General features: G+C 41.5%; 2 protein-coding genes across 2 annotated transcripts in view; both read left to right on the top strand.

Annotated features, from left to right (window-relative positions):
• The window catches only part of LOC311047055 (uncharacterized protein), a gene marked incomplete at its 3' end in the record, with an annotated part of 136,933 nt that extends 135,298 nt beyond the window's left edge, over nucleotides 1-1,635 (top strand). Inside the window, exons 6-8 of the mRNA XM_084059638.1 lie at nucleotides 855-983; nucleotides 1,420-1,511; nucleotides 1,612-1,635. Coding sequence (XP_083915764.1) covers nucleotides 855-983; nucleotides 1,420-1,511; nucleotides 1,612-1,635 — 245 coding nt within the window. The remainder of the gene's footprint in view (nucleotides 1-854; nucleotides 984-1,419; nucleotides 1,512-1,611) is intronic.
• Nucleotides 1,636-24,986: 23,351 nt separating this feature from the next.
• LOC311046517 (actin nucleation-promoting factor WASL-like) lies at nucleotides 24,987-70,871 on the top strand. The gene is made up of 12 exons (XM_084058866.1): nucleotides 24,987-25,178; nucleotides 33,289-33,423; nucleotides 35,342-35,428; nucleotides 36,651-36,747; nucleotides 40,351-40,374; nucleotides 53,388-53,655; nucleotides 54,324-54,366; nucleotides 57,291-57,444; nucleotides 59,675-60,036; nucleotides 61,156-61,491; nucleotides 67,609-67,708; nucleotides 68,964-70,871. Exons 1-12 carry the CDS (start codon nucleotides 25,065-25,067, stop codon nucleotides 69,023-69,025), a joined length of 1,782 nt encoding a protein of 593 aa, XP_083914992.1. The 5' UTR covers nucleotides 24,987-25,064; the 3' UTR covers nucleotides 69,026-70,871.
• The last annotated feature ends 1,218 nt before the right edge of the window (nucleotides 70,872-72,089 follow it).

The following is a 72,089-nucleotide window of genomic DNA, read 5'->3' as shown; positions in this document are numbered from 1 at the left end:
CGAAAGTGTTTTAAACATAAATCTTCTCTTCTGGGGATCCCTGGCACAAAACCTTTTCAGATGGGGGTCCGCGGCCTAATACATATCAATTTGGGGGTCCTTGACACAATGAAGTTTGAGAACCACTGCTATATATGGTCATATGGACGGTTCTTGCATTTATATATCGTCACTGTCAGGTGGAAACCTCGTACTGTATGTCCAGAACCATTCCTTTTGTATTATTATTTTTAAAATAATCTAAAATAGTTAAAATAGCAGATCTACAAAGAGCTTGTAGATCTGATATTTTCAAAATGTTTGTGCGACGCTCTTATATGATGAAGAACAGTATTCATTTACAAAAAAGACATACAAAGTCTAAATATAGAGATGTGAGGTTTTCTGCCCGACAACAACGATATATTGTAATAATAATGTAAATAATGTAATAATTCATATAGTATAATTTATTTTATAATGATATAAATAAAGTGATAATAAATAGTAAAATATATTCTATCTTTGCTGCCGGGACAAAACCTTCTATGTCCAAAATCATTCCTTTTTATTATGATTTTAAAAACGTTCTAAAATAGTGAAAGTTGCAGATCTACAAGCTCACACTGCATCGCAATGTGACGCGTTGTGAGCTTGTAGATCTGCTATTTTCACTACTTTTGTTCAACACTCTTGTATGATGAAGTAGGGCACTACTTATGAAAACATAAAAAGTTGAACCATGGAGATGTGACGTTTCTGCCGACAACAACTTTATAATTATATGATATAATTATTCGTAATTAGATAATTAATAGTATAATATTTGCTTTTATAACAATATAAATAATGTGATAATGCTCCTGTGTTGACAGACCAACCAAAGGTGGCCTTCTCTGCTGCGTTGGGTATTAATGGATATGTTGGACCATTTAGTTCTACAACCACTGTGGTTTATAAGAAGGTCTTCACTAACATCGGCAACGCCTACAATACATCTACAGGTAGGTGGTGATTATGTTAATGATGTTAATGAGCTTTACATTAAGTGAGTATGTTAATGATGTTAATGAGCTTAACACAGTCAAGTATCTCTCACCAACTGAAGACACAACTTACATCTCTGTGAAAAGTTCTGAAAACATCATTAACAGCATGTGAAGGGTTAACTCTGCTGTGTCATTACAGGCTAAAACACTTTTCTAAAATATATGTGAGCTTGTAAATCAGCTTTTCAGTTTTTGATTTTTTTTCCTTTAAAAAAAAATGATTTTACATTTTTAACAGTGTTTAAAAGTGTCAACATGATCTGTGTGTGTGTGTGTGTGTGTGTGTGTGTGTGTGTGTGTGTGTGTGTGTGTGTGTGTGTGTGTGTGTGTGTGTGTGTGCGTGTGCGTGTGCGTGTGCGTTTGCTATGTGTGTCGTGTGCGTGTTTTCTAGGTTATTTTCAAGCTCCAAAGAAAGGAGTTTATTACTTCAGATTCACTGCAGCTACCGGATCACCCTCTGGAGGATCATCATCATCAGAGCATGTGTCTATTTTAATGCATAAAAATTATCCGCTACTCCTTGCTTACTATGGATACAATATTCATGTATATTATGAATACATATCTAATGGAGTGATATTAGAGATGGAGCAGGGAGACACAGTAGACATGAGGATACCTTCCTGCAGTTCCTGCAGGCTCTATGGATACTATCACAACACATTCAGTGGTTTTCTACTCTATTCTATGTAACACTGCTACTGACATGGCTGGAAACTCACTGAGTACATTTACTCAAACACTCTACTTAAAGGTAGGGTAAGTGATATTTTTGGGTTAAAACAAAAAGTATTTTGTTAAAAGGTTATTCTGATAGTAATCATTGCTATAGAGTGTTTGTTTAGTAACAGGAGTATCCCCGTCTCTCCAGCTCTTTAATAAACAGAAAATACATTTTCCGGTAGGTGTCAAAATCTCAGCCAATCAGGAGAAAGTACCCATTTTAAGCTTCATTTTTATGGTGTTCCAGTTCCAATTTTGGCTGCTCATTTCTTAGTGTCATCACTTCCAATTTCACTTATTTAATCTATATCCTGATTGAGTTCTCTATCCTGATTGGATAAAATTGGAAATTAAACTGAAACTGAAACGAAAATGCATTTTCTGTTTTATAAAGAGCTGGAGAGACAAGGAGACTCCTAATACTGAACAAACACTCTATAGCAATGAGTACTATCAGAATATAGAGCTATTTAACACTTATTTTAACCAAAGAAAATCACTTACCCTACCTTTAAGTACAATTAGAGATACTTTTTACTTTACTTTACTATTCACATGTTTAATACTTCATACCAGTGTTTCTCAAAGTCCAGAGCCAGGGGTCATTCAGGGGATTCCCAGCACAATGAGTCAATATAGCAAAACATAATAACTAATCATTATTATAATTATAATCATAATCATCATCATCAAGCTCACAGTGTTGTGAGCTTGTAGATCTGCTATTTAAAAATAAACAATGAATTATGTGGAATCATTTTGAAAATATTTAATCTCAAATCTTCTCTTATGGGGGTCTCTGGCTCTAAATGGGGGTCTGCAGCCAAATACATATTAATTTGACAATCCATTACATTTCAGGGGCAAATATTGTACTTTTAACTCCATTAAAATTATCCAACTGCCAAGTGATGTCACTTAGTTATTAGTTACTTTGTAGATTTACAGTATTATTACAAAACATACATGAACCTTTTAAACACAATTTTATACTTTGTTTCGTCCAAAATAGCACAAGCTCACAATGAGTTGCAATGCATCAGGTTATGATCTTGTAGATCTGCTATTTTCAAAAGATTTGAACAAAAACAAAAAAGTGAAATAGTCCATTCTGTATAATGAGTACTGTAAGTATGTTTTTATGACAATACTTTTGTACTTTTGCAGGTATTTATTGTAACAGAGTATTTCTACATTGTGGTTACAATTGTCGTCATTGTGGATAAAAGTGTAAATGTCTAAATTGTAACTTGTACTTCTTCCACCACTGGTCCTGGTAGCATTACATTAAAGAGCTTGCATAATGCTCATATTCATGTTGTCAATAAAGACACATTCAAAAGCACTGTTGTGTCTATTGTATGTTTTAATGATCATTATAACCAGTATATCATATTTTTATTGAATTATATTTATATTGTATTTCTAATCTGTATCCTGCAGATATGCTATATTCACAAACTTGAACCTTTGTTTATGTGTGTGTGTGTGTGTGTGTGTGTGTGTGTGTGTGTGTGTGTGTGTGTGTGTGTGTGTGTGTGTGTGTGTGTGTGTGTGTGTGTGTGTGTGTGTGTGTGTGTGTGTGTGTGTGTGTGTGTGTGTGTGTGTGTGTGTGTGTGTGTGTGTGACTAAATAATAACTGACATTAAAGAATCATTTAGGTAACATTGTCTCATATGACATAATATTTACCCCAGCAACTAAATAAACGAAATAAAACCTAAGCTATGATGACTAAAACTATGACTAAATATACTGATAGTTTCGTCAAAAAATAATAAAATAAAGACTAGACTAAAATGTTAGAGAGGACAAGAGATCCAGTAGAATTAAGAGAAGTCATTTAATGCTTCCGAAAATAGCCGATCTAAAAGCTCACAAGTCACAACGCGTCTGCTTGTAGATCGACTATTTTCGGCACACGGCTAAGTATCAATCAGCCATTACGACATTAATCAAGGCCTGCCAAACTTTAGTCGACTAAATCAATGTAGATTTAGTGGAATCTAGAGAGCACTATCCTGTAAAGCCTTGTACACCATGGAGAATGTGTAAATCTGAGATGGGAGATGATGACCTCAGGAGGCGGCTGTTTGTGGCTCAAGTAGAAACAGTACGGAAAATAGCTTTATTAAAACAATTAACTACTGTTATTTATATCAATTACTACAATATTTGTGCGAGTTTTCATTTGCACTAATTGTAGACTTTTGGGAAGAAGTATGTGCTCATTCACATTAACTGCGATTATTGAAGTTATAATGAATATAAGTCTAATGAATATAAGTCTCTACTCTAAGATTATAGGTAAATATGTGATAGTTCTAAAAAGGTTAAATACATGGATGTTGGCTTACTGACCATTCTTGTTTTTGATGTTGTTTATTTTTTAATTACATTTCTTATTTTGTCCTCAAGAGGGCTCCGTTGTTCACTTTAGTTCAGTTGTTCAACTATATCTCTGCTCCAAGTCCACTTAATTGAGAAAAAGTAAAATGTGTGTGTGTGTGTGTGTGTGTGTGTGTGTGTGTGTGTGTGTGTGTGTGTGTGTGTGTGTGTGTGTGTGTGTGTGTGTGTGTGTGTGTGTGTGTGTGTGTGTGTGTGTGCGTGTGCGTGTGTGTGCGTGCGTGTCTTTAAGCAGGTACAGGGGGGGGGCTACCCAACACCCGTGGCCCTTATCAAGGAGAACATTTGACAAATAGTGTCACTACATAATTATTATTTATAATTATAAATATTATTATAATTCAAACTTAGTAATTATTGTAACTTTTCACATATGCAGTGATGATGATTATAGTGCCCCTCCCATCTCGTTAATCTTGCATTGCAAGCATCTAGAGACAAACATGCACTCAGCAAACATGGTAAGTTCCCTCCCCCATCAATAGTTTGTTGCTTTTACACTTCAGGTTTTGTGCATTTTATGTATTACATTCCTGGTTTGAAATGGCACGAGGGACCCCCACATAGTTCCCCCAAAAAATCTGCGCGCCCAGACTCTCCAGTGGTCTCTGCACGACCCTGCGTGTGTGTGTGTGTGTGTGTGTGTGTGTGTGTGTGTGTGTGTGTGTGTGTGTGTGTGTGTGTGTGTGTGTGTGTGTGTGTGTGTGTGTGTGTGTGTGTGTGTGTGTGGTCTTTTCGCACCATAAAAGGCAACAGGAAATGAAATATCCAACTTTAAGTTCACCGTGCTGAACAGTGTTGCCATCTGCTTATTATAAGCGACTTTGGGATTATTCTTCTGTGAAGTTATTTTCAATTCTGTTCATGTCATACAATTAATATGTAGGCTATTTTGTCCCTATAAACCCCATCTGCTATCTCCCAGCAGATAATCGAAAGCACACAACACCGGTACAAATGAGCACACCATGTGTCTCACCTGGATATGTCTCACAGCACACCATGTCTCAGCAGACTGTTTAGGAACCATGACCTAGAGGGCTGGGCCGAACATATATCCAAAGCCAAATTTACAACAATTTATAACTCACTCAATATTGCCCATGTAGATTTATCAAGAAGCAGGTTTTTTTGTGATATACATATTTTTTAATTTATTATATATCAATGAATCCACAAGAAAATAATCTAATAGACTTTTATAATCGACGTCTGAACCGCTTAATCCCTGTATTATACAGTACGTCGTTGTACAATGGTGCCGTGCAAAAAAATAGAGCTTGTAGATCGGCTATTTTCAATATGTTGAAAAAATAATAATCGTTCATTAAGTGTAGGCAAAAGGCAAAAGCAAAGGAGGCAAAAGTTTGAAATAATCGTGATATTGATTTCAAGTCATATATGTCGCCCAGCCCTACACTGACCTGAAGAAAAATAAAATAGTAGCACACCAGCCAACGTTTTGACTTGTATTCATGAGGGCTTTATTGTCTCCGCCAGGCCGAAAGGCACGGCGAGAGAGTATGTTTTTCCCCCTGTCCGTCCGTCCGTCCGTCCGTCCGTCCGTCCGTCCGTCCGTCCGTCCATCCGTCCGTGTGTCCGTCCGTGTGTCCGTCCGTCCGTCCATCCGTCCGTGTGTCCGTCCGTGTGTCCGTCCGTCCGTCTGAGACCAGCTAATCTCCGACACCGTTGTCTTGATCGCAGCGAAACTGTGCACACACACTCCCTGGATGCCAATTCAGAACCTCTGCCCAAAATTATTTTCATGGGCCTTTTATAGCGCCACCAGGAGGCCGATTTGTGCAAAACATATTTTTTGACAGTACTCCTACAGTAAATCGGTACACAGTATCTCTATAGTCATTAAACGAAACGGGTCTTTCAGATTTCTCATATTCCATCCTGATTGGCTACAAATGTCTGTCCAAAGTTTGCAGGAGTACTCCGTTTTGAACAAAATGCCTCAAATCATGAACACAGCATGCAATTTCCGTGAAATTTTGCACGCACATTCCCATTAGGCCGAGGAAGAACTAGCATTTGATTTTTTTCAAATCAGCCTCATGGTGGCGCTATAACAGGCCGATTTGTGTTTTTACCTGTAACTGCACCGATCTGTGTAAAACTTTGTATGCACACTCCCTAGAGGTCAAGGAAAAACCTTTGCCCTGCATTTTTCACATCTGCCTTTTATAGCGCCACCAGGAGGCCGACTTATGTAAGACACATTATTTTATACTTCTTCCAATTGTATCCAAATTTCACGCAAATCGGTACATATGATCTCTATAGGCATGTGATCACGACGGATGTGTTTGATTTTTCATATTCCATACTGATTGGCTAAGATTGACATCCAAAGGTTGCATTATTGGCTTGTTTTTAACAAAATTCTGCAAATCATGAACGCACCGTCCGATTGCGGTCAACTTTTGCACGCACAGTAGCCTTTAGAAATAAATCATTTTTGCATCGAGGCTGGAGTGTTTAACTATTTTCTCATATTCTCATAACCACATGCAGCACCAACTGGACTCAATGAAGAGTTTGACATTAGAGCCTATTTATGAATGCTTTTCATTATAGTGGGGGTTTCTGTTTGCTGTGCATAGTTCAAATATGATTTTGGGGGGGTCGCGGCTTGAAAAGGTTGAGAACCACTGATATAGAAGATGTGCACATGTTAAAAGGATAGTGTTGTTGGACTGTTGGTATGGTCCAGATCAGATTGTGACAACAAGTTATAAGCGGTGTAAACTACTATGAATGATGTGAGTAGGCTTATATGAAAGAGTGATTGGAACCAGTGTTGATTTTGTTGACTAAAGCTATGACGAAAAATGTTGGTCGACTACCTTTTTTCACTGACGAAAACGACATAAAAACTAAGCTACGATGACTAAAACTAAGACTAAATATATTGACAATTTTGTCAACAAATAAAGACTAGACTAAAATGTCAGGGAGGGACTAGTGGAGAAGAGAACCAGTAGAACTAAAAGACCAGACGTTTTATGTTTGGTTGGGCGTGGGTTTTTTGCGCGACTAAAACTAGACAAAAACTAAAACATTTCAGGAGCCAGTTGCACCACGGCTAAGTTTGAACTTGTGTGTGGTGTGTGAGGTGGTGAAACTGGCTCCTGATGACTAAAATATGACTAAATGGAATTTTATTCAAAAGGCTATTGACTAAAACTAAGACTATTGACAAAAAAAAAACAAGCTATTCCAGCCGGCAGATGCGTCGCACTGGGAGGCAAACTGCAGCCTGGAGTTGGGTGGAATACATTGGAGTCAATCAGAGGACCAGCTTATGAACACATTATTTCTGAACGACTGAGACCTTTGTTAAATACTCGGTCCAGGAAAATAAAAGAAGACAAATCACTCATTGTTTTCTGCTGTGTTGCTTGTCGATGAGTACACTGTATCATTTTTATCATTCTGAACGTGACAAAGTATCGTAAGACTGTCGATCATTGACAGCCTGACAACCAAATCTCGCCATAAGGCCGAGCCAGAAACTATTATTAATGCATCTTGCGCTGTTCAAGATGCCTTAATAAAGTTATACAGTGGGCACATCTAAAAACAAGTGATTAGAAAACAACCTGTGGTATGTCTTCTTTTATATTCCTGACACAATCGTTCAGAAATAGTGTTTGTGCGAAGGGCGCGTGGTGCAGTCGGTAGCGCTGTCTACTCACAGCTAGAAGGTCCTGGGTTCGATTCCCGCCAGGGACGCTGGGGGCGTGTCTTCTCCTCCGCTTACCTTACCCTAGGTGGGGTTGGCGAAAGGGCCTACTCTGCATGGAGTTTGCATGTTCTCCCCGTGTCTCTCAAGGTAGTTAAAGGGATATTTCACTTTCAAAACAAATGTGGGTCATTTTATCGTCTACTCAGGCTTTTGGGAGCACCCCAGACAGATTTTAAGTTGCTTGATTCGGTACACGCCCCCTTCCTATACAAACCCATTGTAACTTCAAACTCCATTTTAACCATGTTAGATTAATCGGAAACACCCGTCCTTGGTTCTGGTGACTGATATTGTCCTTCTAATACGTGGGGAGACAATGTTTTTTCAATTACTTTTTTCTTTTTTTTTTGGAAAATGAGAAGAAAAACAATACGATAAAAAAAATCTATAAAAGAAATTTAAAAAGTCGCCTCTCATGTATTAGGAGGGCAGGATGAGTCACCAGAACCAAGGACGGGTGTTTATGATTAATCTAACATGTTAAAAATGGAGTTTGAAATTATAATGGGTTTGTATCTAATAAAATGAATATAAAATATTTAAATACTGACATTTTTTGACCCTCACAAAAACATGTAGTAATCCTGGTCGCTTTACCGCCTCCCCCATGACAGCCGGGGCGCCTGATGGAGGAGAAGGGAACTGGTTGGAATTACATGTTCCTTCCACGCGCTACGTCCAACCAGGGAAACTCCCCCCTGTCAGGTGACAAGAAGGTCAGTTGGCTCTCATGCATTGAAGGAGGCATGAGCTCGGCCCTGGCCTCCCTAGGCTGGTGAAGGGAGTGTAGCGCCCAGGATCACTTAGAAAATTGGCACCGGGTGAAAAAAATAAGGGTTACAAAATGTGATGGGAAAAAATAAAATAAATAATGTTTGTTCACAAGCTGGTCCAGCTGGCCCTCATTGACTCTTTACAATGTATTTCACTGTTATGTGCTTGCACAGTTAAAACACCTCAGTTTAGCTGCTGTGGTCTGTGGCTGTCACTCATCTGTGATTGAGCTGGCTGCTCTGCCCCTGTCCCAGCTGTCCTTCATGAGGAATTAGGGTCCAGGATATAAAAGGAGCTGTGGCCAGCTCTCATGATCTTCCCCCAGCACCCCAGCAGAGCACAACAGTTATTTTGTTCCCCTGATTTTGTATGTTCTTTCTTTCAGTTTCGATGGGCTGGCCGTGAGTATTGTTTGGTATGAGTTTTCGTTATTGATTAGTTTAGTTTTTTATTTTGTTTTGGTAGTTTACGGGAGTCTGGTGAGACGACGAGCACATAGTGTTTGGCTCACCAGACTCCCCACTTTTTGAGTTTGGCCAGCCCATCACTTTACTTTGTTAGGAATTTAGTTAGGTTTTGTTTCCAGTCATGAGGTTTATCCAACACTGTGTTTCTTGGTGCATAAATTACTACACATTTGCTGTTGGTACAATAAACTTCCACCAAAGTGTGATAAAAACCTGTTTCCTTGTATTATGTTGTGGTCCCTTGTGCAAACGAGCCAAGGTTAAAGGGGCCGTAACATTCACCGAACTTCCTGATCCATTTTTGCCTCCCATGCATGTGCGTCAATGGGGCCTGACTGGCCCATGGGCTGACCCTACCTTCTTCTATCATAGCCTTGATTGGCTTCATAGTTCATATCCAACGGAGCTTTCTTGCTGCCTGGTGAAGAGAGTGGGAGGGTCCTGGTTATGTAAGCACTGTCCTGTGTGGATCTGGGAGTTTTTATCCAGGAAGCGGAGAAGAGGAGTAGTTCTACACAATTTATCAAGTCATCATTACCAACGCCCCACTGAACTCTAGACGATAACATATCAGCGAGCGAAGTCGGATCCCCAACGGTAAAACCGGGCCTCGAATATCGACTCTCAAAATGGACCGAAGATGAACTGTTTCAGGTTTTTAAAGGAGAAATGTCGTCCAGCTTTTCAACTGCATCAGAGGAGGAACAGCGAGAGATCAGCCAGGCAGCCATGCTGAAGCCTGTGATAAAGTTACACAGAATAGGTGTGTGCTGTTTTTATGTCACTGTACAGTTTTCTTTCATCTTCAATACCAACCAAATACAGAAATGTTGTAGGTACTCTACGGAGTAATTGCAGTGGTGTTAAGTAACTACGTAGCCTACATGTACTCATGTACTGTAAGTACAATGTTGAGGTATTTTTTTTACTTTATTTTACAATTTTCAATACTTTTACTTCTACTCCACAGCATCTCAGGGGCAAATACACTGCAATTATTTGAAAACGTTAGTAGTTACTTTGCAAATTAAATTTCTGACATTACAAAACATACATGAATCACTTTTTTTTGGTACTTAAGGTAAAATTTGATTCCAATACTTTTGCACGTTTACTCAAGCACATGATGGATACCAGACTTTTACTTGTAACTACAGTATTCTTGTAACTAGAGTATTGTGGTTCCGTCATTCTTCTTCCATCACTCGCAGCATGCATGCCTCCTTCCAGCTGTAAATCAAATGTATAGATAAGAGCTGTGTGTGTGTGTGTGTGTGTGTGTGTGTGTGTGTCTGTCTGTCTGTCTGTCTGTCTGTCTGTCTGTCTGTCTGTCTGTCTGTCTGTCTGTCTGTCTGTCTGTCTGTCTGTCTGTCTGTGTGTGTGTGTGTGTGTGTGTGTGTGTGTGCTCGCAAATCTCTCTCTCTCTCTCTCTCTCTCTCTCTCTCTCTCTCTCTCTCTCTTCTTTCTCTCTCTCTCTTTCTTTCTCTCTCTCTCTCTCAATAACACACACACACACACACACACACACACACACACACACACACACACACACACACACACACACACACACACACACACACACACACACACACACACGCTAAACCAGAATGCCAAAGAGTTGGTGGAATGTGACCTTGGCCTGCGGATTTCCACATAGATACAGGACATTGTGGCTCTCAAAGTCCTTCTTCCCTTATGGCAGCATGGTTCTTTTTCGATTCAAGGACCCCCAAAATGATATGTATTTGGCCCCCCCCCCATCTGAAAATGTTTTGTGCCAGGGACCCCCAGAAGCAAAGATCTGTGTTAAAAATGCAGATCTGCTATTTTTGAATAGCCAAAGTATAAAATATGGTTAAAGTGGTTAAAATTATTCTGACACTATTTTAACACATTTTGCTGGTGGTCCCCATACCCCACTTTGACAACCAATGCCTTATGGGGGATTTTCAGATGGGGGTCCTGTACCGTTGGCTCAGACTTCAAACAGATAGACAAGAGTCCTAGAAGCCCCCCCCAATCCCTCCAAACAGTCCTTTGCAGTACATTTACAGCAGAGGTCTTCAACAGGGGGGTCCGGGACCCCTAGGGGGTCCTCAGAGTTACTACAGGGGGTCCGCCAAATCTTTGTGTGACATGATTTTTTTTTACATTAACCACTTGAACCCTGGCAACCCTTTTTCTGAGGAGAACTTTAGCCAAAAATAGCCAATCTACAAGCTCACAACGCCTCGCAGCGCGAGGCGTTGTGAGCTTGTAGATCAGCTATCTGCTATTTTTGGCAAAGAGTTATAGGTGTAGAGGGAAAAAAAGAGCAGCAAAAGATATAGAGGGGGTCCCTGGTTTCATCTCTCACTCAGCTAGGGGGTCCTTGGCCTGAAAACGGCCTGAAGACCCCTGATTTACAGTGCAGCCTATAGCCCTGGCAGTACTCCCCTGGGTGTACTTATTACACTGCTTTACTAAACATATTCCAGTCCTCATTACCAATGTCCTACTGAACTCAAGATGATACAATATCAGCAAGGAGTGTGTTTGAGTAGCACAGATACTGGTCCTAGTTATAAGGAGTATAAGGCAGTGGTGTGTTCTACCGTGGTACGCTGTAGACACAGTATGGCCTGTAGATTTTTTTCGGTGCCATCGTATATACATCCAAAAACTGTTCGAGATGTCGTATCGGATACGTTGATACGCATCTGATACACTGCACGCAGGAGGGCTGGCCATGTGGGGTACCGGGCAAATGCCCGGTGGGCCGCTGGGCCAGTGGGCCGCTGGGCCACCCAAAAAAAAAATATATATAGATATATATATTTTCGCTCCCGTTTTAGGATTATTACGGTCATTTCCGGGTCGCGCGGCCCAATATTAGTTACGTTAATGGGCTGCAACAGTGAAATCCCCCCCCCCCCCCGTAGACAAAACGGCCCGGGGGGTGGTGCGCCTGTTCGGACCAAAATGCCAGGGCTGAATTTTGGTCCCAGTCCGGCCCTGGCTTGGGGGCAGCAATACAATCAGCAAGAATGCGGTCTGTCTGACTAGTAGTCTGACTGGAGGTGAAGGCTTATCATGTGTGTGACTATTGTTCTTGAGGTGATAATTAATGGCTACTGGCGAAGGAATTCACACTTTAACTCAACGACCTGCCATTCACTTCATTGAACAATTCAATCTGTTCAATCTAGAACACACCACTGGTATAAGGATCCCAATTTCATGCATTTTAATCACAACTATAGCTAGTTGTGATTAACTCATCACTCATCAGGCAGGCCAAGAACCTGCCTAAATGTTGCAATGGTCAATCTGTGCCTGGCAGTTGCTTTTGCCGCCCTAACTTTAGAACATTATCAGTTGGCAATACAACACAGCTTCCATATTATTTACATTTATTTAATACATTTCATGTTCTTTTTCTCTCTCTCCTAATTCTCCATTCCAAGATGTCTTTCCTGCCAAACTACCACTGAAGAAACATGTCTACAGCAGTAACAGTCATCTCAAACATCATCTGAGAATTCATACAGGAGAGAAGCCCTACCACTGTGAAGAGTGTGGGACCAGGTTCAGGCAGAGCAGTGAACTCAAATGTCACCAGAGAATTCATACAGGAGAAAAGCCCTACCACTGTGAAGAGTGTGGGAAATGGTTCCGGCAGAGCAGTAATCTCAAATGTCACCAGAGAATTCATACAGGAGAAAAGCCCTACCACTGTGACCAGTGTGGGAAAGGGTTCACCACAGACTCTCCTCTCAAACGTCACCAGAGAATTCATACAGGGATGAAGCCCTACCACTGTGACCAGTGTGGGACAAGGTTCAACCAGAGCAGTGGCCTCAAATGTCACCAGAGAATTCATACAGGAGAGAAGCCCTACCACTGTGAAGAGTGTGGGACCAGGTTCAGCCGGAGCAATAATCTCAAACAACATGAGAGAACTCATAGAGAGAAGTCCTTCCACTGTGAAGAGTGTGGGAAATGCTTCAGGCAGAGATGTGATCTCAAACGTCACCAGAGAATTCATACAGGAGAGAAGCCCTACCACTGTGAAGAGTGTGGGACCAGGTTCAGCCGGAGCAGTAGTCTCAAATGTCACCAGAGAATTCATACAGGGATGAAGCCCTACCACTGTGACCAGTGTGGGAAAGGGTTCAGGCAGAGCAGTGATCTCAGATGTCACCAGAGAATGCATACAGGGATGAAGCCCTACCACTGTGACCAGTGTGGGAAAAGGTTCACCAGAGACTCTAATCTCAAACTTCACCAGAGAATTCATACAGGGATGAAGCCCTACCACTGTGACCAGTGTGGGACATGGTTCAACCGGAGCAGTGACCTCAAACGTCACCAGAGAATTCATACAGGAGAAAAGCCCTTCCACTGTGAAGAGTGTGGGAAATGGTTCAGCCAGAGCGGTAATCTCAAACAACATGAGAGAACTCATAGAGGAGAGAAGAGCTACCACTGACAGTGGGAGATTTTGAGGGGAAAGCTTCTCTGTAAAGTCTCACCTCTAACAGCGCCACATCGTAAGCCACTGTGGGCAATGTAGTGGCACACACCTATGCAACACAAAATACACACACGCACACACACACACACACACACACACACACACACACACACACACACACACACACACACACACACACACACACACACACACACACACACACAGCATGATTATGATGATGATGATTATTAGGATGGTGATGAAACTCCTCCAACATTTAAACCAAAATCCTATATTAAATTTGGCCAATGGCAGGGTTGACGGACATACGACTCCGACATAACCCTGTCACTTTGACTCTAGACTGAAAGAACGAGCCCAATCGATGGTCTTGAAGGGCGGAGCCAAACCCAGGCGCTGGAAGTTTGGAGCACTCTGATTGGTTAGGAGATAACAAGGTCCTAAGACCAGCGTTCCTGCAAGGTTCTCCCAGGCTTTTTTTCTTTTGAAACAAAAAAAAAGGCATGGGTTTCCGAGGCTACTTTGACTCAGATACAACCATACATAGAGGCCGGGCCGCGATCTGTCACTATGACTGACATAATGCCTTCACCCCATATACTGATACTGATATGGGCTTAAAAGGGACAAGAGATGACAGATACAGAGATCTCCATATATGGGCATATTGGCCGGATCGGCAGTGCGGCGTAGGTGTGAGGGCCGCGTAGTTAGAACCTCTATATGTATAGCTACATAATAGTATTATGTAATCAATCGTATTACATAATCAATTATTGCCTAATCGCAATTATTTGAGATAATCACAATTATTTGAGATAACACACTATTTTGCATAATTGTCAGAATAATTCTCCTTCATCTGTATAAATGTATCTGTTGAAAAATGTTCATACATTTTCAAACATTTTCAAAAAAAGACGAAATAGCTGATCTACAAGCTTGCGACACGTTGTGAGCTTGCAGATCGGCTATTTCCGCTGGTTAAAAAAAAACTCTTAGTGCAGAAGGGAGAAGATTGCCCTGACGGCTTTCTGCCACAAAGGGGGTGCAAACCCCTTTCTTTACATTTACACAAGATCACAGGGTTCAAATTCCAACGTCTGTGTACTTTTTTAAGTATTTAGTTCAAAGCATGTTACGATAAATGCTATGCTAGTGTGAGGTTAAGGTCAGGCATAGTTTTGGTGAGGTTAAGGTTAGGTTTAGGGTTAGTTTTGTGAGGTTATGGTTAGGGTTATGGCTAGGATTCGGCATAGTTGCAAAAGCACAAGGAAGGACAGGGAAGAAGTTGGCCATGCCTCGCCAGAAAGCATTGACCTGCAGTGCTTGCATATGTATATATTTATATATCGGTACGACACAGAACAGATTTTCACTCATGTTACTGATTGATCAGTCTTAATTGACTTTGGTTTTCTTGTGATCATTATTTCTTTCTCAGTTACGTTTGCGTCAATGCCAGCTTATAACCCTTGCCACAAACGTGTTAATATTATCCGTTAATGGCGACCTGATCTCTGAGCGGGAGAAAGGGATTCAATTTAGGATTGAAGTAAAGACAGAGACAGCCTTTATAACCTCACATGTTCAATTATGTTTTGTTTTTCATGATTCATGATTATGTTGTGTTTATCATATAGATCTTATCATACTACTCATTTGCCGTTATTTCATGCATTATTTCATGCTATTTTATTATTGTTACAGATCTCATAACCTTTTGTCACAGCCTCTTGGTCAGCACCAAACACCTGTTTGCTACAATGCTAGCTATGTGGGTAATGAGGGAGCTTGTATTCACATCTTGACCCGGTTTACATTTTACTCATCCATTTCATATTAATTCCTTTCACAAACGACATGTACAGGTACAATAGTTGGTTGAAACACCTTTATTGATCTCACAACAGTTTAAAGCTCAGATCATTGTTATTGCTAAAGGAACACACATACTTTTCTTATCCTCCTCCTGGTCTGAGAATATGAAAATGGTCACACATGAGAGCAGTTCTCCTTTTATACTGTGGGAACGTAATAGGCTCTATGCACAGCAGCCATATTGGGAATGAATTGGGCCCCTTCCTTACTTCCTTCACAGGTGTTAACAATGATACTAATTAAGGCTCCGTTCCATTTAGTGTAGCACAGTGGTTGTCTTATTTTCAAGGACCCCCATAACTCTGAGAGTGTACAAATGGACCATTTGAACACTCTCAGAGTTACACACCCACCATAAGGGGCCATTTGGGAACCAAAATGGAGTGTTTCCAGTGAGCCAACATGCACGATATCAGCACCCTGACCAGAATGGAACAGAGCCTTCATTAGTATCATTGGTAACACCTGTGAAGGAAGTAAGAAGAGGCCCAATTTCTTTCCAATATGGCTGCTGTGCATAGAGCCTATTGGAACATAACAGGGGATTGTGCATTTGGCTTGAAACTGTACATTGTTCCTAAAAAGAGATGTGTTGCTAAAAACCAGAATAATACTGTGGATGCTGATAATCATCTGATGATTTTGGAATCGTTTTTCATGGTTTATTTTCACTTGTGATGTAGTTGAATGTATAGAGTGAACCTGTCCTTAAGACAGATGGCTGGTGCCACTAAGCAGAGGCCCAGGTTAGAACATTTCAACATGAGAGAGGCAACATGGGCACACTGCTGCTGGGGAGCTCTGCCCTAAACCCAGTCTGTTATCCACCTGTTTCTTGGCTGTGTGTTTTCCACTTCCTGTCGGATTTCATTGGATATCATTAGTCATCTGACCGGTTTCATTGGATTACACTGGATCAAAAGACAGGAAGTGGAACACAGTGAAAAGCCTAGGAAACAGGTGGATAGTCTGTTTAACTATAGACCGCTTGCTTGCAAACCCCCCCCCCCCCCCCCCCCCCCGTAGGTTTAAAGGTTTTTCTTACCTTTAAACTGTTTATATGATGTTCTGCATAGTAGTGTTTATCTGTCTGTCATTTAATGTCTCCATGTATTGAGTATGTGAGGACCCCATTTGAAACTAGGCATTGCGTTATTTTCTGGGCTTTCTCTATCCTATTTAGTTGACCTTGTATTGTGAACTGTACTTCCATGTGCCTTTTTCTCTGCAAACTTCTAAATAAAGTGTTCAATCAATCAAAAGACTAAACAGGTAGGTAGGCCTACCTCTGTCCTGTTGTTCTAACCTAAAACAAAGACTAAACAGGTGGGTAGGCCTACCTCTGTCTTGTTTTTCTAACCTAAGAGGGGTGGTCACATGTTGATATTGTGGTGGCAAACAGATCAATGCATAAACATTGCAGACAGTTGGACAGCTGAGCCAGAGACAGTAATTCTCTGATTCTATAATGGATTGTATAGTGTAATGAGGACAGAATGCCTGTTTATTGGTGGTATTATGGTTTATGAATAAGGCAGGTTTGGTTTCATTTCTGGTCACGGACAGATGATCAGAACCAGTCAACAGTGTCATTGAGGCCATGTGATTGTTCTCATCATATGGACACAAAGATTAAAGGTAGGGTGAGTAATTATTTTGTTTTTAAGGTTAAAGTACTATATTGTGATAGTAATCATTGCTACAGAGCGTTTGTTCGGTCACAGGGGTCTCTCCAGCTCTTTAGTAAACAGAATATAGTACATTTTCAGGTAGGTGACAAATTTTAAGCCAATCAGGAGAGAGCACAGAAAATGCATTTTCTGTTTAATAAAGAGCTGGAGAGACATGGAGACTCCTTTTACTGAACAAACACTCTATAGCAATGAGTACTATCAGAATATAGTGCTATTTAACACTTATTTTAACTAAAGTAAATCACTTACCCTACCTTTAACATGTGATTGTTTCCATCAGGGTCTGGACAAAAATATTAACACATGAACAATGAAACAAAACTTAATTGGATATAAGCATATCCAATTTGACTGTGTATGTGTTGTGCACATGAAACAGATTACATGTGTTCAAGACTTGGGTGTCATTGTACAAGCACGTTCTGCAGCATGACCTGTGATCCACAAGGCCAACTGCCTCCATCTAGTGGCGCTACAGAAATATAGCACCATTTATTTTACAGGCGAGCCCCCTTTCCACAGCCACAGCCTTGGGTAGGGGAATACATATAAACGGAAGTGCACCCCTGTTTTTCGAGGGCTGTCCATTTGATTTTTTAATTTTTTAGATTTTTTTATTCGCACAATAAAAAACATTACAAAGGTAACATTATTAAAAACAATACAGAAATAAGTGCAGGTGAGATAAAGAAACCCATAAAGGGCTTATAAAGGGTTCTCACCTAAAAAATAATAAACAAGTAGTGAAACATAATAACCTATTCACCTGTTTCCTAGGCTGTGTTTTCCAGATCCTGTCGATTTGATCCAATGAAATCCAGTGAAACTGGTCAGATGAAGACCAATGATATCCAATGAAATCGACAGGAAGTGGAAAACACACAGCCTAGGAAACAGGTGAATATAGCCTTGGTTCTCAAAGGGGGACCCCCAGGGGTCGTTGGAGGGGTACCAGGGGGTCCCCAGCAAAATGTGATAATATAGTGTCAGTGTGTCACAATCATTTAACCACTTTAACCATTATCTTATACTTTGGCTGTTCAAAAATAGACGATCTAAAAGCTCATAGCGCGAGCGAGTGCCGCGCTATGAGCTTGTAGATCTGCTATTTTTGAAAAATCGTGAAAATCTTTGAATATATATATTTTTTTTCTAAAGCGAACATTTGTAACTCAAATCTTTGCTTCTGGGTGGTCCCTGGAATAAAATACTTTGAGATGGTGGTCTGCGGCCAAATACATATAATTTTAGCTCAACCCTCCCATCTTGTCTCACTAATGATATTATGTGATATTGTATGTATATTAAACTAGATGTGAGGGCCGCATCTACAGTTCGGGCCCGCCGATGTCCACCGTTCGGATTAAAATGCTTATTATTGAACAATACGGAAGATACGGGTACTTAAACCCAAGCGTTTCAACTTGTTACATCCATGGCCGTGGGGTCAGCACTTTATATTTCACATTTTAACGTTTATGTAGATGTACGGATTAAAATGGAGTGCCAAAACCAGGTACAATTTATGCCATGACGCTTGTGACAAACGAGCGTCACATGGCTAGAGAAACCTCTAAACACTTTCTTCAGATTGTCATTGAATTACACACATTTCTGACAAATTACTTTTCTGTGTAACTGATCAAGTTTGTCTTTGTGCACAAGGCAGACTGTAGCATTGAGTATGTGTTGCGATATTGTGGATGGTAGCCATGTTTTCAGTCGATCCAGGGCACTGAAACTTTACTCAGAGGAAACAGGAAAACCACCAACATCAATGTGCTGACAACAGCTTCCACCTGAGGAAACAATTCATCTTGCACTAATTCACCATGCAGTCTTTATCTCTCCTCCTGGTCACAAGTTAGATTACAAACTAAAGGCCAAACTAAATGTACTTAAAGAACCAAAAGTAGAAAGCAGGCCTACTCATTATGCAGAATGTCCAGTTTTCAAATGTATAAAATGTATACAAAATCTTTTGAAAATAGCAGATCTACATTGTGAGCTTATAGAATGTACAGTATATAGGGCTGAAGTGGTTAATGTATGTTTTGTAACAATAATCAAAATCTACAAAGTAACTATAGTAACTAAAGTTTTCAAATAATTGTAGTGGGGTAAACGTACAATATTTGCCTCTGAGATGTAGTGGAGCCGAAGTAAAAGTACTGAAATTGGAAATACTCCAGTAAAGTAAAAAATGCGTCAAAATTGTACTTACATGTAAGTACAGTACTTGAGTAATGTAGTTACTTTACACCACTGGTTGTAGGTTACTAGATACTGTCTCTCCATTACTTCCTTGTCCCCTCTGCACACTTGTATCCGGTAACACAGGGGCTTCTCAAACTGTGGGTTGGGATCCCCAGGGGGGTCCCCACATGATTTTGAAGGGGTCCCCAGATGAGATGAATTTAAGGACTTTTAAGACCTTTTTAATACCTCCAGAAAAGAAAAAAAGATCATGACTTCACTGCTTCAAAAGTAATCAACAAACTAAACTATAAAAGCTGGTCAAACAAGCTGGCCAAATTGTCAAATAATATAAGAGGCACAATTGTGATGAAAATAGCCGATCTACAAGCTACTTGTGAAAATAGCCGATCTACAAGCTACTTGTGAAAATAGCCGATCTACAAGCTACTTGTGAAAATAGCCGATCTACAAGCTACTTGTGAAAATAGCCGATCTACAAGCTCACAACGCGAGGCGTCGTGAGCTTGTAGACCGGCTATTTTCACAATATTTATCTGTGGAACTGAGTCAAACTAAATTGTATGCCTCAACTTCTACAATTCCAGTCAGATTGGGGGGTCCCCAGTTCAAATTATGATTATTTTGGGGGGTCGCAGCCTGAAAAAGTTGAGAACCACTGCGGTAACAGAAAAGAACATGAAAACATTCCCAGGATTTAAAATCATTAAAAAGAATTATATATTTATACAAATAATCCAGAGAAAACCATGTTTACGGTTCATGTCTTTTGGCATTAAATACAATTTCAAGCAGGAAATGCCTGTACCAGGGCGCTCGGGTGGCGCAGTGGTAAAGTCCCTGCCCACCACCATGGAGGGTGTGGGTTCGAATCCACCGTGGTGCACCCGGCTTTGTCGGGCGTCTACACAAGCCCAATAGGGTAGGGAAACTGGGTGGGGCGGGTGATATTGGTCATTAACTAAATTGGGGAGAAAATGGGGTAAAGATAATTGGCTACTCTAAATTTGAAAAAATTGAAGAAGGAAAAATAGAAGAAGGAAAAGCCTGTGTCTGTACAATTCTATATTTAAAGCGGCACTATGTCACCTTTTTAATGAATAAAATTGAATTTTGTCCAATCTGTATACAGTAGTGTTAATACAATATAACTTGTTCTCCCTGCTCTTCTATTGAGACGCTTTTATCCAAAGCACTTTACATAGATTGTCCATTACATTCACACACACATTCTCACACCGATGGCAGAGGAAACCATGCAAGGCACCAACCTGCTCATCGGGAGCAATTCGGGGGTTCAGCATCTTGCTCAAGGACACTTCGACACTAACTCTGGGGGAGCCCGGGATCGAACGGAGCTGATCGAACTGAACTGACCCTTCCCCTGAGCCACTGCCGCCCCTAGATCCTGTGTCTAGGTGAGACATGACCTTTGACACGATCACATTTCTGGTTTGACACAAATTTTGACCTGAATTCAATTCATCTCCTGATGAAGCAGGCAGGCTCCAGTAGCTCAAATGTCAGCACTTGACAGGAGGAGACCCGCGTTCAAATCCGGGGTAGAAGAGGAAAGCAGCTTTAATTGTTATATTACTCCATAGAATAACTAGTCATTGTTTTCATTGTACAGCACTACAGCACAGGTCTATTTAGTTGTTTTTAAATAAACTGACTTCAGTACAGAGCATAATACAAACAGTATGTGAAGAAAAATAAATGATAGTAGGCAGTGGTGTAAAGTAACTAAGTACATTTACTCAAGTGCTGTACCTGAGAACAATTTTGAGGTACTTTTACTTTACCGGAGTATTTCCAATTGTCTATACTTTTACTTCTACTCCACTACATCTCAGAGGCAAATATTGTACTTTTACTCCACTACAATTATTTGAAAACTTTAGTTACTACTTTGCAAATATAAATATATTACATTATAAAACATACATTAACCATATTAGCACTATTTTATACCTAGGCTATTTTAAAATAGCCGATCTACAAGCTCCTGCTATTTTCAAACATTTTAGTACTTTTACTTTCGGTACTTTAAGTACATTTTGATACCAATACTTTTGCACTCTTACTCAAGTACATTTTGAATTCCGGACTTTTACTTGTAACAGAGTACTTCTACATTGCAGCATTGATACTTTTACTTAAGTCAAACATTTGAGTACTTTTCCCACCACTGATAGTATAGGTGATGATGCCGCTTCTTTCAATAGTCTTTCAAAAGCCCACACATGCATGCCTGCAAGATGAGAAAATGTCTGTAATAATGCACAAATGCCAAAGCTATCTCTCATGCAATGAGCTGGCAGGGCCCTCACACTCACTGAGACACTCATGCTTTGCGTGGAGGAATAACGTGGGCCTTTTGGTGGTGCAGATCAGTGGACTCTTTGTGCTCCACACCATCTTGTTCTGAGCTCTGGTTTATGAATGCAGCAGACAATCTACTTGTGTTGAGAGAAAGTGAATGAATATTCACCAGCCCACATCATCTGAAGCCACCATGCACCTGGCGGTGACGTGACCCCCCTCCAGCAGCAGAGGCTGGCAGTACTGTGTGTGTGTGTGTGTGTGTGTGTGTGTGTGTGTGTGTGTGTGTGTGTGTGTGTGTGTGTGTGTGTGTGTGTGTGTGTGTGTGTGTGTGTGTGTGCGCGCGTGCGTGCGTGTGCGCGTGCGTGTGTGCGTGCGTGCGTTATGATGTGTGTTTGTGAATCGTGAATATGCATGTCTGAGGTGTGTGCCTGTATGCGAGTGTATTGTTTGTGCATGTGTGCTTGTGTGCATGTATGCTAGTGTTTACATGCTTGTGTGTGTGTGTGCGTGCGTGTGCATGCGCGTGTGTATATGTGTGTGTGTGTGTGAGTGTGTGTGTGTGTGTGTGTGTATGTGTGTGTGTGTGTGTGTGTGTGTGTGTGCACGTGTGTGTGTGTGTGTGTGTGTGTGTGTGTGTGTGTGTGTGTGTGTGTGTGTGTGTGCGTACGCGCGCGCGTGTGTGTTGGTGTGTGTGTGTGTGTGTGTGTGTACATATGTAAATGTGTGGCACACGTGTTTTTCTTGTGCACAAGTTTCTACTTTTCTAAACAAACAAAGATACAGATCTCCTTAATGTGTGTCTTTGCCTCATCAGTCCATTCTCTTGTCAGAGAGTGTAAATACTCTGTCTATGTGGTTACATAATCCCCTGGCTTGTTCTCTGGGACAACAACCAAAAAAACACACAAACGACAGCAGAGAGCCGTGTGAGCCCTGCCAAACAATCCCCCCCCTCCCCCCACGTCCACTACCCATCTGTTGATCCCAAAATATTCTTTGGAGGTATTCCTGTCACCTGAGTGAGTGTGTGTGTGTGTGTGTGTGTGTGTGTGTGTGTGTGTGTGTGTGTGTGTGTGTGTGTGTGTGTGTGTGTGTGTGTGTGTGTGTGTGTGTGTGTGTGTGCGTGCGTGCGTGCGTGCGTGCGTGCGTGTGCATGTTAGCATGCATGTCTATTTCTCTGTATGTAGATGTTTGTGTTCAGGCATATGTACAGTATTTGTTTACATCTACCTATATACAATGTTGCAACATTAGCATGCCATGCATACAACTTGTTGCAACATAAGCATGCATACAACTTGTTGCAACACACATACAATATGTTGCAAAACACAGAAGTGTGCACATGGCCTTCATCCATATGGTTGTTTGACCTATGATCCAGAGTAAGTAAACCATACTTAACTATCTGTTAGATCACTAACAATGGCCCCGCAAGCGTTGGCCTATAGCCTGGGGTTCTACGCTGTGTAACCATGTCATCTTAAAGTTACACAGTTCCTCCAGAGCTGTATAGCGGGCTCCTATAGCCTCGTAGATTAGTGATGTCGCTAATGCCACTGTGACGGATTTAACAACGTGGCAGGTGGCTCCTGGTGGGGCACCAGCCTTTAGTTAGCGTTGGTCCATCTGTCCACTTTTTCATCCCTGTGTATTTGTTTTGATGGAGGGCGAGAGGATAAGCCCGAGAGAGGAGGATCCCAAGTCATGCGAGGGCATAGGTTATCGGGGGCGTGGAACAAAACATGACATGATGTAGAGTAAACACCTGTTACCTGTTGATTTTCTAGGTTGTTTTTTTAATAACATTGGGTATGTGTTCTATGGATTCCAAATGGCATACATATATCATTCTGGCCAATTATGTCAGTGTGATTATATAATTCCAAAGTTAAATGAAAGATGATAGTGTCAATTAGTCAACGGAGGTCGGCAAAGGGCTTTTTTTTTAAAAACATACCGTTTTTTAAGGGGATATATGGTGAGATTTTGTGGCAAAATGTCCATTAAATCATCAACATTTTATAAAACTACTTCATTGAAAAATATGTAGCAGCTACAAAATTGAAGAGAGAAACCTTTAAATTGCTATGCAATTTAAAAGAGTTGTGGGTGTACATAATGGCATAGAATTGCATTGCACATTGTATCATGCACTGCATATTATCATGCATTGCATTGCATATTATCATGCATTGCATTGCATATTGTATCATGCACTGCATTGCATACTATCATGCATTGCATTGCATAGGCCTAATATACTATCTTGCATTACATTGTTACATTATTATATAACACATTACATTGTATATTATATCATGCATTGCATATTATATCATGTATTGCATATTATATTATGCATTGCATTGCATATTATATCATGCATTGTATTGCATATTATATCATGCATTGCATTGCTTATTATATCATGCATTGTTTTGCATACCATCATGCATTTGCATTGCATTGCTTTGCAAAGCATTACATGGCACATTATAATATCGAGGGCACTGTAGTTGCATGTCTGCATGGTTGTCTGACAGCACGATGACGACCCCCCTTTTAGCTCCGCCCCTCACAACGACGACACGCCCCCATACTGCATTCCTGTTGCTTCAATCCTCGGGGAATCAGGAGGACGAAACCATTCCGCTTGTCAGTTAGTTAGTGTCACGACATTCCGTTTCCCTCCATCCTGCAAAAAAACACAGTACCGACCAAACGGTTAAAACAAACACAAATGTTATTCTCAGCCATATTACGGTCTTGTCATTTCGTGGAAATAACATGTTTGCTGTGTCGGAGACCCCCGACACACACCCCCCTCGCTTTCTCATTGAAATGGTACGTTCCTTCCCCCCGTCCATGTTGGATGGACGCAGGCAGGCAGGCTCATCATCGATGGTGCAGCTGGACGCAGAGTTTCCTCGAATGAAAGTTTTAGGATCGTTCGTGCACCTAGATCACCACCACGGTTCACACGGATCATTTTAGGACCGAGAAGGTCACTTGTGGAGGACCAGATCCACCAGATCTGGTTGTTTTTTTGCAGGCAGCAGCTCCTCCTCCGTGGTGGTGGCGGGGCCTCCTCCAGCCCTCCTCACACACATACATACACACACACTATAACCCAGATGAGATGATCCTCCGTCTGCAGGAGGAGGACCAGCAGGCCTTGGTGGTGGTGGTGTCGGCGACCCAAGCCTGCATGGATGTTATGTTGATGTAATTCTACGAGCTTTAGAAGTATAACTGCGTTTTTTTTATTTATTATTTTGTTGGGGATTTCTTCCCCCTATTCTATAAACCATGAACAACCACCATAACCCTCCTCCACCCAGGAGGGTCGGTAACGTCGGCTCCATCCTGCTGACCCCTCAGGAGAACGACTGTCTGTTCAACTACCTGGGGAGGAAATGTATAGTAAGTTAAATAACATGTTTTATGTGTTATTAATATAGGAAATAAGTGCGACACCATAATTCATTCATGACGTTTTGATTTCATAGGCTCTATTCACAGCAGCCATATTATGAAGACATTCACAGGTGTTACCAATGAATGATGCTAATGAAGGCTCTGTTCCATTCTGGTCAAACAGAGTCAGGGTGCTGATGTTGTGCATGTTGGCTCACTGGAAACCTTCCAAATGGCCCCTTACAGGTGTGTAACTCTGAGAGTGTACAAATTGGTTCCATTTGTACACTCTCAGAGTTATGAGGGGACGGGTCGTGGAAACCACTGTGCTACACTAAATGGAACAGAGCCTTCATTAGTATCATTGGTAACACCTGGGAAGGAAGTGATAATATGGCTGCTGTGCATAGAGCCTATTTGCGTGATGAAGGAATGGGAATGCGTTGGTGTTTTATAGCCCCCTGCATGCGTGACTTGTCGTGTCACGACCGTCATGGATGAACTTCAACCTGGTTGTTTGCGCTTTCTCCATTTACGGCCCGTGCATCTACATAAACGTTCATATATCGACTATGAAGTGCTTACCTCGTGGCCACGGATGTTACAATTATGTACGGGCTTCTCAGAAGTACCCGTATATTCCGTTTTGTTAAATATAAAGCATTTTATTCCGAGCGGTGGCCATTTTCCCCATAGTTATAATGTATCAGAGTTCAATACGCCTCCCAACCGATAGGGTCGCGTAGTTGAAAGCATTTGGAAAAAATACAGAGGAAATGGCCACCGTTCGGATTAAAATGATTTGTATTGAACAATACGGAAGATACGGGTACTTCTGAGAGCCCGTACATAATTGTAACATCCGTGACCATGAGGTCAGCACTTTATATTGGAAATATGAACGTTTATGTAGACGTACGGGTTATAAATGGAGAACGTGCAAACACCAGGTTGAAGGACATCCATGACTGTCATGATGATATGATGACAGTCATGTATCAGGGCTAGCATCGTTAAAATAAATGTCTGTCTGGTCAACTACCTGGGCTGGAAATGCATCGTAAGTTAGATTAAAACCTGCTTATTTATTATTGTAGATTTGTAGGAAAGAAGTGCGACACCGTTATTATTCATTCATGGTGTCATGAAGGGTGCAAATGCGTTGGTGTTTAGTGCATGTGGGCCGCAGAAATAAGTATAGTAATAGCATAGCTAACATAATGAAGCAGTAATAAGTTGGTGTATCAAAGGCACAGTCCGCATCATGACATTATTAAAGCCACAGTCCGCATCATGACAGCTCAGCAGAATGTTCCATTGCTTTGGCTTTTTACTGGAACTGTGCAGGTTTTTGGAAGCTGGACCAAGTGTTGCCATGTTTTCTTTTTATAAGTGACGTGGGCCTTGTTTTTCTGTAAAGCACCTGGCAAATTATTTTTGGTGGTTGCATGTTTTTGGGCTTGTTTATAAAGTTCAGTTGTTTTTTTGGGCTTGCTTGCTGCTGTAATGTTGTTTTAAAGCAGTGGCTCAAAAACATTTTCATGTCAAGGACCCCCCCAATGTATTTGTCTGCAGACCCCTCATCTGAAAATATTTTATGCCAGTCATCTTCTGTCATTTTCTCACAAGACTTTTTTTTTATTGCTGTTAAATATAGATCTACAAGCTCACAACACGTCTCATCGCAACGCGGTGTGAGCTTGTAGATCTTCTATTTTCAAAAATCCGACGCTTAGAGGTTTAAAGCCCTAGTTGCTGCTTTTGCGCCTGTTTTCATAGACCTGGTTGCTTGTTTCTCTCGCTAAACCTGGCAACAATGGACTGGGCCTGGGCTGCTGAACCAACTGGACTCATCTAGAAGAAAACCAGCTAGCATGTAGATCTGCTCTTTTAAGGGACACCGGCGTACGATGCAGTATACATGGAGCGCGTAACGTTATGTTAGTTAAAAAGCAGCAGGGGTGTTAGTGTAGTTGTCGTGTAAAGCTACCTTACAGTATATATACTGTACACCGTGATGAAGGAAAGCTAAACCGCTGTTTCCATATTGTTCAATACTGTCGTCGAGATCCACGTCTCACGTCGGGGTCCTGTTGGCCATTGCTGCTCCCAGTTCTTGAAATGCAAGTCCTGTGTCCCTGGGCATTGTGTCAGAATATGTATGAGGCCTGGTTCCTCTGGACGATTGGGGGAGCCACCATAGCCGGATATCTGATATTACTTGGAGCGGTAGCAGTGACCAGCAAAGCTTGCCGCAGTTCACCATAGATCTGCTCTTTGGTTGGGTGAGATTTCCAGGAGATGTTTTTAAACACACGTGAGGAGTCTTGTGTATGTGCCGTCAAGACGGTCTTCTAATTCCTTTCTCATAGTCCATGTCTCAGCACCATATAGCGGGATGCTTTCAAACCAGGCCCTGAAGAAAGAGACCTTGGTGGAGGTTGAAATGCCGGACTGCCAGACTCTGAGTTTGTTGCAGGCGTCCCAGGCTTGTCCCTTTCTCCTTTCTGCTGTCAGCCTACATATGAACCAAGATATTAAAAGTCCTCGACTTCCTTAATGTGTGATCCATCCATTGATGTAATACTTGGGCGTGTAGGGTCCTCATTCATAAGCATGCATTCCTTTTTCTTTGTGTTTTAAAGTCCTACTTTGGCAGCGGCTTCTTCAAATGAGATGAGCAGTGTCAGAGCAGATGTTGTGTGCTCTGCGGTCAGGGCGACAACATCCGCATAGTCGAGGTCAGTCTGGTATTTCTCGCTCTGACGACTAGATCTTCTTCCATTCTTCCATCTGCCATTGTATGAGGCCTCTGACTTTATAGTTGGAGAGGCATTTTTGTTTGTTATCTCCATTAGAGTTTCTCAGGATGCTCCAATATGTGCCCTTTCCAGTTCCTTGGTTTTAGATATGAGCTGTTCTTCAAGCTCTCTGGTCTAGGCATCTTTAAGTGCAAACTTGGCAGCATCTAGTCTGGATTAATGCACTTCATACATAGGTCTGGGCATTATATCTGTATCGTGATATGATACGTCTGGGAGTTTGGGTAATAGCGTGATCATAATTGTTGTCTGTTCCTGGTCACTTAGGCCTTTATTTTATACTTATATAAACATTTTCAGAAATAGTAGACCTATAAGCTTAGGACATGTTGACTCGTGTGACATGACACGTTGTGAGCTGGTAGATCAGGTACTTTTGGAACGCTTTTGATTCAAAAAGGATTATCGACTCTATTGATGTTGACTTTTATTTGGTAAAAAACTACGGTGACATTTGACGTGCCAGCCTTATCTGGCCCTCTGGCAGTGTTTTTTTTGCGAGAGAAATAAGCAACCCAAGTCTATGAAAACAAGCGCAAAAGAATCAACCACATGAGCACTTTAAACCTGTATACATTGCCTATTTGAAAATAGCAGATCTACAAGCTCACAACACGTCGCGACACGTTGTGCTGCTATTTTTTCTGCAATTTCTTTTGTGTGTGGGGGGGGGGGGGGAAGGATTTTAACAACACAAATCTGGTACCCTGGCCCAAAATATTTTCAGATGGAGGGGTCTGTGCACAATTACATTATTTGGGATTCCTTGACATGAAAATATTTGAGAACCACTGGTTTAAACAAATAAGCAACTACAGCCCAAATAAGCAACTACACTTTAGAAACGAGCCCCAAAAAATGCAACCAGCAATGTTAACAAGCCCAAAGTCGCTTATAATAAGCAGACCTGGCAACCCAGGTGATCATGATATTGTGTTTCAGCCTGTCGCACTGCAGTTTGCATTCTCATGGAGGTGTACAACAAGTCAGCCTGGCTGTCAATCCTATTTACATTCATCCTGTGCTGCTCTGCCCTGTTGGTTATTATTATTATGCCTAGAAGGGCTCTGCTCTGCAATAGATCACAGCTTCATTGTAGCAAGGAGGCCTGTATGACTAATGAGAACTAGCCTGTTTTTATTGCACTTATTGGATGTGGGCCTTTTAATGTGACTCTTCAAGCTGGTGCCACACATATTTAGAATGTTGTTATCAATAAGAGTTACTTGGATCAATTTCCCAACCAGCAAAATTCTGACCATATTAGTGTGAACCTGGGTACTTGACCTCTTGGTGTCTAATGTTTTGATGTCAAGTCACAGAATAACACCCCCCGTGACCGGTTAACCACCACTTTTCATTATTCAACCAAAAGAAAAAAGACTGGTTCTGTTGTATTGTTAGTTTTTTTTTCATTATATTGTCCATGTCTAACAAAAACAAACTTTTCAGTACCTGTATTTCCTCCCAAGATTATCGGACTTCCCACAGCAGCACTTTCTGATATGAACAATAAAGCCATCACAAGTTTATCACTCACAATAGCAAATGACACTGATCTTCCCCTACATCGTCACTTCAGACTCATGCCATCTGGACCAAGATACAGAATTTTGAAATGGCAAAAAGTTCATTTTAGTAGAAGTTTCGTCCCTTCAGCCATTGCTGCACTAAACAGACTGCTCGCTGATATGATGGTTCTGTGTATACTGGGGGACTTCATGTAATGTCTAGGTGTTATGTTGTTTATGTGCTACATTATGTTGTTTTGTGCTATATGGTTATGTGTTTTTCTGTTGCAACAGACTATGAAGATGAATATCCCTGAGGGGACCATAAAGACTATTATTATTTGTATTAACACATTAAGACCTGAGGCCGACTCTACACATGTCTTCTAAATCCTAACATTCTTCTGAAACACTTATGTTGCTGTAATATCAGTGGTTCTCAAACAAATTCTTGTCAAAGACCCCCAAAATATATTTGGCCGCGGACCCCCATCTCAAAATATTTTGTTCCAGGGACCCCCAGAAGCAAAGATTTGAGTTTCAAATCTTGGCTTTAAAAAAAAAATATATATATATATATTCAAAGATTTGCACACATTTTCATGATTCTTTCAAAAATAGCAGATCTACAAGCTCATGTACTGTAGCTCTGCTTATTTTTGTCGAATGTTAGGCAGGGTTCATGTTGTTGACCAGTATCCTTTTGGTCTTCATACTCAATTTCTAATCATCAAATAACTGCTTTTGCATTAATGAGACACAGTAACAGCATTGTTTGAGTTTTTTTTTCTTCTTTTGTAACTCATCGTAGCCCTGTGACCTTCTCTGTTATGACGTGGGGGGTGACTTCATGTTGAAAAGTTGTTTCCTGGTGTTCCTCCTTAAAATGCTTCATAAATCACTAAGCAGGAAACCAGCCAAGTGACATTTCCTCTTCCTCGTTGGCCCTGCAGTGAATGAAGCACAGATTGGGGTTTGTTGTGTAGAGGAACAAAGCCCGGACAGGATGGTCACAGACCTCAAAACCACAGACCAAATAGAGTGACTATCCTTTCCTTCGTCATGCAGTGAAAGTGCAAGCTTTTTTTGTGATCACTTCCCAGTAGTTATGGAGAAATGCCAGATGCGTGTCTGTGCAATACCAAGCCTAATTTGGCAAATGCATGTCAAGGATATAAGGCCATATATATCTAGCTTGGAAAGCTATTTATTGATGTGCAGGAGGACAGAAAATTCTATCAGCATCTTGTTCTATAGTCGAGGCAGTACTCATGGATTAAAGTTCTCAGTCGCCATGACCTATTCGGTTCTTAAGTCTGACGTAATTTTGTAGTCCGACGTCGCGTCCGGGTCCAAAAGGCACCAGCGCCGTCCACTCTTCATTGTAAACAACATGTTGGAACCCGTAAATCTTTTTACAATAACCTCCTTTTTCAGAAATGAACCATTGAGGGTTAATAAGGGTCTTAATGCTAATATCATAGAAGTACAAAGTATTTATTTATTATTATGATTTAACATTATTATTATTAACATTAAAACACTTGGACCCGGAAGTTATTCTAGCGGGGCGCAACGTCACGTCTGAACAATCGAATTGCAGTCATTTGGATTCCATAGAAGCCAGCGTGCAACCGAAAATAGCAGACCTACAAGCTCACGACACGTCGCAGCGCGTAGACCGGCTATTTTCGGTTATTAGTTATTTTAAGATTAAGCAATAGTATACATGTTTTGGAGCATCTTCCATAAACATGAATGGTCTCAGAAATGTCATAAAAGCAAAGGTTGATGCCTCAAATCTGTGATTTCTTCAACTAATTTAGTTGGCTGTACGTCAAACAGCAGCAACATGGGTTTAGAATGAATGATAATACCTAAAACATCATCATTAAACGTGAGATTTTATTTTTGCTTTATTCCAGCGGCGAAGCGTCATGAGGGCCAGTGGGGCCATGGCCCGGTCAATAAAGACCCTGCCTGCCCCGTCTAGCTGCTCAAACTCCTGGGCAAGATTAGCCAGGAAAAAAAGAATTCCGCTCCGACACAGCCCATCCGCGACGCTCACGTTACTGCAGTGATAGATTGGCTGCCCCATTTTCACCTTTACAAAGCTAAAAGCTGCCTACTCCTCCTGCATATCAATGGTCCAAGTGTGACTTGTTAAATACTGTAGTCTGTAGGAGACATATAGGCTACTGTCAGATCATGTCCTAAGAGGAGTCCAAAAGAGAATGGATCCTGGGATTCATGAATGAAATAACGTTTTCCACCACTGAAGGATGGTAGAGTGTGTTGTTTATGTTGCTTTATGGCTGTTTAATTAAACGCGCGCGTAGGTGGGGGTGATCAGATCGTGGCCCGGTCAACATTAGATTCCACGCTACGCCGCTGCTTTATTCCATGAGTACTGTCGTCTAGGACTAAAGTTAGTCCATCTGTATTCTTGAGGGATTTTAAATAACATTTGTTCTGAGCAGGGCTGGATTAACACCTCACAGTGCCCCTGGGCACCACCAACTGCCAGTGCCCCCCCCCCCCCTCATGCGGCCGCGCGCGAAGCGCGGGCGCCCGCGTTTTACACTGTGTTATTCTATGTATTATACTATGTATTATTAGATAACAACAAAATGTGAAACATTTTCGTGACAAAAAAATAAATAAAAAATGAAATTATTATTATTATTATTTTTTTTTGGGGTGCCCCCTGATGCCCAGGGCCCCGGGGCACGTGCCCAAAGTGCCCATATGGTAGATCCGGCCCTGGTTCTGAGGAATGTTAATGGGTCTCTGATTAGAGTTTATTGTCTGTGCCATCAAAAAGTTGTGTATTATCACTATTGTTTCATTTTTAACAGGCTCTTTGAACCAGCTAGTTCTCCCTTGTTTGCTGTTCTTCCTTGTTTAAATATGAGAATATAATGAAATGTCACCGTAGTCCTCCCTAACCACATGTCCCCCTGGGATCTATACTTGGTACCCAGGTTCGATTTCCAATTCTGTCCAGCAGAAGCATGTGTTGAATTGTCCATTTCACAGGGGAAATTCAATTGTCAATGGCAGTTACAGTTTCCCCTTTCTTTTTTTTTAACGATGATTCTTCGCTTGCTCTTGCCATTGTTTATATGGCATCTGCATCTTCCAACCTAGCGAATAGTGACACGCCCACTTTGGTTATCAGTTCAGGGCAAGGGAAAACAAGTATTTTTATGGTTCCAGTTTCTAACCAACTTTTAGGGTTCTGAACCAATAGGCTCTATTCACAGCAGCCATATTATGAAGACATTCACAGGTGTTACCAATGATACTAATGAAGGCTCTGTTCCATTCATGGGCAAACAGTCAGGGTGCTGATATTGTGCATGTTGGCTCACTGGAAACACTCTGCTACACCAGTGGGTCTAAAGTTGGGGTCCAGGGACCCTCATGGGCTTACAAATGGCCCCTTGCGGATGTGTAACTCTGAGAGTGTACAAATGGAACCAAATGGACCCGTAAGGGTCCATTTGGTTCCATTTGTACACTCTCAGAGTTATGGGGGTCGTGGAAACCACTGTGCTACACTAAATGGAACAGAGCCTTCATTAGTGTCATTGGTAACACCTGTGAAGGAAGTGATAATTTGGCTGCTGTGCATAGAGCCTATTCATTTTCTGTGGAAAGTCAGCAGAATTAGGGCGGGGATAAAAGAACGGAACCAGTTCAATCCCGGTGGAAAAGGGACCACTGTGTTTGTTTGCACATTGTAACGGTCATCTTTATCTCTGTGTGTGTCCACTCCAGGCTCTATGCTCTGCAGTGGTGCAGGTGTACGGGGCCGACCGGAGCTCCTGTTGGGTGAAGAGATGCTGTGGAGTGGCGTGTCTGATCAAAGACAACCCCCAGAGGTCCTACTACATCAGGGTGTTCGACATCAAGGTGAGTGGGTGGGTGTAGCCAAACTAGCCTGGCCCCGGAGCAAAGCCACACGCAGGTGTGCAAAGTCAGCAAATTGAATTGGAAACTCAAGTCAATTTACTTATTTAAAGGTGTAGTTCACTTATTTTATATCAATTACACACCCCATGATGTTGTTTTTGTCGCATTCCTAAGCCAATAATTTGATGACCGGGTGTGTTGATACATTAGCCGGTAGGAGACGCTAATCAAATTATTGGCTTACGAATGCGACAAAAACAAAGAAAAATCCATGAATTCAAGGCTTCATGGGGTGTGCAATTGATAGAAAATAAGTACTTTTTTTGGACTACTTCTTTAAGTTTGGGATTTGTGCATAAGTGACTCGGAAGAAGAAGAAAAAGGTGTCATGATGGGAATATAATGCATAATAATAATAATAGCAAAGGTAGCTTTGGTGTCACCTGTTGCTGAGATTAAAATGTCTCTTGGTGTTTGCAGTCTCTGTTCAAGATTGGTTTTATACCAGGGGTCAGCAACCTTTTTGACATGAAGTGCCATATTTTCATTTTCTTGATAGATTAAGTTTAATTATGACACCACATCAAAACAAAAATATTTCCAACAGCTTTTGATTGTCCATAGGCTATACATCACAACCTTTATTTTCTTCTTCTTTAGAAATCTTTTCAGGATGTAGTGATCATTAGATTAGAGCAATAACCCACCTATCTCCCAGACCCCTCCCCAGTCAGAGTTGGGAGTTTGAATGAACATAGAATTATGTGCAGGATGTCATCTTTATATAGATGTGAGGGGACTTAAAGCTGCACTATGTAACTTTCCTCTTCTATCCCGGATTTTAACCTGGTTTTCTGAAAGTTGCATAGTTACATACATTTAATTCAACTAACTAAACGTTCTTTTTGAATATTTAATTTAAAAAGAAAAAAATCACACCCTGTGTGAAGGTAGCGGCGCCTTGATACATTTTGTCATCGATATGTGTTTATAATGTGTTTATAGCCATGTGTCACGTGAAGCTTGACCAATCACTTTGTTGACGGGTCTGACCAATCAGAACGTTGACGGGTCTGACCAATCAGAACGTTGACGGTGAACAGGGACAAAGTCAGGTATAGAGCAGGATCCGCTCTATACCTTGACCAATCACTTTGTTGACGGGTCTGACCAATCAGAACGTTGACGGGTCTGACCAATCAGAACGTTGACGGGTCTGACCAATCAGAACGTTGACGGTGAACACGGACAAAGTCAGGTATAGAGCAGGATCCGCTCTATACCTAAAGGTATAGAGCGGCTAGCGCCGCTAAAAACTCACTCACTCAAACTTGTGCCAGTGATCACCCTGCCCTGTGCCAATGTTGGCACCTGTGCCTAAGGGTACCTACCCCTGCTTTATAGCTTTAAGTGCAATGACACTTTGGAGGAGGTTTGGGTCGTTGCCATGATGTTACTACAAATGTTGGTGAGATATCTTGCTTCGTTGATCAAACATTGATGTCATTAAGTCCACTAAAAAAAACTCACTATAACAGATTCTGCCAATGTATAAAATTGTTTGTTAATTGGTAAAGATACTATCATCACTTCTTAAACACAATAAACATACACAGTGATTCGTCTCGGAAGCATACCTACCAGATCTTCTTCATATTCAAATAGTAAAACTAACACACAGCTGGCACCTGCTGAGTCGGGTTTTGTCATTTTATACATTGGAAGAATCCAATTTGTTTGTTGTTGTTGTTGTTGTTGAGTTGCATCATGGCAAGGCAATTACACAGCTCAAACCTCTACTACCAAATATGAATTATCCTTCAATAACATTTCTGTAATTATATTGCAATTCCAGCCTCTGTCAAACTGCAGCCAGAACCAGTTTTGAGCCGTTTCTTTTCTCTCTCTCTCTTTCTAGGAAGGAAAGACCATGTTTGAGCAGGAATTGTACAATAACTTCTCCATCACCAACTCCAGACCGTACTTCATTTCATTTACAGGCGATGTAAGTCTATAACACTATCTTTGATTAATCATAATAATGTGTAGCCTTTATAGAGCACAGTTTTATGTTGGCTTGCGTCTGTGACTTAAGACTCTTTTACGGGTAGTAGTAGTATCTCACTTCTGTGTTAATATGGATTTTCATGAAGGGTATTTTTATGATAGTTTTTGAAGGTGTAATTGTCCCCCAGGGCTCTATTCTTGCCCCCCTCCTTTTTTCCCATCAAATCTACACCAAATATTTGCCTATTATGGCGATAATGCTTTATTAGTTATAAATGTAAACAGCACATGGTACAGTCAGACATTAAGGCTAAAAGGATTACACAAAAAAAAGTCCTGGGGACTTGTTTCCATTGTGGTCCTATGTATTCAATTCATCAACATAGCAATAACCCATTAAGAACTGGAACGCATCTGTGTCACTTTAGATTTCTTTGGCTATTCAAAAATAGAAGATGTACAAGCTCATAGCGCGGCACCGAGTGCCGCGTTATGAGCTTGTAGATCTGCTATTTTTGAAAAATCGTGAAAAAATATTTTTTACATTATTTTCAAAAAACTGTTGGGATTTGGAAAACATTTTTAGAATCGGCCTCAGGTCTTAAAGGAGACATCCGGGCATTTTAAGTGTTATCTTTGATGTGTGGCAAATCACTCACCAACGTAGAAATGCCCATTGAGTTACTCCACAGATCCCCCTGTCGACCCCCACCGTTGGCATAATAGAAGGCGCGTTGCTTGTTTCTCTCCGAACCTGGCAACCCGGTGTTGCCAGGCAGAGAGATAAGCAGCCAGCGTTAGCTCGTTCTGTTATTAGCGGTTAGCTTGTCGGGACTTTCAGCGCCTGTAAGGGTATCATGGGACTCCCCAATGAGTGCTAGGAGAAAAAAAACAGACTTTGCATTTGTTAAAATAGGCGAATTTGGGCTATTCACGCGCCTCCTATTATGCCAACGGTGGGGGTCGACAGGGGGATCTGTGGAGTAACTCAATGGGCATTTCTACGTTGGTGAGTGATTTGCCACACATCAAAGATAACACTTAAAATGCGCGGATGTCTCCTTTAATGGGTTAAAAAATGTACACAATAATACTGTACATGTCATCAACAAATACAAACGCTGTATGTACAAAGGAGATGTGACATTACATTTAGCTCCCAGAATAGCGACGCTAAGGTTCATGTGGTTTTAAGTGGCTTGGTTTTGTCTGTCCCGCAGAGCTGTCAGATGGGGCTGAACTTCGCCAGCGAAGAAGAGGCCAAGAGGTTCCGAGTCGCCATAAATGACCTACTCGGTCGGCGGCAACGCAAAACTGGTAATCCACACAAACGCCAGAGTCTGCTCCGCCCCTATGCCTTCTCACAGCCAAATGACGTTTCAACTTCCACTAGTTTTTCTCACACGCTTTTTACTAACCAAATGACTAAAAGCCCTGCTCTCTCAAACCCATAGCTTTGAATCACACCTCATCCTATTGGAACTTCAGAAACTCTACAACGTCACTTCCATTTGTTTCCTTCTGTGACATTTTGTTTACGAACATAGAGCACCGAAGTCTGACGTAATTTACACATCCTAGGTTTGTCTACCTGGTTCGCGGTTTTCCACCCCCATTCTGAGTCCCCATAGACGTATTTAATATCGTATATAACCAAAAATAAACAAATGACCCTGGCGGTTTTACTCTTATGGATATGAAGCATCAACTGACGGTGAGAAAACAATAATGTTACTTCCGCCGAATTAGTTACATTTTCGCCAGAAACAGACTGTATCAAATATAAGTGACTGACTATCATAATACGATACGATACAGAACCTCCTCCCTGACAATATTGCAGAGACAGTCTGTTTATTTTTGGACCACAATTCTTATGAGACGATTCTAAGATGACCCAATGTTATTGTCCATAGCGAAATCACTTTACGAACCTGGGGATGAACGAGTGACGTCAGGACTTCTCTACTCTATAACTGAAAGCCTAACTTGACGTAGGTGCGTAGAGGCAGTCATACCATGGAGACAAATGGGTCCAATACATACGATTAGACTACAGATATTGCTCTACATACACATGCGGGATATTGTGGCTTCAGATGTACTGCAGAATGGGCTTACATATCAAAGTGCATAGATTAAAGTTCTCAGTCGCCACGACTCATTTCAGTCATTTGGATTCCATAGAAGCCAGCATGTCTTGTGTGGAAGCATGTTGCGCAGCGAAAATAGCCGATCTACAAGAGCTTGTAGATCGCCTATTTTCAGTTATTATTTTAACCCATTCAGACCCTAGGCCGATTCTAAAAACGCCTTCTAAATCCTTTTTTAAGAACCAAGTTTTCTGAAAAACTTCAAATATGTATTAAAAAATTACAAAAACAATATATAGTATATACTGTACATAGCAACCGTCTTGAAAGGTATAGTTACAAATAGGGCTTCCTGCCTTGTGGCAGCGGTGGCCTAGTGGTTAGAGGGGCGGCCTTGATACCGGAAGGTCCCTAGTTCGATTCCCCAATTCATCACATCAATCATGAATCACCGCTGAATAGCCCTTGAGCAAGGCTTCCATGCAGGGTCCGGCTGGAAACAAGCTTCGTGCTTAGTCCGACACCCTGGGTAAACAACAAACTTTGCTTTGCTTTGCCCGAAATGGGTTAAGATTAGAGCATTTGAAGTGTCAAACTAGCAATATGTTCAGATGCATATTCTATAAAATCGTAATGGTCTCCGATATTTCATATAAAAGCAAATGTTAACGCCTCAATCTGTGCTTCATTCACCTGGTTGGCACTATGTAGAACAGCAGGTGCTTCATTCACCTGGTTGGCACTATGTAGAACAGCAGGTGCTTCATTCACCTGGTTGGCACTATGTAGAACAGCAGGTGCTTCATTCACCTGGTTGGCACTATGTAGAACAGCAGGTGCTTCATTCACCTGGTTGGCACTATGTAGAACAGCAGGTGCTTCATTCACCTGGTTGGCACTATGTAGAACAGCAGGTGCTTCATTCACCTGGTTGGCACTATGTAGAACAGCAGGTGCTTCATTCACCTGGTTGGCACTATGTAGAACAGCAGGAACGATATGACTAAAACATCATAAACATCATAACTTTACATAATAGGCTCTATGCACAGCAGCCATTTTGGAGAAAAATTGGGCCTCTTCTTACTTCCTTCACAGGTGTTACCAATGATACTAATGAAGGCTCTGTTCCATTCTGGTCAAACAGAGTCAGGGTGCTGAGATTGTGCATGTTGGCTCACTAGAAATACTAGTGGGTCTCAAAGTGTGGTCCAGGGACCCTCATGGTTCCTTGAGAGGGTGTAACTCTGAGAGTGTACAAATGGAACCAAATGGACCCTCCCGGGTCCATTTGGTTCCATTTGTACACTCTCAGAGTTATGGGGGTCCTTGAAATTAAAAAGTTAGAGAACCACTGTGCTACACTAAATGGAACAGAGCCTTCATTAGTGTCATTGGTAACACCTGTGAAGGAAGCAAGGAAGGGGCCCAATTTCTGTCCAATATGGCTGCTGTGCATAGACCCTATTTACTGAGGAAACGGTGCTAGTGTGGGGGGGGGGGGGGGCTCCTTTCACACTGTTTCACAAATCACACATTTTCAGTCATGAGAGTTTATTTAGCTTTCATCCATGAAAAAGTGACTCATGGACAGGGGGGGGGGGTTGATTATAAGGCTTGGTTTGGGGGGCGAGGGCAACACTCTGTCTGTCTGTCTGTCTTGTTCCTAACTGGTCTGCTGCTGTCAGCACAGCGGTGTCCGTCTCTGTGGCTCTCTAGTAAAAGCAGCGGCGTGTCTCTGCATAGTTGAAAAGGAGAGGGGTCTGCAGCAGCAGCAGCAGCAGCATGGCCTCCCTCCTCTCCTCTCCTCTGGCTCCTGGCCAGTTTCCTCCTGTTCCTCCTCCTCCTCCTCTCCGCATGCCGGGCTTTTGATGTGAGCTATTTGCACAGTGTCGACCGAAGGGGTTTCAAAGGCACATGGCTGGCAGGACGAGCGAGGGTAAAGATCGGTGGAGCCCGGCAGAGAACTCGGCTTAGCTTTCATTACCTCTTTTTTTTTGTTTATAACATCTCTAACCCACCTTTCTCCTCCGTCGAGGTTTTCCTGACTTTCCTCGCTGTTCCTGACTGATGTTCCTCCCTGTGAGGTATAGCATGTTCTGTCTGGCTTGCAGAGGTGTAAAGTTACTAAGTACATTTACTCAAGTACTGTGTTTAAGTCCAATTTTGAGGTATATTTCCAATTTTCAATACTTTTACTTCTACTCTACTACATCTCAGAGGAACATTTTGTACTTTTACTCCACTACCTTTATTTGAAAAGTTTAGCTACTTTGTAGATTTAGATTTTTATTACTAAACATACATTAACCACTTAAGCTCTATATTTCGGCTATTTGAAAATCGCAGCGTCGCATCGAGGCGTGTTGTGAGCTTGTAGATCGGCTATTTTCAAAAGATTTTGGAAACTTGAAATGGGACATTCTGCATAATGAGTACTTTTACTTTCGGTACTTCAAGTATATTGTCATGCCCATACTTTGGTACTTTTACTTGTAATGGAGTATTTCTACATTGTGGTATTGATACTTTTGCTTAAGTAAAATATGTGAGTACTTTTTACACCACTGCTGGCTTGTGGTGGCATCGCTGCCTCAGACACAATGCAGGTGTGGATCAGAGCAGTCATTGACATAGAGACTTGTCACATTGGCTTGTACTAACTTCTTTCCAAACGCCCTTTGCCTCTCTGATAATTCGCTATTTTCCTCCGCACTTAACCTCACTATCTCCACAATTATCCTCTTCTGTTAGCATTGTTTTGGATGGGTCCCTTTTTTATGATTCGATTTCAAAACTATAATTGTGTTCATTTTTTGTTTTGCAGAGAAGAGACGTGACCCTCCAAATGGTATGTTTAATTATAACTTTAATAATAATGAAGATTTCCTTTTTAAAGTTCTGTCTCAGCGTGACACGTGGAAATTGTAGGTTGTTGCACTTGGCGTTGGCTTTTATCTAGACAGGGTTTATATCCATAGAAAGTCACAGTATATATGTCTTATGCAGCAAGCAAGCAATCTGAGGTCTTGAGAGCCTTTAACCCATTAAGACCTGGAACTGTGTCATTTTTAGATTTGAGCTAAAAAGCATTATTTTACACTTTGGCTATTCAAAAATAGCAGATATACAAGCTCATAGCGCGGCACCGAGTGCCGCGCTACGAGCTTGTAGATCTGCTATTTTTGAAAAATCATGAAAATGTGTGCAAATCTTTGAATATATATTGTTTTAAAACGAACATTTTTAACTAAAATCTTTGCTTCTGGGGGTCCCTGGAACAACATATTTTGATGGGGGTCCGCGGCCAAATACATATAATTTTGGGGGTCCTTGACATGAAAAAGATTGTGCACCACTGATATAGAAACTTACGTTTTTCAGAATACTGTTGGGATTTAGGAGACATGTAGAATCGGCTTCAGGTCTCAATGGGTTAACTTCAGTGCTGAACATGAAATATGTTGTGATTGTGTGTACACGACACAGTCGTGTACACACAATCACAAATCGTGCCAGCCCTACACATTGGTGTTTTGAGCCTTGGGAAGTATTTTTGGAAAATGTCATGGATGGGTGAATTTATTTTGTCATTGAACACACGTGTACAACGATTAATCATCTTGATGGTATCAATCCAATGCAATAAGCGCGATGGAATGCATAGATGTTAGTAGCAGCAGAGGTACTAATGAATAAACAATAAAAAGTCAGTGTTTGTACAGTACAGTGAGGAGGAGTTCACTGTATCTACTGTACACGTATGTACTGTAAACAAAAAAGTTCTACAAATGTGTTCATGATCAGGAGATCAAGTGATTAGCATCAAGCCGTATATTTGTGAGCGATTGAGGTACTTGTGATAAATACTTGGCCCATATCCCATGCTATCTATAGCTTACTAACTAACACCAGGCCTGGGTTATTATTATCAGTTGTTCAGCAAAAAGAAACTGACATGGCTGTCCGATGTTGATGATGGTATTTGAGCATGGAATGGAATAGTCTTGGCGGAGTCTTGGCTTCATTAAAATGCATAGGAGGAGGATGTTTTCTGACAGAGTATCGGTGGTACACATTCTTCTATTTAAAGCATATATTGTAGCTTGCAGACTGACAGTCTCCCCCACCCCACCCCTCCAGGGTTGATATGGCCAAGAGGAGGCCCCATATGTAGACCACATGGTTTCCTTCCTTCCTTCCTTCCTAGCCTACCACGCAGTGGTTTAAAGTACATGTACTCAAGTACCAGTACTTCAGTACAATTTTTAGGTATTTTTACTTTCTTCCGTATTTACAATTTTCAGTACTTTTTACTTCTGCTCCACTACATCTCAGGCAAATATTGCACTTTTTACTCCACTACAATTATATGAAAACTTTAGTTACTAGTTACTTTGTAGATTTTGATTATTATGGCAAAACACACTAACTATTTCGGCCATTTGAAAATAGCAGATTAAAAAAAAAAGTAGCCGATAGCTACTAACCTTTTGTACTTTTGCTCAAGTACATTTTGAATACGGGAATTCTACTTGTAACGGAGTGTATCTACATTGCAGTATTGATACTTTTACCTAAGTAAAACATGCGAGTACTTCTTCTATCACCACGTGTTACCACTTCTCTCCCTCCCCCCTTTTTTTAAATCGTCGCTGTAAAAGCAGCACGTTCAGGGTAGAGCTAATCTCTAAAGCTGTGGTTATAGGTCACTGAATGGCTAACTTAAGGTCTGAGTCCAGCCTCTTGGTTACATCATCAGAGCTGTAGTGTCATGTTTTTTCTAAGCTGTGGCTGGGCGGCATCTCAAAAAAACGAAATACTTTCACCAACTCCTCCCTGGTTGTCGATAACGGTGATGATCTAAGGACATGGATTAGCCTGTACAGAACAGATCAGAGTATGGGGCTGCGACTACCACTTATTTTCTTAGCAATTATTCTATTGACTGCTTTTCCAATGAATGGTGAAGCATGTGGTTGTTGTTGTTGTTTTTATTGTTGAATCGAAGGAGACATTTTTTGTTATAGTTTTTGTATAATCGACTAAATCAACTAGTCCGATTAGTCAAAATGATATTTTTGTCATACAATTGTGTCAGGCAAAATAGCAAAAAATAATGATCTACAATCTCTCAGCATGGCACATTGTGAGCTTGCACAACTGTTGTTTTCTGAAAAAGTGTCGCCTTACTCGCCTATAATGACAAGAATCTTTATTTAATGTGAATTGATTATTGTTTATAATCGATTACATCACACGATAACATGCATGCAGGTCTGGATCACCTGCATTTATTATTGATTACTTTGATTAACTGTTGATTAACTCTCTCGCTTGGTCTGTTCTCAAATCTCCCCCTAAAAAGCCAGAGGCCCTGTTGAGGGGAGGGGCTGCCACTTGTGTGTGTGACATATTAGTTGTCTGGTGCTAGAACTAACCATATTGAATAGTTGCCCTAGATCAAGCATTCCCAAACTTTTCAGGCCGCAACCCCCCCAAAAAAGAAACTGGTGACCGCCCACCCTGACAAGCACTTGGAATTGTAGGCATTACATTTAGTTTGACTCGGTTCCACAGACAAATATTGTGAAACATTGCTGAACTACAAGCTCACAACGCCTCTCACTGAGAGGTGTTGTGGCTATTTTCGTTGTGGCTATTTTCGGCCATTTTCACAGCGTTTGCCTCTTTCTTATGTAATATTTGGCCAATTTGATATTAAAAAGGTATTCAAAGTCCTTGAATTTTCACTTTAGAAATGTGCAGATACCCTGTATACACTTATACTGTTTTTCTTTTACTGTTGAGTGCGAAAACAATGTTGCACATTAACTCACTGAGTGCCATTAACGTGTTTCACGTGTTTTTACCGCTATGGCGCTGGGTGCCATTAACTTTATTTATTTATTTATTTTTTGAAAACATGTTCAGAACCCAAGATATCATTATTGTTGTTTAACTTAGAACTGAAAAAGGCTGTATCTCGCTTCCTAAGCACTTTTTGTTTTCTGTGAAAAAAACTCTGGCACTTTTCAGAATCAATTCTGAAATAATTCTGGCAATCCTGGCACTCAATGAGTTAAGCTAATCATCTGGGGACCCCCCAATAATTTGGGGAGCCCCAGTTTGGGAACCACAGCCCTAGATTTGACTTCATATTTGATGTAGATGTTTACTTAACTTGTTCCCTCTTCTCGTCCCTCGATTTACTGCCACACTAATTGACTTGGTTTGAGTTATTATGACAAAATAATTCCCCTGAAATTATGCTTCTGAGAGAGAGTGGGGGGGGGGGGCAGAGAGAGGGAATTATGCACGCGTTGCCATTTAGTGATTAGTGCTGAGAAATTGAGGTGGAAGGGCCTGTCATTCATTCCCTCGTCACCCAATGTGAACCCTTGTCTAGCAGTGAGGGTTCTGTTAACCCATTAAGACCTGAGGTTTGATTATACAAATGCCATCTGAATCCTAACAGTTTTCTGAAAAACTCATTTGCTATATCAGTGGTTCTCAAACGTTTTCACGTCAAGGACCCCCAAAATGATATGTATTTGGCCACCGACCAAATATTTTGGTTCTAGGGACCCCCCCAGAAGCAAAGATTTCAGTTAAAAATGTTCACTTTAATATAATATATATATATATATATATTTTTTTTTTAAGTGCATATCTGCTATTTAGCCCAAAGTATAAAATAATGGTTAAAATATATAAAATCTAAAATGACACGGATGCTTTCCCGGTTCTTAATGGGTTAAAAATTCAAATGGCTGTTCGTGATAACAGTGTCCGTGTCATTTGCTTACATTAGCGTCAGTTGAAAAGCCGGTCCTGTCCTCTCTGACAAGCAGCTATTCAGTCTTAGTTCTAGATACGAGGCTTTTATCGTTACTGCTATTTTTGTTCTGCTGCCTGTGCCACTTTTTAATCATGTCACACACAATGGACTGAACTGAACTGGCCTTTATGAAGATAATGTTCAGGGCCACACAGTATGAATGGAGTGAGAGATGCTGAATTGGCCAAAAATACAGTGAAGTCTCAGAAAGAACCATCCTTACAGAGGGTGACAGAACGTGCACATTAGAACAGAAATAAAACGGTCAAACATTTTTCAAAGAAATTCATACAATCAAATGAATTGCTTTTTTAAATTGTATAATGCTTTTTTAAGAAGTAGTGAAAATAGCCGATCTACAAGCTCACAACACGTTGGGATGTGACGTGTTGTGAGCTTGTAGATCGGCCATTTTCACTTGAGTCTGACTACAGATGTTTTGACTGATATTTTGAAGAAAAAAATGTGTTAACCCATTAAGACCTGGAATGCATCTGTCACTTTAGATTTCTTTGGCTATTCAAAAATAGCAGATATACAAGCTCATAGCGCGGCACCGAGTGCAGCGCTATGAGCTTGTAGATCTGCTATTTTTGAAAAATCTTAATTTTTTTTTTCAAAAAACTGTTAGGATTTACAAAACATTTTTAAGAATCGCCTCAGGTCTTAATGGGTTAATACAGCATCACAATCATTTTAACCACTTAATCCAGTCATAAATTGGCTACTACAAAAATAGCAGATGCAAGCTTGTTCATCTGCTGTTTGAAAAATATCGATGTTTATCTTATGATGTTTGACATGAAAAGGTTTGAGAACCACTGCTCTATTGCACATCTCAAGACGTGGCCAGATTTGAGGTCTTGCATTGGGGTGAACTAAGGTGGGGACATTCATAGGACATCTAAGGGACTTGGATTAACCATGGATTAGTGGTTACTGGTCAGAGGTTACTGCTGCGTTTTGCACAGATTATATCACACTTGAGCTAGGGCTGTTGAACAATTTATCACAACCGCAGTATGAATTATGAACTCAACTACAGCAATTTCCAAATTGCAGAGGCTACAATTAATTGCATGAGGGGTGGGTGGGGTGCAAAATGGACTTCCAAACAAAGGTGTTATAGTTATTTCTTCCCCCTAATGTAGTGCCTAGTGACTCTGTGCGAAGCTCCGTGCGGTGTGCCCAAAATCTCTTCCGCCCGGTTCTCCTCAGTGGCTGGAGCAATTGATCTGCATTTGCACACATCCATTGCCCATTACCATGTGCATGGAACACCCAAGGCCGTTTTTCCGCTTTCCCCAAATGTCAGCTGTTTATTAGCGTTTTTGTGTTCGCTGGCTCCCGGGTTGCTAAATCATGTGCGTGAAACCAGTGCCGGTGTTGCCACATCCGTGAAATAAGTGGTTGGGTGCTCATATCCCCCGACAGGTATGGTCTAGGATTAGTGTTTATAATTAACTAGAGTTTCGGGGGGCTACGCCCCCCTCAACCAGCCGCGCACGGGGCCCAGCGTGGCCGCGTGTATATTGGGGATGGAGGCGAGTGTTAGGCGTGCAACAGGCGGGGGGGGAGGTAGCAGTGTGTGCTGTGGAGGCTGTTGCTAACTTGCTATGAGGCAGAGAGGGAGGTAAAGAGTAGACAGCGTGGCGACGTGCACAGGGGAGCGGATAGTGTGGCTGTAAGTACAGGAAGAAGTAGAGGCAGCGTGTGTAGACATTGTAGTGACCTGAATGGAGCGTGGTGGTGGAGAAGAGACGCAGCAATGCAGAACTGTTGTTGCGCGTTGGCGACGTGTTGGTGAGCGTTGGCGGCGTAGAAGCATGTGTGTGTGTGAGTGTGTGTGCTGTGTGTGTGTGGAGAAGGGACGTTGTGCCGACTGTATGCAGTGGCGTGGTGGTGAGGAAGAGGGGGTGGAGGGAGGGGTGTTGGTGTTGCCAGGTGAGCGTGTTGTAAGCGCGGCAGGCGCGAGTTTCAGCGAGGTGTAAGTGAGGCATGTAGGGAGAGAATGTAATAGTTATGCAGGGGGTCCGCGGTCAGCCCGCTGGTGGCCGGACCCCCTGTAAGTGTAGGGGCGCGTGGGGACCCCCGTAGAAGAGGGCGGGGCCCTTGGGATGGGTGTTGTTTGTTTGATGTAGGTGGTTGCTTCTTTCTGGCGCTGGCTGTGCAAACCTGGCAACCCAGCGCATGCTGGCGGTGGCGTTACACCAGAAATGGTTCCTGGAGAAAATGGTGACCAAAAAAACATTTTGGAAAAAAAGGAAAAAACCCCGCACCGGCTGCCTGCTGTTGTGGTGATTAGGTCGTGCGCACGGTAAACGGTACGAAGCTGCCTCCCCTTCCGTTTTGTCCGACATTTGGTGAGTAGAATTAATTATGTTGCGCGGTGGAAAAGGTGTAGTGAGCAATGAGATGTCCCCTACGCGAGGCGTAAATTCAGCGCGGCCGCCGTGGCGAGTCAGTTGGCGACATGTGGTCTGGCGGTGCGTTGTTTATTCGATAACAGAGCTGTGGGGTGTCCCCACCGAGGGTGCGGAAGTCGGTCGCCATTTATATAGTTAGATGCATTAAGACCGGAAACGCATCTGTGTCAAGATTTCTTTGGCCATTAAAAAATAGCAGATATACAATGGCACAGAGCCGGCACAGCATGCTATGAGCTTGTAGATCTGCAATTTTTTTCTGTGCTTCTGGGGGTCCCTGGAACAACATATTTTGAGTTGGGGGGTCCCTTGCCAAATACATATTATTTTGGGGGTCCTTGACATGGAAAGGTTGGAGCACCACTGATAAAGCAACATGCTGTTAGGATTTAGAAAACATTTTTAGATATGTATTTGGCCGCAGACCCCCATCTCAAAATATGGTGTTCCAGGGACCCCCCAGAAGTAAAGATTTGAGTTACAAATCTTCGCTTTAAAAACATATATTCAAAGATTTGCGCATATTGTCAAGATCTTTCTACAAGCTCATAGTTCGACACTTGTATATCTGCTATTTTTGAATAGCCAAAGACGTGACACAGATGCTTTTCCGGACGTGGATTAATACATATTTAATCGGTTATTTCAATCATCTCTTTCTATAGTTCCACTGACCCGGTGTGAACTGATATTGATGACTGAGAGTGGATAATTCAAATGAAGTGTATTGATTAAAATGATGATGATGCTAGAGGGTGAAATCAACCAGTAATGGGATGACAGAGAGGTTTAGGTGTATGACAATAGCCGTAAGGAACAGAGTGATTTGATAGAAATGTTTTGTTAACTCTGTGTTTCTCAGCCTATGGGTCTGGACCCCCAGAGGGGTCCCCAAATGATTTTGTGGGGGTCCCCAGATGATCTGCTTAATGTGCAACATTGTTTTGTCATTTGACAGTAAAACCAACATACAGTATATGTAAGTGTGGTGTATACGATAGGGGGTATATGCAATTTTTTAAAGTGACAATTTAAAGACTTTTTAGACCTTTTTAATACCTCTAGAATGAATGAATGAATATATACATAAGACCATTACTGCAATAACAAACTAGACCATATTGCCTATTAAAGAGTTGCGAGGAGTTGCATGTAGTTTGGCTAGTTTCATATTTATCTGTGGAACCGAGTCAAACTAAATATAATGTCTCAACTCCTACAATTCTGCTGCTTGGGGGGTACCCATTTCAAATTATGATTATTTTCGGGGGTGTCGCGGCCTGAAAAGGTTGAGAACCACTGGGTTAACTGAAAAAGTCTTTAGTGATGAATGGAGGTGTTATTAGACCTGTGTTAACAGATGGTACTAGTCTGAAAGTTGCACTAGTAGAGGAACATGAGATGCATGGTCGGCAACTCGTATGAGAAGAACAGCAACTTGGCAATGAGCTCAGCGGTGAAACAAAACCAAACGTTATTTCCTAGATTGCAAATGTAACGAGCAGCCAGCAGCAGTTAGTCTCTGAAGACTATTAGTCTCTGAAGTTAGTCTCTGAAGACAGCAGTTAGTCTCTGAAGTCAGACAACTCGTCTACTCTCCAAAATACAATCTTTTTGAACGCTACAGAGAGTGATATTCCTTCTCCTAAAATGTTCCGCTCAAGCAGTGTTATTTTGTTGACTAAGATTAAAAGACTAAGATTTTGATATTAGTCGACTAGACTAAGACTAAACCATTTCAGATGACAAAAACAGGACTAAAACTAAATGTTGTGTTATTCAAAACGACTAAGACTAAATCAGAATTTGCTGTCAAAATTAACACTGCACACAAGAAGCCGTTTGTTGTTAGTGTTGGAAAGTGTCTGTTCCCGAAAATCTGCTGTTGAATGGGCGGTGGGTACACTGTCGCGTCAAAAGTTTTAAGGAAGCGTCAAATCTGTGGTTGAAAAAGACATCAAGCCGATCACTGTAGGCGATTTCTAGCACCATAGTAGCCGTCTGTCAGTTCGGCTCTCAGGTGCATTCAGCAAGTTTTTTTTTTCACACCTTCCAACCGACTGATCTCCCGACTTCATTCGACTGCCCGTCTGTAGCAGTGGTGTAAAGTAACTAAGTACATTTACTCAAGTACTGTACTTAAGTACAATTTTAACTTTTACTGTACCGGAGTGTTTCCAATTGTCTATACTTTTACTTCTACTCCACTACATCTCAGAGGCAAATATTGTATGTTTACTCCACTACAATTATTTGAAAACTTTAGTTACTGGTTACTTTGCAGATATAAATTATTACATTATAAAACATACATTAACCACTTTAGCACTATTTTATACCTGGGCTGTTTGAAAGTAGCATATCTACAAGCTCACAACGCGTCGCATTGCGACGCGTTGTGAGCTTGTATGTAGATCTGCCATTTTCAAACATTTTAGTACTCTTACTTTTGGTACTGTAAGTACATTTTGATAACAATGCTTTTGTACTTTTACTCAAGTAAATGTTGACAGAGTACTTCTACATTGCCGTATTGATACTTTTACTTAAGTAAGACATTCGAGTACTTTTTCCACCACTGGTCTGTAGTAGGCTAATCCGTAGTAGTCTGTTTGGTGGAGAGCTACCTTTTTTTTTAGGCGGAAGCATTTTGAGAATTGTATGAGCCAACGTTCTGTCTCGAGACGCAAGAGTCACAGTGTCCAGACAATAGATGTAACAAATATTCCCGCGGGGCCAGAATGTTCATGTATAATAGAGGAGCGCCAGGTTGAGAAATAAGAGCCAGCCACATTTTCTCTCCTTCACAGATCACAGCACTATCAAGTGTTAATAGAAATGGACACCTCTGTAATAATACTGTACAGTTAGGGCTGTTTTTTACACCCTGTGTAGTGAGATAAGTGCTAGTGGTGATGTGTGGAGACAATGCTGAGAAGAAAGTTCTCGTTGGTTCTGGCTTAACCCAATAAAACCGGGAACGCGTCCGTGTAACCACTTAAACCGTTATTCTATACTTTGGCTTTTCAAAAATAGCAGATCTACAAGCTCATTGCGTGGCACAGAGTGCCCCGCTATGAGCTTGTGGATCTGCTATTATTGAAAAGTCGTGAAGATTCGTGCAAACTTATATATTTTACATATACGTTTTTTCAAAAAACTGTTAGGATTTAGAAGACGTTTGAGTTACAAATGTTCGCTTTAAAAAATATATATATATTCAAAGAGAGACGTTTGAGTTACAAATGTTCGCTTTAGAAAAATGATATATTCAAAGATTTGCACACATCTTTATGATTAAAAATAAATAGAAGATCTACAAGCTCATACATCTGCTATTTATAGCCAAAGAAATCAAAAAATGACACAGATGCGTTCCCCGGTCTTAATGGGTTAATACCGAAGCTAAACTGGCAGAAAAAAAGACTTGCACTCTGGCAAGGCTCACACTTTACAATCTGCAAACGTTTCGGTCATTTCGACCTCCAGACAGCACTGACGAAGGGCCTTTGACCGAAGCGTTTGCTGCCTTTTTGCACCTTTCACTTTGAGCACAGAGCATGTTAAAATGTTATAAAAAAAAATGTTTTTAGTCTGTCTAAGGAGTCTTGGAGTAAAAGTCTTTCTGACAGTTTTCCTTTATGTTTTCGAGACCACCGCACCTGCAGTCAGCCCTGAACAAAGGACAAAGAAGAGCGCAACAGTTTTCTGAACGCCAATACCTAAGCTCGTTTTGACCTCTAACCATCCTCATATTGAACTTGGACACATTTGAGTTACGTGTGATTACAAAATAAAATAAAACGATACAAGGAAGCAAGATGCAATAAAGTTTTTACGGCGTAGCTAGAGGCTTAGCCATATAGCCACAAGAGAGTCACACTTTTCGATGGCTGGTGGTAGAGCATTCCACATTTTGGTGGCATAACAGTAGAATGAATTCATCCCCATGTTTGTGCCGAATCTGGGGGGAATGAGATCAGTGGAGCTCCCTCTGGTGTTCTGCCCTTGGGCGTTTATCACTCTTGTGAAGTAGGTTGACGGGTACATGGACACTGATCTTGAACACCAGGCCCATTGCAAGTACTCTGTCCTCTACCCCGAGCCATCCCACCCTTTTAGCATAATGTGCAGGGGCTTAATAACAAGAATTTATTAATTTAATCCCTGTGCTCAGATTCAGGTGTCACGGCAGCGACGGCTGCTTTAATGAAACACAGGAGGTTGGCTACAGCTAAAAGCAAAGTGTCAGGAGCCCAACGGAAACAAATAAGAATACGAATTAACACCAGAGGCAACGGGATCACACCAGGCACAGAACAATACATTTGTCGCAGGTCGATTCAGCAGTTCGCAAGCTTAGCCCCCCCCCCCCCCCCCCCCTCCCCCACACACACACACACACACACACACACACACACACACACACACACACACGCACACCATCAGACCCTCTTCCAGTCGGCTCATCTGCTCGGAGCCACGCCGGACAAACGTTCAGAAACGCCACATAACTCATGAATCATCATTAATACTTTGATATCACATTTTGTCCACAGTTACAACCTTGACAGCATCAAGGGGCTTAAAAGTGAACACTGTGATCCTGTCATTAGTAAATGTGGTTATATGATATTAATGGAGAAAGATGAGCCTGGGCTGGTTGCAGATCTCCGTGTTCTCCCTATGTTCCCACATCTTAGTATTAGGTTTTTGGGGTTAGGCTTATCATCATGGGACTGAAGGAACGTGTCGACACTTTCCCCCAGCCCAGTCTTGGTTGATCCCTAAACACGATAGTTGGCTGTCGGGCAGAAACCTCTTATCTCCATATTCTAACGTTTTGTGTTTCTCCGTAAATTAATGCCCCCCCAGTTGATCATACTACAGCGTCAAACAAAAGCATCAAAAGTTGCAGGTCCACAGGCTTGTAGATCTGCTACTTTTTGGGAAATTTGTTGGAGGGATGTTTTTGACAGAGAATGTGGGGTTGGAATAAAGGTTGGAGGTTTACAGATTTGAGATGAAAGCGGAATATCGCCTACGTTTAAAACATTTGAATTTGACGATAATCATGTGTGTGATATAAGATGGTTAACAGACTTATCTGTGCTAGACAGCAAAATGTGTCATTGTAGTCCATTGACATTATTGATTTGAATGTAGAAGCTAGCATGATTACATTACAATAATTTAGCAGACGCTTTTATCCTAAGCGACTTACAATAGGCAAGGAAACTACTAATCACCAGAAGTATAAAGTGCATTCTCTTCTAAAACAAGCAACTAAGAGCATACCTAGCGCTAAGGTAAAAGTGCAATATATCAGCTACTAGGGCTTTCACGACTTGAGATTTTTACAGGTCGACTAATTTGACCCAGTGGTAGTCGACTAGTCGACTAGTCGAAATTTAAATTTAAAAAAAAAATTTTTTTTTTTTTGGGTGGCACTGTTTTAATACCATCCTACTACTATATTACTATTATTATTATCTTCCTGCCCTTATTTTTATGGCGTTTTAAGGGAAGCGCTTCTGGCACAGCAGCACAGCACCACAGCAGCGTCTCCAAGGATCCTCATTGCCCAATAATAGGCTTTTATTGGGCATGCTTTTGACCCCCTTTTGATAAAAAATAAAGTCAGGAGGATAATAATAATAGTAAGATGGGCCATTACTATAGCATTAAAAATTAAATTTAAAAAAAAAAAAAAAAAAAAAAAAAGTTTTTTTTTTTTTTTTTTTTTCCAACTATCAACTATCAACTAACAAGGTCGACTAGTGGTTATACTAGTCGACTAGTCGACTAGTTGGTGAAAGCCCTATCAGCTACCTACTTTCATAAACAGATGAGACAAATAGGAAAATCAAATGAGCAAGAGCTAAAACAAATAAGTATCGTATAAACAAGAACCAATAAGACAAGAGCTCGTACAACTAATTGACAACTAGGCAAGGCAAAGAGGAAGGGTAGTGTTTCCTGAAGAGGTGGGTTTTCAGCCTGCGGCGAAAGATGGGCAGTGACTCTGTTGTCCAGACAACCCTAACCCTGACAAATGATGACACCATTTGAATGTAGAGCCAGCATGACAACATGTACAGTGTTGGCGTCAACCATAAAACAAAATGAGAGCTGATGAATAATAGGCGTCTTAGATTTCTTTTCACTTCTTGTCCCATTTGTATGGATTTCCTATCAAATATTTAAACCAAGAAAATACTTCAGGGGACAAAAGCACAATTTATATTTTTTCTGTTCTTTGTGATTATGTCTCACAAAGGCTTAATTATCAACTGAAAAGACCGTCTTCAACACTAATTTGATAATTTCATGTATTTCAGTTTCGAGCCAAAGTGTTGTAATGGTGAGGTATAAAAATTAGCCTCAAGAGGGTAAAGTTACAATTCTATAAAACGTCCCCATGTCAGATGATAGAGAGGCATACATTAATACCCACACATGCGTAACATGACATACGTGTCCCGTCCTGCCTTCTTTCCCTCCCTCCCTCCCTCTCTCTCTCCGTCCCTCCCTCCCTCCCTCCTTCTCTCCCGTCTTTTCTTCCCTCACTCTCTCTCTGTCCACTCCACACTATAGGCCCGGCTCTCCCCATGGCCACGGTGGACATCAAGAACCCAGAGATCAACAATGTACGCTTCCACAACTCCCACCACCACCATCACCACCACCACCACCATCAGCAGCAGCAGCCTCACCAGCAGCAGCAGCAACAGCAGCCCCAGCAGCAGCCATACCACCTCAACAACATGCTGAGCCACACCGGCCTGAGCAGGAAGGACAAGAAGATGAAGGGAAAGAAGAAGAAACTCACCAAGGCTGACATCGGCACGCCCAGCAACTTCCAGTGAGTGTGGGAGAGGGAGGGGGGGGGGGGGGGGGGTTCTGGATGTGGACACGCCTCTGGATGTGGTTCTCTAAATGTCTAACTCTGAGAGTCTCAAATTCTTTAATTTCAAGGACCCCCATTACTCTCAGAGTTGCAGACGTTTAAGGGTCCGCTTTTGTGAACCACTAGACTAACTTACACTACAAACAGGCACTAATTGATTCTAATTAGGCACATTATTATGTGTTCACATGGGTTTCAGATTCACTTTTATTATGGAGATGATCATTTTAGTTTTTCTGTTCTGTGGTTTAGCGTGCGAAAGTTTAGATTGGTTTATGTTTGTCCTTTTGTGTGTTGAAGGCAGATATGTCCAGATCGTTCCGGTTTGGTGGGCAGTGTGTTCTGTGCACACACAGTACAGTCAAGTTGTGTTGTGTGTGACATATTGAGGTTGGCCACTCATGTTTGAGGGGGTCTTTGCAGTGGCCTTGGAAAGCTGTATTCAATGACTTGATTGTTTGGCGTGTGCGGTATGTGTGAGTGTTTGTGTGTGTGCGTGCATAAGTGAGTGGGTTTACATGGTGTGTGTGTGTGTGTGTGTGTGTGTGTGTGTGTGTGTGAGACAGAGGACACATGTACTGTATGCTCTTTCTTCATGTCTGTCCCCTTGTCTCGTTCTGCAGGCACATCGGCCACGTGGGCTGGGACCCAAACACAGGCTTTGACGTGAGTTAAGACACACACACACGCACACACACGCACACACACACAGAAATACACTCTCTCACAGGGCGCGCACAAGAGCCCCTGCACAATGGCGACCCGTGTGATTGATGCATGATTGCGCCACACAATGGGCTGTTGTTGCATACAGCTCATACTTTTTTTTTTTTTGTCCTGCATCCAATGCTGTCATAGAAAACACAAACGCAACAAACTCCGAATTTTTGTTGGCGAGGGGTTATTGCTTTGTGCATCATCCGTCCGCCCACGTCGACAGAGAAAGTAAAGTAAAGTGGTACAATGGGATGTTATCTCAGGATTTTGGGGTTTGACACGCAAGCCTCAGCCAGTTCTTAGATTTAGATTGCTTATTTCGATCCTGAACAACAGTATCTTAAAACATTACATGCTGTAATTGAACTTCTTTCTATCTGGTTGATCGAAAAGGTATAGGCTGAAGCTCTGAGCTTATTGATGCCTATCCTTTATGCATGTCATTTGCAATTGCAATGATTCTTATTTGAAGCGTTCTGCTTTTCAGTTTTATCGCGTTCCTGGTCAGAATACTGATTAATACATTTCACAACGTTGCCCTCACAGAGCCAGCTGATGAATTACTTAGAATAGCATCACTTATAATATTTACACAGTAGTCATTTATGCTCTGTTGAAATAGAACAGATTGTTGTGTGTATAAACTAGAACAACCATGCATATCAATGTCTCTGCAAAACACAATAAGCATGACATGACTACATTAGGGCTTAATTACATCTTAATATGGGTGAGTGACCATGCATGCAAAACGATCGCGCACGTGTACACACACACACACACACACACACACACACACACACACACACACACACACACACACACACACACACACACACACACACACACACACACACACGCACACACACACACCTCTCACGTCAAGTACATGCCTCAAAGGAAATGTGCTGTGGAAAACGGAATCCATTGAGTTGGCAAAGGGAAATTCATAAAAGTTAATTGAAAAGGCATGAATTGACAAACAAACAAACAAACAACCTAGTTCATTGTCTAGTTTGTTCTGCTTAAATACAGGCCATCTCAGTTGTAGTTCTTCTTGTTGACCACTAGGTGTCAGACTGGCACTTCAGTGAACACATCTTTTACTGCAAAGAACTGCACATGAACTCTGTATCCATTGTGCAAACGGCTATGCGTTATACAAAAGTGTGTATTTATTAACCCATTAAGACCTGGAACTGTGTCATTTTTTCGATTTGAGCTAAAAAGCATTATTTTACACTTTTGGCTATTCAAAAATAGCAGATCTACAAGCTCATAGCGCGGCACCGAGTGCCGCGCTACGAGCTTGTAGATCTGCTATTTTTGAAAAATCGTGAAAATGTGTGCAAAATCTTTGAATATATATATTTTTAAAGCGAACATTTTTAACTCAAATCTTTGCTTCTGGGGGGTCCCTGGAACAAAATATTTTGATTGGGGTCCGCGGCCAAATACATATGATTCTGGGGGTCCTTGACATGAAAAAGTTTGAGCACCACTGATATAGAAACATACGTTTTTCAGAATACTGTTGAGATTTAGGAGACATGTAGAATCGGCTTCAGGTCTCAATGGGTTAAGAAAACACTCAAGTAGGTAATAGTTAACTATATATCTCTTAGTAGCCTACTTGTGGTAGTGCCAGTGTGGGATTTGGTTACGGGCATACAGGATTTAAAGTCATCATCGCCAGTGATCCCCTCAAAAGGACAGGTTGGCACCTCGTTCCCATGAATCTGCATTGTGTGCAGGCATGCATGACAAACATCCAGCAAGTGCAAGCCCGGCGTTTTAGGGAAAGTAGAATTGTGCTGGTCAGAGTGGAACTTGGCAGTAAATTCAAGTTTGCAAAGACGAGAATTGAAAGATGTTTTTCAGCTTGACTCTGTAACCTTGGAATATTGTTTCATGTGTCATGATGACCGTCATATTCCATGTTGTCATAGCATGCATTGGTAATACAGGATTAGGTCATCGTATACTCATTTGAAGTTTGGGCTAATAATGTAAATGTGTCTAGTGTTGGGGTGCTCATATTCATCAAAATGCGTTTATGTCTGACATTTCCTGTCTTTACCATAGTGTGTTTGGCTGTGATCAGAGGCAGACAAAACAAGATTTCTTGGCAGTCCATGCAAGACATGTGCCATGGCAAACTTCAGGGAAAATTCATTATTATAATTGGATTTAAAACCTTAATGTTGTAGTCTGTTATAAGACATGCGGTCCGTGAACTAATTTATGTACAGTATGTGACATAATGCTGTCAGGCTGCAACATAACATTTTTTTGAACAAAATAATGAACAATCCATGAGCTACATGTCCTATAATTATTTTTGTCTCTGTAGTTGAGCACCCCTCGTATCCATTGTTTGTTGCAACATGAGGGCACACTTGAACTCTTGAGATTGTCTTGCAACTAGTCATTCTATGCTATAGTTTTCTTCCTTCATAGGCCATGTGTTTCCATTTTAATATAGGCCGATATGTACCTATATGTTACAGTTGTTGTTTTTTAGAATTTAGTCTGTCAGTGTAGGTTATATTATTCTCAACAGCAGTGGATGTCTTGAAAATGCTGTGCTGAAAAACAAGCTGAACGCTATGGTCCATTTAATTTCTGTGGTATTTCCGCCGCACACCGCTTCTCCTGTATAAAATTCACGAAGCGATGCGTTTTGAGCTTGTAGATCTGCTACTTTTGAATTTGAATCCTGAAAAGTAACAGTTCTGGACATTTGAGGTTTCCACCCGACCGACACAATATGCAAACCTTAACTGAATAAAATGTGAAATTCACCATGGAGCACGACTACTTATTGGGAATTTGTGCATTAAAAAATCAATTCTCTCTTCTTGACACAACAGCTGAACAACCTGGACCCTGAGCTGAAGAACCTGTTTGACATGTGTGGCATCTCAGAGGCTCAGCTCAAGGACAAGGAGACCTCCAAGGTCATCTACGACTTCATCGAGAAGAAGGGAGGAGTGGAGGCCGTCAAGAACGAGCTGCGTAGGCAAGGTGAGATGACCTGGACGCTGATCTCTCTCTCTCACTCACTCACTCACTCACTCACTCACTCACTCACTCACTCACTCTCACTCTCACACACACACACTTGCAGGACACCACAATAATGGTTAACATCTTGAATGCGGAAGGATAGATGGATAACATCTTTGAAATGGGGATCGATAGATACGAACGATAGATATGAACGATAGATACGAGCAATAGATACGAACGAGAGATACGAGCGATAGCTACGAACAATGGATACGGATTCGATGGATATGATAGATAGATGCGATAGACGAGATAGATACGATAGATAGATATGATATATGAGATAGATAGGTGGTTCACATCTTCGAATGGGTATAGATATACGTTTATTGATCCTGCGGGGAAATTCTGTTGTCAATGTCAGTTCAGTAGTAAAGAAACACAGGACCGATACAGCTAATAAGGGTAGCAACAAAATACTAATAGATGAATGAAGAAGACACAAAAAGGGGTCCGCACAGCAGGTAGCAACAAACTGGGATTAGGAAAGGAGTACCAGACACAAGGTATACCACAGAGAAAAATAAAAAATGTGAAAAACGGAGATAACTGGTTTCAGCGCCGATATCCAACTTGTAGGAAACTAGTTGATAAAGTATGTGCCTCATGATACTACTGCAGGTGTTCTTATGTTTTCTATGACAATATAAAGTTTGGCTAGGCCTGGTTTCTTAATGAGATGTGGTGATGTTTTCATGTGGAGTCAATGGGATTTATGTGGTTGTTTTTCTCAGAGCTGCCCAGGTGGTGTGGTGGGTAACTATCTCACTACTCAGTCTGCGTGCGTGTGTGTGTGCTCTCTGCTATTGTCTATTTCTTGCGTGCTCTCTCTCTCTCTCTCTGACTTCCTTGCCTTCTGGTTGTTCACCAGTTAATCAATTTAATCAATTATAAAAATGTATTAAGATAATTGCTGAATAATCAATCCCTATTTTGGGCATGTTTTTTTTTGGGGGGGGCGGTAAAAAGTAGATTGGCTTGTAGATAGTGACCATGTAGATTGGCTATTTTAAGTATAAGATAACACTTTAGTGGTTAATCGTTTCATTGATGTATACAATTTTTATTTTCGATTATTTGTGGAAGTAATTGATAGAATAATGTGTTTCTCTCTGCATGACGTCATGCTGTGGTTCTTACACTTGAATCTGTCACTCATTTAGACTGGCAGGTGTCAGGTACTTCGCACTGGCTTGTTTTTGACCTGCTTCTCATATTGACCGTTTGAAGTTTTCCTATCTTGGTTCGAGGCTTGTTTTTGTTTGAGTTTGGTTGAGTTTGATGTGATGATAATGATGACTGTAGTTGCAAATTAATTAACGAAAGAAAATTGGTTTGAGGCTTGGGTTTGGTTGAAAAGCATGAAATTCCAAAAATGATAAAGTTAATGGTTTTGTTCAGAAAACACCCTCCTCAAATTCTCTGCCCTGGCTTTGATTTACTATATGGGAAAAAATATATTCATATCCGTATATAGCTATTCTTGAACATTTTTGAAACATCTTGAAAGTGTTGAATTTTATTTATATTTGTTGAATCGGCCTCAGGTCTTAATGGGTTAAAAGTTTTTTGGAGTGCGAGTGGTTATCTGCCACCAACACCGCGAGTCAACCCTGAACAAAGGACGGAGAAGTTTACGCTGGACTTAATCCATTAGACTGCGAACGCATCCGTGTAATTTTTTGATTTCTTTGGCATTTTTTTTTAAATCGTGAAATATTTTGCTAGTCTTTGAATATATATATTTTTTTTTATTAAAGCAAACATTTTTAACTCAAATCTTTGCTTCTGGGGGTCCCTGGAACAAAATATTTTGAGATGGGGGTACAAATATCATTTTGGGGGTCTTTGACATGAAAAAGTTTTGTTCCAGGGACCTCCCCATAAGCAAAGATTTGAGTAAACATTAAAAAAAAAAATGTTTTAAAGATTTGCACAAATGTTCAAGATTTAAAAAAAAAAATGCATATCTGGAAGCTCATAGCGTGGCACTCGGTGCCGCATTATGAGCTTGTATATTTGCTATTTTTTATAGCCAAAGAAATCTTAAAATGACACAGATGCGTTCCGCTCTTAATGGGTTAAAAAAGAAAATACAAAAATATGTATCAAAATGTCCAATATTGAAAGTAGCATATTGAAACTGACTGTAATAACTCCTCTTTTTTTTCTCCTCCACCCCCAGCCCCACCGCCGCCTCCCTCTCGCGGCGGACCCCCTCCTCCTCCCCCTCCTCCCCACACCTCCGGCCCCACCCCGCCTCCCCCGCCGCCGCCCCCGTCCCGGGGTGGGCGGGGAGCCCCGCCCCCTCCCCCTCCCTCCCGGGCCCCCACCTCGGCCCCTCCCCCGCCTCCGCCCTCCAGGCCCAGCGCCCTGGGAGCTCCGCCTCCTCCACCTCCCCCGCCCACCAGAGGAGGAGGAGGAGGTCACCATCACCACCACACCTCCTCCTCCTCCCTTAGTCATCATCATCATCACCAGCAGCAGCAGCAGCAACAGGCCCCGCCCCCACCGCCACCACCCTCGCACGCCGCCATCGCTCCCCAGGTAAGGCCTGGTTACTATACCAGTGGTTCTCAAACTTTCTATGCCAAGGACCACATTTTTTATGTAGGAATCATTAGAGGGAACCATTAAAGGCATAGTTCACCCCCCAAAAAGCGTTTTTTTTTCTATCGATTAGGCACCCCATGGAGATTTTTAAAGTTTTTGTCGCATTTCTAAGCCAATAATTTGATGGCCAGTGGACCGGTAGGAAGTGGTTCCGGTCATCAAATTATTGTCTTGAATGCGACAAAAACGATCAAATATCCATGAATTCAAGTCTCCATGGGGTGACTAATCGATAGAGAAAAAAAAGTCATTTTGGAGCTGAACTATCGCTTTAAGTAGGGGTGTGCCGATACACTAATTTCACGAAACGATACGATACGATATTTGGCTCACAACTTCGATACGATTTTGATACGATACGATACGCACTTTTTTTATTATGAAAATATATGGAGGAGAAAAAAAGAAAATGCAAACAAATAATTCTGTTTTTGCATTATTCAGACATGCAAACTTGTAGCTTTTCAGCTACAATAGCCGTTTTCAATCCAAATAGTATGACACCTGACCCAAAAAAAAAACATGTTGTCACTCTTTTCACTTCGGGGCCGTTTGCATGCCTGATTATTATGATTGTAAAAAAAAAGTTTTTTTTTTTTTTTTTTTTTTTTTCTTCAAAAACGGTATTTTTTTTCTCCCAAAACGATACATATCGTCGCGAAAACGTATCGCGATATATCGCGGGACAATATATCGGCACACCCCTAGCTTTAAGGAATCGAAGAGAGAATCGTTGAGGAACTGGAGTCGTTGACTTCTGAAGTTATGCCTGATCGCAACTATTTGACGTAATCGTAATTATTTGTGTTGCCATTCCAGTGTAAATATATTGAATATAAGGCCTGTATTGGCCATTGAACCTTATTATTATATTTTTTGTATTGGTACCGGTCATTTCTTTGTATATTAGAGTTATTTGTCATAATCTGCCTAAAAGTCAAACAGGAATGTTAATTTATTTGCATGTTCAATGCCCCAAAAAATTAATTTGTATGGCGGTTAATCGTCAAGTACAATTTTCACGATCGTAACCAAACCTTTACATCCCACCAGGCTCCTCCCCCTCCTCCCCCGCCAGCGGTGGGCAGCAGCGTGGCCCCTCCTCCTCCGCCGCCCCCACCTCCACCGCCCCCGCCCGGCCCCCCTCCCCCACCCGAGCTGGACGCCGGCGTCGTCGTCGCGGGCGGCGACTCGCCCAGCTCCCCCGTCGCCCCGGCGGGTGGTGGTGGTGGGGGGCAGCAGCAGATGGGGCCCTCGGCCCTGTTGGAGCAGATCCGAGGCGGGACGCAGCTCAAGAAGGTGGAGCAGAACAACAAGCCCCCCGTGGCGTCCAGCGGGGGGCGGGACGCCCTCCTGGACCAGATCCGACAGGGGATTCAGCTCAAGAACGTGAGTTTGACAGAAACCCTGTAGTTTTTGACTGTGTGTGTGTGTGTGTGTGTGTAACACACAGTCCTACTTCTGTTTATACTTATACCCTACCCAGGAAAGGGGGTGTGGCTGTGGAAAGGGGGCGTGGCTGTAAAAAAAAAAGGCTACCGCCAGTGCTATATTTCTGTAACGCCACTAGATGGAGGCAGTGAGCCATGTGGATGTCATGCACAACACACACAGTCAAATTGGATATGTTTATATCCAATTAATTCTTGCTTTACCCCAGGTGGTTCCCAAGCTGTTCTGGATCAGGGTCCCACTTGAAGTTCTCAGTCGCCAAGACTGAATTCAGTCATTTGGATTCCATGGAACTGTGGTCCTCAAACTTTTTCCTGTCAAGGACCCCCCAAAATGATATGTATTTGGCTGCGGACCCCCATCTCAAAAATCTTCTGTGCCAGGGACCCCGAGAAGCAAAGATTTGAGTTAAAAATATATAATATAAACAGCCGCAAATAGCAGATCTACAAGCTCATAGTGGTGTGGCACGAAGTGACGCGCTGTGAGCTTGTATATGTTAAGTTGTCAGACAGGAGGGCCGCGTGCATTTTCCAAGGTTTTTTTTATCCCAATGTTTTCCCATAGGCTTTTGAAAACCTATGACATGGTCTCTCACCTCCACTCACGCAAAGTGTGTCCGGACATTGAGTGGCCTTAATTGAGCAAAAACCTGCTGTGTTACACGAAAGTGTAAAACCTTTGATTTTGTATGACGAAGAATTTTATGGAGAGAGAGAGAGAGAGAGAGAGAGTGTTTATCACACCAAAACATATATAATATACTAGAGTTTCGGGGGGCTACGCCCCCCTCAACCCCAGCCGCGCACGGGGCCCAGCGTGGCCGCGTGTATATTGGGGATGGAGGCGAGTGTTAGGCGTGCAACAGGCGGGGGGGGAGGTAGCAGTGTGTGCTGTGGAGGCTGTTGCTAACTTGCTATGAGGCAGAGAGGGAGGTAAAGAGTAGACAGCGTGGCGACGTGCACAGGGGAGCGGATAGTGTGGCTGTAAGTACAGGAAGAAGTAGAGGCAGCGTGTGTAGACATTGTAGTGACCTGAATGGAGCGTGGTGGTGGAGAAGAGACGCAGCAATGCAGAACTGTTGTTGCGCGTTGGCGACGTGTTGGTGAGCGTTGGCGGCGTAGAAGCATGTGTGTGTGTGTGAGTGTGTGTGCTGTGTGTGTGTGGAGAAGGGACGTTGTGCCGACTGTATGCAGTGGCGTGGTGGTGAGGAAGAGGGGGTGGAGGGAGGGGTGTTGGTGTTGCCAGGAGGGCGGGGCCCTTGGGATGGGTGTTGTTTGTTTGATGTAGGTGGTTGCTTCTTTCTGGCGCTGGCTGTGCAAACCTGGCAACCCAGCGCATGCTGGCGGTGGCGTTACACCAGAAATGGTTCCTGGAGAAAATGGTGACCAAAAAAACATTTTGGAAAAAAAGGAAAAAACCCCGCACCGGCTGCCTGCTGTTGTGGTGATTAGGTCGTGCGCACGGTAAACGGTACGAAGCTGCCTCCCCTTCCGTTTTGTCTGACATTTGGTGAGTAGAATTAATTATGTTGCGCGGTGGAAAAGGTGTAGTGAGCAATGAGATGTCCCCTACGCGACGCGTAAATTCAGCGCGGCCGCCGTGGCGAGTCAGTTGGCGACATGTGGTCTGGCGGTGCGTTGTTTATTCGATAACAGAGCTGTGGGGTGTCCCCACCGAGGGTGCGGAAGTCGGTCGCCATTTATAGAGAGAGAGAGAGAGAGAGAGAGAGAGAGAGAGAGAGAGAGAGAGAGAGAGAGAGAGAGAGAGAGAGAGAGAGAGAGAGAGAGAGAGAGAGAGAGAGAGAGAGAGAGAGAGAGAGAGAGAGAGAGAGAGAGAGAGAGAGAGAGAGAGAGAGAGAGAGAGAGAGAGAGAGAGAGAGAGAGAGAGAGAGAGAGAGAGAGAGAGAGAGAGAGAGAGAGATAGATTATCACACCAAAACATATATAATATATATAGAGAGAGAGATCACTTTTGACCAGGAACAGTAAAGGTGTAACAATGTTGAATAAACCACTCAAATTTCAACAGTGGGGATAAAATCATAAGGTCTTGCCTTGATGCACTCTATGAAAAACACAATAATTAGGATTTGGTCAAGTTGTAAACTTGAAGTATCCTAACTAGGGGTGTTGGAAAAAATCGATTCGAATTCGAATCGCGATTCTACTGTTGGACGATTCAGAATCAATTTCACATTTTTTTAAAATCGATTAAAAAAAAAAAAAAAAAAAGGTTTTATTTTGAGGATCTTGGATTTACCTTTGTGTGTTTACATTATTATCAGTTGATAAAACCTTTACAATTATAAAAGCTACATAAATGTGCTCTGTTCTCATGCCAGCAGATTGGAGTAGATCCTGAAATCTTATGTTTTGAATCAAGAATCGTTTTGAATCGAAAAAAAAAAAAAAGATTTTGAATCGAGAATTGTTTGTTTTGAAAAAATCGATAAAAATCGGAATAGTGACCCCATGAATCGGAATCGAATCGTGAGATAGCAGACGATTCACAGCCCTAATCCTAACCCTTAACCCTCTTGGGTGCATACAAGGTACAACATCCAGTTATAGAAGCATGAATCAAAGTAGAACGTCCAGAAAGCTGGAAGACCATGTTGACTTCAGAGAGAGAGAGAGTCCAGGTTAGAACAGCTCTACAAAAGCATTCTCAAAAAGCTCCGAGTGTCACCTGATGGACATCATGTTGAAAGCTGTAAAATGCCCCTAATGGCTTCTTCCAGGAGGTGAACCTCTGTTGTGTGTTTGCCCCTTTAGCCAGAGAAGCAAGCCTTTCCAGGCAAGCTTCATCATCAATGCTTTTTAGACAAGCATGTGCTGCTAATCTGTTGTACTTTTCACATCAGCTACTGAGCCCTCCGCAATAACACAAGACTCCACATAGAGGTCCCTCACCCCTGCGTCTTGGAATCGTTTCCCTAGAATGGAACGTAGATTGCAAACGATATGAACTCCCCCATCCTGATGACAGTGTTTTTTTTTTTTACCTTTCTGTCATACTATTTGACACTATTTCTGTTACCTTGACGTATAATGCCCTGTCAAACAAGCAGATTATTGTCTTAAATCTTTTTAATTTCAAAACAACACAATATGTATGTCGATTCAAACACATTGCTTTTATTACCTTCATAAATGTTTTAGTTGCCTTAGGTTCAAGGTTAACTCATTGAGTGCCATTAATGTGTTTCACGTGTTTTATCGTTATGGTGCAACGTGCCATTAACACATTCCCCGCCAGAGGGTTTTTTTTTTTTTTACTTCCCCCACTGCCAGCATTACATTCAATGTTACTTTTTTTTTTTTAAGTAGTCACAAAATATTTTCCGGGATCACCGTCCTCACGGTGATCCCCTCATTACACACACACAGGAGTCTCGTAGAATCGTGGAAAAAAATAATCCGATTGCGGTAATCCGTTCCATAATTGCAGCCAATTGAAAATAGCATGTTTCACCCAAAATAACATGGTAAAAAAAAAAGTACACAGGAGCCGAGATACAGGATTTTAAAGTAATAAGTTAACCAAGGAGTGAATGGAGCTAGAAATCTTTGGATCACGATATCTCTGGTTCTGTGTGGATAAATTGGAGAAAAAAAAAACGGTTATACTCGTGGTTGGCAGGTAATGTGTTAATGTGTTTCACGTGTTTTTGAAAAAAAAACAAGATATCATTATCTGAAGATTTGCAGCTCCATCCACTCCTTGTTAACTTATAACTGAAAAAGGCTGTATCTCGCTTCCTAAGCACTTTTTTTTTTACTTTGAAAAAAATAAAAATCGTACTGGCCAGAAATAATTCAGGCACTCAGTGAGTTAAGTATGATATTGACCGTTTGTGTGCTTTTTGGAAACAATTAATACACTAATACGGGCAAATAACAAAATGTCCAATAAATAATGTAGATAATAAGCATGCAATAAGTGGCAGAGAACCCAGGGAACTCTGTGTACCTTTTAAAATGTTCCTGACATTTTGGACAGAATGTGGCAGCAAGAAAGTATATGCATTTGCTTCAATCAGTAGCAATGGCATCACCAAGTAAAAGGCCTGGTATTTATTGACCCTGATACCACCAGCGTGTGTGTGTGTGTGTGTGTGTGTGTGTGTGTGTGTGTGTGTGTGTGTGTGTGCATGCATTATTCATGATATTATTGAAGCAGTATCACATGAGAAGAACTGTTGTTATATTGCTTTTATTTAAAACTTCTACTGTCAACTATTTATGATGTTTGGGGAAAACTTTTATATTCGTTCCTTCAGCATTCTGTCCATCCTCAACGTTTGGCAAGCAACATAACGGTTGCACTTGAAATTATTCAGACCCTTGCCAAAGTTCACCATCTTGTCGACCGTTTGAAATAAACAAATCAAACAAGAACCAATAGTTCAACAGTCCATTCCTTGTGTGCAGTGGCCTCCAGTTCAACTCATATTCTTTTGGTTTGCGTTCTGCAACCGCCTTCTTCAAGTCCCACCAGAGATCTTCTGTTCTGTGGGGTTGAGATTTTTCTATTGGGTTCAAGTTGAGATACTGACGGCTAGCCTAGCATCAGACTGATAACGTGGATTCACTCTCAGAGGAACGTGAGAGTGAATCCACGTTATCAGTCTGGCCAATGCCAATGACGGTCGCTCTGTAACCAAGCCTTACAGTTAGAAGCATAGTTCACAAGTTCAAAGTTAAGGAACAGTGGCTACTACACCAGGGGTGATGCAACTTTGATGATGGAGAGGGCCACTATATTTCCACACTCACTCCAGAGGGCCACATCGCTTACTGTATACTGTCGGGCAGACACCTCCGTATTTTTCTTAAATGAATGCTGTACTTACTTCGCCATTCTTTGTCGCACAAAAGTAGCAAAAATAGCCGATCTACAAGCTCAAAACGTGTCGCAGCGCGGCGCGTTTTGAGCTTGTAGATCTGCTATTTTTGCTATTTTTGATTTGGAATCCAGATTTTCTTTTGCTATTTTTGAATTGGAATCCTGAAAAGTATTACATTTTAATTTAATTTCAAATGCATTTAGTTATACTTATGTTAGCTTTATGAACAGGGGTGCACATAACTGGTGCGCAGGTGCGCATGCGCACCCAAAATAAATAATGCGCACCAGATCAGACGACGCGAGGCGCTTTTGCGTACTGCTGGGACAGGAATTTCCAAGCTTTAATTTTTTAGCAAAACTAAAAAATAATCAGCCCCATGTACAGCCATTAGGCGCAGGGGGAGAGGACACATGCTGCACATGATTGTGTGCCTTGCGTCGCCTCGCATTGCCTCGCCTCGCATTGCTTCGCTGCATGCACGCAGCCAGCAGCGGCTGTTAAGAGGCACTCGTCACCGATGATGAACGCACCATAATGGTGCAAAATATGCCGTGAACGTGCCAATCTGCCGGATAAAAGCAGCGCAGCACAGGGCACCAACCTTGGGGGCTTCTCCTAACGGCGTGAGAGAAAAAAAAACAGCGAAAATCGGCGGGAAAATCTGCTTTGAAAATAGCCGATCTACAAGCTCACAACACGTCCTTTTTTTCTCGCGCAGCACCCCCCCCCCCATCTCCAGGTGCTCTTCTGAGTACTACACCTAAAAAGTTATGTGCACCCCTGTTTATGAACTTAAATACGAATACATTGGACATAAAAAAGACTATAGAATTTAAATACTAGTCATTAAGCTACTAATATAGACTGACGTAATTAAAGCAGGTCCTGTTTGCATGTTAGGAATTGTAACAGCTGAAATCAATAATATATCAGTATTCCAATATGAACCTGCGGGCCGCATTAAGTGAAGGTGGGGGGCGCATGTGGCCCCCGGGCCGCCAGTTGCCCATGTATGTACTACACTATCTGAACGTGGCAGAACCAGGAAGCTATCAATGGCTGTCACCAGATTGTTGAGGAGCAGATGGTTGAAAAGAAAGGTGTTTTATTTATTTTTTACAACTCAGTGATTTGTCTTCTCAATGTCATTGATTTAACCATGATTATTTACAGTGGCTGAATGTTGTTGTTGTTGTCAGGTGCCAGATATCCCAGAGTCTACATCGGCTCCATCGTCGGGCATCGTTGGGGCTCTGATGGAGGTGATGCAGAAGAGGAGCAAGGCCATTCACTCCTCAGGTAAGATGACTTGATGAATTGTCCTGGGGATTGAAGTCATTAACGTAGATCAGTGGTTTCTCAAGCTTTTTCATGTCAACTTTACTTTTTTTGTTTATTTAGACACCGCATATTAACCCATTTAGACCTGGAACACCTATTCGTTGTTATACCTTTCAATCCGGGAATACCTTTGTGTAACATTAGCTGTTGCTATATATATATATATATATATTAGGGGTGGGACGATATATCGATATCGCGATATATTGCGATACTTTCTCCCGTGATAAATAATCAATATACTGCCGAAAAAGATCTATATTAAAATTGTGATACGTTGTTTTTCCGACTCTGTATTTGTGTAATGATGATTTTGAACTGTTTGGTGCTATTTTATGTGTTTATGAATTGAATACAAGGACTATTGTGATATATCGTTGGTGAAATTTCATGCAATATATCGTGATCGTGATATTGTTATCGAGGGCCTAATATCGCATCGTGAGATACCCATATCGTCCCACCCCTAATATACAGTATATGTATAGCAACATATTTTTGTTTTACATTTTTGAAGTTTTTCAGAAAACTTGGGTCAGGATTTAGAAGGCGCTTTTAGAATCGGCCTCAGGTCTGAATGGGTTAATGACCAATACATATGTAATACAAATACACCGGATTTAATTTGGGGATCAAGGACCCAAAAATTAATGTCTGGCCACACAGACCCCCTTCTGAAAATATTTTGTAACGGATACAAGATTTTTCTTGTTAAAATGTTACTAAATGTTTCGAGATGTTTGCGACGGCTTGATGTACGTACAAGTACATCCATCCGCTATGATGTACACGTACACCCCCTGGACATGTCTTAGGGACCCTTCCAACCCTTGATGCCATGCAAGAAGGCATCGGGTCCCATTTTTATAGTCTTTGGTATGACTCGGCCGGGGGACTTAAACCCTGACCTCCTAATCTCAGGGCGGACACTCTTAACCACAAAGCCACTGAGCTTGTCAGAATTGGGACGCTATAGGGGGATTTTTTTTAACCCATTAAGACCTGAGGCGATTCTTTAAAATCTTTTCTAAATCCTAAAAGTTTTTTGAAAAAAAAAAAATAAATAGCAGATGTACAAGCTCATAGCGCGGCACTCGGTGCCGCGCTATGAGCTTGTACATCTGATATTTTCTAATAGCCAAAGAAATCTAAAGTGACACAGATGCGTTCCAGGTCTTAAAGGGTTAATAAAAAGACTTTTCCCTTTCCTTAGACGAAGACGAGGATGACGAGGAAGATGAAGATTTCGAGGATGATGACGAATGGGACGACTGAGTGACGGATGGTCTCTCCTCCACCCTTCCTCTGACTGACGCTACAAAAAACATGGCTTCCAAAACTAAAAACTGTAATGTAAATGTTGTATGAAATATGCTGTATATTTATTGTTCGCCTTTTTTCTTTTCTTTTTTTTTTTTTGCTTTCTTTCTTTCTTTTTTTAATTAATAATCTGTGCAATACCTCATCCATTTAATATGTAAAGTTTGTCACACAAAACCATTATGTAAAGTTACACGTTTCCCCTTCAGACTTCCCTTTCATAGAACGCACTTATAACACTGTTAATAGCATGACATCATAGAGACTTATCTAGTTCAGCGGTTCCCAACCCGTCGGCCCACAGGTGGCCCGTGAGGATACTACAAGCAGGGCCCCCAGATAATTGGCAAAACTCAGATTTATTGATAATATATTAAAAATGTTTTATTTTATATTGATTAAAGACTACTTAATTAGTTACATTGATCCAAAGCCGGAACACAGTTGATTATTAAAACAAAACGTGCTCTGAACATGCTTTACTAAACACTTAACTGGTGAGATGGGTGGGCCACGAACGCTTTTCGAGAATTTCAAGTGGGCCCTGATCCAAAGAAAAAAGGTTGAAGACCACTGCTCTATAGGCTTTCTAAACCAGAGTTAGCCGGCTATCAGCTAGCTAAGCTAACTAGCTGATAGCTCTTTAAACGGCTCACTAGGTTAGCCGTTTAGTAGAACTTTAAATAAATAAAATAAAAGAAAGCACTGGCTGAGCCCCGGTCTTAACGGCTCATTTTGTACTCCCGTCGCGCGACGGTGTCCGCTTGCCGAACAGAACAGAGCGCCGTGCGAGCGATGGTGTGTATATATATTGAGTTTAACGCTACGTGCAAAAACCGTCAGTGGTAAAAACATAGTCTGGGTTACAATGTCACCTTGCTGTGCCATGCTTATTATGCCAGCTTAAAAGCAACCTCTGTAACGGTGAGCTCCAGTAGTACAGTTAAACCGTGTGCAATTTATTGTTGGGGATATATTTTTTATTAGTGTTCGTTTTTTGAATGTTTCCGTTCCTTGTCCGAGAAAGGGAAAAGGGAGTGCGTTTGTAACGTAACAGGCGGGATCCTCCTTTTGTTGTGTTGATATTGTTTAATGCGAGATAACACTATTTTCTTATCATACTTTTTTCTTGTACCTTCAAGTTTCTTATTAAAGCATAGTTTAGCACACTTATTTTTCATAAGACGTTCACTTCCTTAGAATATTGAGGCCCTCTAGTGGTTGTTCAAGGCTGTTACATATTTTTGCACACACAGTTGGGAGTCCTCCACGTTTATGTTGTGTGTGTGCGCGCGTCTGTCTGTGTCTGCAAACAGAAAAAGGTTGGGGGAATGGGAGAGCGTTGGCTAACCCCAAGTCTGACAACACTGCCGTTAGAAGGCGCTATATCCCCCGGGGTCACAGCATACTTTTTTTGTATCGGAAGTCCCATAGGCAAATCTTATATTGCGTCATATACTGTAAGAGCTGTGTTCTAGAAATAAACAAAACCACCTCGGCGATTTTACTCATATGGATATGAAGCATAAACTGACGGTGGACAAGAATAATATTTCTCCAAACACAGACGTTATCAAATGATGTGGGCGATTTATTTATTTTTGGAACACAGTTCTTAAGTGACATGATCTAAGATTCCCCCATGGGAATTCCAATACAAAAAAAAAATCAGGGGAAATGTTGCCAATTTTGAACCTAAATCCCATTTTTTTTTATCACACAAACACACACTCACATATAGTGGATATAGATGTATACATATAGATATGTCTGTGTGTATATATTATGTGTATACTGTATATAAGTGTATATATATCAGTTTATCTGTGTGTGTGTGTGTATATATATATATATATATATATATATATATATATATATATATATATATATATATATATATATATATAGTATATATATATATATATATATATATATATATATATATATATATATATATATATATATATAGTATATATATATATTTAGTATATAGAGAGAGAAGTGGGGGAAATACCCTATTTCGTGTATTTCTCTGCGTCATCGGGCTATACGCGTGTCTGACGTGAAACGACTCATTTTAGCTTCAGAATGTGCAACGTTTTCCCTTTATAACACAGAGGATGTTGCTGTGTATCAACAAGAGGACATGGTGCAAGATGAAAGTTGAGAATGTGCATTAGCTTTTCTTTTTTCCGTTTTCTTTTCGTGTGCTTGTTTTTACCCATTCGATCCGGGAACGCATCTGTATCACTTTAGATTTCTTTGGCTGTAAAAAAAAATAGCAGATATACAGAGTGCTGCGCTTTGAGCTTGTAGATCTGCTATTTTTGAAAAATTGTGAAAATGAGTGCAAATCTTTGAATATCTGTTCTACAAATGTCTTCTAAATCCTAACAGTTTTTGTTTAAAAAAAAAAAAAAAACGTAGAGTATGTTGCTATATCAGTGGTGCTCCAACTTTTCCATGTCACCAAGGACCCTCAAAATATGTATTTGGCCACCATCTCAAAATATATTCTTCCAGAGACCCCCCCCCCCCCCCCCCCCCAGAAGCACAGATCAGAGTTAAAAAATGTTTGCTTTAAAACTTATATATTCAAAGATTTGCACACATTTTTAAGATTAAAAAAAAAATAGCCAAAAATGCCACAGATGCATTCCTGGTCTTAAAGGGTTAACAAGCTGCAAACATAAATAGCTCCAATGGGCTGTGATTCTCACAACCCATTGAGAGATAACAGAGGAATCTTGTCGTTTTTGAACTTACCTAGGCTCAAACGCTGCGGGGGGGGGAAATACTATGTGCGACAAGTATCGTCACTATGCCTCCGTTCGGGGCTATGTTTGTATTTGTCGTCCTTTGTTTTGTTTTTTTAAGTGTTTCTCCAGAAATAACTCCCATACACACCCCCTGCTGTTACCCCTTCAGAACCAAACTTATAAGATGTTACCTGCCTGCTCAGTATTTCATACAATATAACCCCCCTGACATACAAAAAAAACATATTTCCCTTATGCCT

The sequence above is a fragment of the Gymnoscopelus microlampas genome (genome assembly GCF_963454915.1).
Source record: "Gymnoscopelus microlampas genome assembly, chromosome: 6".
Taxonomy (NCBI): domain Eukaryota; kingdom Metazoa; phylum Chordata; class Actinopteri; order Myctophiformes; family Myctophidae; genus Gymnoscopelus; species Gymnoscopelus microlampas.
This window is presented reverse-complemented; position numbering and strand designations above follow the sequence as displayed.

What these genes read in the sequence shown, in the direction of transcription:
- LOC311046517 (XM_084058866.1), top strand. Translation starts at nt 25,065, where the DNA reads ATGAACAACCACCATAACCCTCCTCCACCCAGGAGGGTCGGTAACGTC. An exon ending in TCGGCGGCAACGCAAAACTG is followed by an intron (nt 36,748 to 40,350) that starts GTAATCCACACA and finishes TTTGTTTTGCAG; the next exon opens with AGAAGAGACGTGACCCTCCA. An exon ending in AGGGGATTCAGCTCAAGAAC is followed by an intron (nt 61,492 to 67,608) that starts GTGAGTTTGACA and finishes TGTTGTTGTCAG; the next exon opens with GTGCCAGATATCCCAGAGTC.